A 60,948-nucleotide genomic window follows, 5' to 3' on the forward strand; every position below is an offset into this window, starting at 1 on the left:
GTCAATTTTGACCACCCGCTTGTGTCTCCAGCTCAAAGGGACAAAGCAGTTCTCTACTCAGTGAGCCCATGTGTAAGACGTTGTATTAACAATTGAGTCTGTGAGGGATGGCACGTGTCTTTAATGATTTGCAATCTGATTACCACATCTAGAACATCCACCTTCATCTTTCAACATAGGACCAACTTTCTAGCTGTCTTCTTCCCATCTTTCCGGTGTAGTGGAAGGGATGTGGGCCATGGAGTTAGATGAGCTGCCTTTGACTGTGCGCCCTTACGAAGAGGTTTTGTAAGCTGACCCTTTCTTCACTATACAGTGGGGGAGGGGGTGGCGGAGAACAAATGGATAGACAAACAGCTTTTCCAGGGCATTGTGAACACTGGATGCAAAACGCTCAACACTTCCTGTGTGCTGACTTTACAATCAGGTGCGAGGCAGGCAAAGCCATACTTCTTGGGAGCCTCTGTTGGTGGAGGGAAAACCACATGAGCACACATGAAGGCCATTGGACAGGCAAGTTCGCGTGAACACTGCCTCACCTCCCAGACATCTTTGTGTAAACACCTGTTCTGAGAGCTACTAGGAGTACACTTGGCAAGCAGCATCTGACTGATAGCCCCAGGGGTGGTCTCAGCTGTGCACTCAACCAGAGGTGGCCCTGGAAAGGTTCCATATAAAGACAGATCAATACAAGGTGACAAGGGTCTGGCTATCCAAGGCCCAAGTCAAAACAGCTCTGAAGGACCAATGTAACTGCAATCTAAGTGCATGTCATTAGGCCCAGGATAGTAGTTCTACGGCAGGTGTCTCTGGAGATGGGGGATGTGGAGTAGATAGGAGTCTTCTGCTCTGAGCCAAGACCTGAGTAACCAGCAGTCAGCCTTTGGGCAGGGCAACACTCTTGGTGAAATGATCAGAGGAAGGAGCAAGAATGGCCTTCAGAGGAGCCAGGAAGAAAGGGAAAGAGGGAAGAATAGATGGAGAAAGGATTGGAGAACAGGACCTATGCCAGAGCAAGAACTTTACATTCTAAGCTGGGGGTACTGATTTGACTGGTTTAAGGCCCTTCTCAGGCTGGAGATTGCAGATGGAATTAGAGAAGCAGGTAGGAATAGAGCAAGAATCTAGACTTTGGGCGATGGTGGACAGAAGTGGGGGGTGGGGTGGGGATGATGGTGGACAGAAGCAGGGGGGACTGGGGGTGATGGTGGATAGAAGCAGGGGGGACTGGGGGTGATGGTGGACAGAAGCGGTCAGATGTGCCTTCTGAGGCATTCTCACTGGTCCTGGTGGTTAACGGGCTAACGGAGGGTAGAGTGAAGGCATCAGGGCTGGACTGAGCGTGTGAAAGGCAGACTGGGTTAGCCTAGGAAGAAAGTTCCCAGTCGTTTCACTCACTGATGGCAAGAGTTTCCTTCACCGTGCTGTTCATGTGGTTTGTGTAACCTGGCACCACGCTTAATATTTGTAGGGGTTTCCGGTGAAAATGGCCATTACCAAATGGACCTGGTCTCCAGAGTCTTCCAAACCTGCAAGTCTTCCGGATAGCAGAGACTACTTTGCTCCCAGAGAAGCACAGGGGTGACTGCAGTGGAGCTGAGTCTTCTCTCGGAACTGCTTCTCAGCAGTAAGACTCTAGAGCCTGGGCTCAACCTGTCCTCTTGGTTCTGGGCATGGAGCTTGAGAGAGTGAGCAGAGACTTCATGAGAAAGGGCTGACTATAAGCCAGTTCTTGTCTGTGCTGCCTGACCTGGATTTGCCTTTCATTGGATTTGACTAGTATTTGCTTGCTCAATATGTGTTTTGCATGGTTTCTGAGGGACGCTCATGAGATTTAGGCCAAGTGGTCTATGGTGACAGTATTTGTGCATATTATACACCTGGATCAAGCAAGACTCCCAGCCACAGCCTGCTGTTGTCCCTCCTAGACACCTGAGCCTCACTTAGCAACCCTTGTTACCGGCTGCTCGGTGAGGCAATGTTTTGATTCTCACATGGAGTTTGATATTGCATAAGAACTTCATCTCTACCTAGCCCTTGTCTTGGAGGCTCTGCTTCTTCCTCCCCTGCATTTTATATTTTGCGTTCTGTATTTAAGTGATCAAACTTTAAGTGTATTTAAGTTTGAGTTGTGAGATTCAGTTACCTGTGTCACCCTCCACACCTTCTGTGGTCTAAGGATCAAACCCGGGGCATGCTAAGCAGTCTCTACCTAAGCCAGCCACATTCCAGGTTTAGACTTATATTTTGCCCAAGAATATCTAATAGCTGCGGTGCCATTTGAAGGGCTGTCCCCCGCCCTCCACTGAATAGCTTTTGTACCTTTGTCAGTGGGTTGAACATAGTTACTGTGGGTTTATTATTCTGCCCCTTTGATCTCTGAGCCTCCTCCTTCAAACACCACAGAGCCTTGATAACTGTAGCTGAACAGTAAGCCTTGTGGGCGGAGCAACTCTTCCCACTTTGTTCTTTCTCGAGAGTGTGTCAGCTACTCTAGCTCCTGCCATACAGACTCGGTGACAAGTTGTCTATGTCTGTTAAATGCCTTGCTGGAATCTTGATAGAAATCAGGCTAATAGAGGTGGAATTATTGATTTCATTTCCAGATTGTTCATTGCTTCTATATAGAAATACAGTTGACAGCGTATGTGTCCTAAAACATTGCTGGATTCTTTAGCGCTAGTAGCTGTTTTCTGTATTCCTTGAGAACATCTTCACACAGGATGGGGTCTTGCTTTCCAATCCAGACATCTGTTTGTTTTCTCACCTGATTGCACTGGCTAGAATCTCTAGTACAGTGCTCATTAGAAGTGATTTGTGCTCTCCTCCGTTCTTATCTTGGGACAAAAGCATTCCTTTTTTAACCCTGCGATGTAAACAAAGAAAACCATATGACTACCATGTAAGGTTAAAGAAGGAAAACCATACACACACCATGAAGATCCAAGAGAGGGGAGGTTGGATGAAGACCGTTTAGGAAGATGGATCCACTGGGGGCAAGAAGTTCATTAGTTCCAGTAGATGAACTGCCTACAGAAGAAGGCAGGCTTGGTGTTACTGACTTAGCATGGTTTTGTTGTGCCTTCTGATGGGAAAGATCTGTTCTCTCTTCATCATACCTCCAGGAGGGACAGCACAGAGCCCTCCAGAGCAGCTGCCAACACAGGCTGCATCTCTGCCCCATCACTCTGGCCTGGAGTCAGCTGGGAAAAGACAAGAGGTCTTCCCCACCATTCAAGAAGAGAAATCCAAGACCAAGCCTGTGGCACACATTCTGAGGCAGCTGTTACCCTCCAAGACCTCACAGGCCTCCTTCCTGCATTAACCTGACCTTCCCATGTTTTTTCCTTGTTAACCCATTCATGTGTTGTGTGCACTTGAATAACATAAGCAAGGTACCTGGTGAGGCACTGAAAAGTCCAGCATGGACTAACAGGACCATATTCACCAGACATTTGTCACTTACAGCAGAAGAATGAATCTCAAGTAAACTTCATGGGCAATGTGAGCTCTGTGGTAAAAGAGCCATTGCTGTGGTCACTCAAGAGCCAACAGCTCACCTAAGTGTGGGTAGCTCTGGGACGGGTAGCTAGAGACCTACTATCAAGGAGATTGCACACAGGGAACATAGTCAAGCTGTGCCCTCGAAGATACATGAGATTTTTTGCCTTTAATCCCTCTAACACTTAAGAAGCTGAGGCAGGAGGAACAAGAATTTGAAGCTACCCTGGAGTGTATAGTGAGAGCCTGCTTACACACACACACACACACACACACACAGCTCCCCAGAGTAAGGTTTCCTGAGGGGTGCAGCCCTTGAAAGATGTCTCTGTTAGGGTTTCTACTGCTGTGAGCTGTGATCAAACACCACAACCCAAAAGCAAGCTAGGGAGGAAAGGGTTTATATTCAGTTCACACTTCCACATTGCTGTTCATGACCAAAGGAAGTCAGGGCAGGAACTCAAACAGGGCAGAAACCTGGAGGCAGGAGCTGATGCAGAGAACATGGAGGGGTGCTGCTCACTGGCTTACATTCCCTGGCTTGATCATCCTGCTTTCTTGTAAAACCCAGGACCTCCAGCCCAGGGATGGCACCACCCACCATGGGCTGGGCCCTCCTCTACTGATCACTAACTGAGAAAATGCCTTACAGCTGGATCTCATGGAGACATTTCCTCTACTGAGGATCCTTCCTCTCTGATTACTCTAGCTTGTGTCAAGTTGACACACAAAACCAGCCAGTACAACTGACCCCTTGTTAACTTGACACACAAACAGATACTATTATACACACACACTATTACACCACAGCCCTTTCTTTCTTATTCATCTCCAAGATCTTACATTAAAAACATAAATAACTTTGAACGTTCCCCAATTTCGAACACATCAAAATTTCAGTCCCTTTAAAATAGCCAGTCTCTTTTAAAATCTTTTAAAAGTCAAAGCCTCTCAACTGTGGGCTCTAGTAAAATACTTTCTTAGTTCAAGAGGGAAAAAAACAGGGTACAGTCACAAATCAAAGCAAAGCAAAACCCATTTCCAACCGTCCAATGTCTGGATCCACTCACAATCTTCAGGACTCCTCCAAGGGCTGGGGTCACTTCTCCGGCTCCTCTCTCTAAGGCACACATAGCCTATGTCTTCTGCTGCTGTTCTTAGCGCTCATTCCATGGTCCTGGCATCTCCAAAATTCAGGGGTCTTCTCCTGCCACTGGGCTGCACTTCCGCCAATAGCCTCTCATAGGCTCTCTTCATGGTGCTGAGCCTCCACTTCTTTGCATGACCCCTTCAGTCCTGGGCCTTCAACTGCCACTGAGGCTGCACCTTCACCAATGACCTCTCCTGGCCTCTCACATTGCCGAGCATCAGTTGTTTGCCATGACCCCTTCATGTCTTCCAAACCAGTACCACCTGGGTGACTCTAGCATATTACCAAATCCAGCTGCCAGCGTGAGGTACAACCATGGCCATGTCTGGAGCACAGAGCCATCTCTGTGCTCTCAGGACACCTTTCCCTGAAGATTTCACCTGGGTGATGCTGGTCTCTTCTGAATCACTGCTAGTTTCTTAGCTCCAGCCAACCAGCACCAGTTGCCCCAATAACACAATGGTTTCACTTCAGTGATGCTGCTAGTTTATTGATCATGACTGACTCTTCAGCTCCAGCTGACCAGAAAACTCCAGGTCCTCCCATCTCCACCTCCGCAATGCTAAGATTACAGAAGCACACTGCTGCCCTGGGTTCCGGGGATTGAACTTGGGTCCTCACACTTATGAAGCAAACACAATAGAATTACCTCCCCAGGCCCTATATGAGGCTTGGACAGACGACTGGCAAGACTTTGAGGACACCCTCCAGCAGTGATGCCCCATGTGTAAATGACTCACTTGAGAACTCCCAAAGAGGCGGTCTACTTCAGTGGGCCCGGGTGACGGTTTGATTCAGCCTTGCTGACAAGCAAAGAGGATCCTGCAGATCCTACGGTCACAGTATGAAGAGCCACTCGGTAGAGAGCACCTGGTATGGAGCACCGGCTGGAGAATAGTGAGTGAGAAGAGCTGGAGAAGGAGGTAGAGGCCAGGTTGAGCTGAAGAGTTTGAACCGTATTTGGCAAACAACATGACTTCTGAAGGTATTTGGGTCATGAAGTGAGCCAAGCCCAACTTAGCAAGATTAGCCTGGAAATCACTCAATAGATTACAGCAAGGACAATTCAAAAATTTATTATTCACCCACTCACCTATCCATCAATACACTTGCATGCCATCCCTACCCACTATTAACATATTCTGGGGGAAAGATGAAGAGGTTCCGGGGCTTTTTCCTAGGGGATGCCAGGGTCTGGGTCAATGAGCCATGTTATGTAAGCAGGGTTGTCGGCACAGGTATAGCATGAATTCTAATTGGTATTAATAACAAAAACCCAGAGTCAGATATAGGGGTTAATGCTGAAGATCAGAGAAGCAGAGCGGCCAGCCACTAGAGAGTTCTTACCTCTACCAATACTCAGACGGAAGGGACGATCCTGTCTTCCGACTGCTTCCTTAGACTGCATGCTCAGACCGCTTCAGACGGTCTGCACTGAGCTCCTGTCTCCTCCCGCCTTACACTAGCACCCATCATGCAGCATTGTGGACTCTGAGACAAAGGAGGCATAAGCTAAGTGTTGTGATATTCCAAGAAAGAAAACTGCACATCTAAGGGGGTAGGAAGAGGCCCCTTGAAGGAGGGGACTTGGAGACCTGTCTTGGGAGGGTTCAAAGAACAGTGAGGGCCGGGCGGTGGTGGCGCACGCCTTTAATCCCAGCACTTGGGAAGCAGAGGCAAGCGGATGTTTGTGAGTTCAAGGCCAGCCTGGTCTACAAGAGCCAGTTCCAGGACAGTCTCCAAAGCTACAGAGAAACCCTGTCTTGAAAAACCAAAAACAAAATAAAAAAAACCCCAAAAAACAAAAACAAAAAAAACTCTTCCTTTTTATTTAATTTAATTATTGCATTTATTCCTCTGTACGTGTATACACACACCTTGTTTTTAGAGTCAGCGTCTGTCATGGAGCGTGGAACTCACCAAATCAGCCAGTATGCTCTAGGAATCTTTCTGATTTCTCCCCTCTCCCCCTCACCAGTGGTAGACTGACTTTTACTTGGGTGCTGGGGATTTGAACTCAGGTCCTCATGCTTGTGCAGCCACCACTTTACTGACTGATCCATCTCCCCAAGCCCTCTTCCTCTTCCTATAAAGACACCAGCTCTATTCAGTTATGGTCCCATCTTCATGACCTCTTTTAACCTTAATTACCCTTGTGGCCTTATCTTCAGTACAGTCACACTGGGAACAGGGACATCAAAGGACACATTCATCCTATAACAAGAACCATGTAGTTCAGGTCCTTATTTTACGAACGAGTACACCAAGGGTTAGGAGGAGGTTAAGGGATTTGCACAAGGCCACACGGCTGAGGGGACCCAATCAAAACTAGACGGGTAATCAATGCCTTCAGCTATTGTGGTATGAATGGAGATTCCCCCCACCCCACTTGCTGCAAAGAACCAGTCTGTTGACCTGAAACCACAGTAGAGGGGAACAGGTCTATCCTGAAATCTGAGAAAGATTCGCCTGGACTTTCTGTTTTAAAAAGATGTGTCATTGGGATGTATGGAGGGTGGCATTTGTGCGGGTTCCTTTGAAAATGAATGAGCAGTTTCATAACTGCTCAGAGATGCTTGTAGACTTGGGTTTCTATGGTGGGGACGGAAGCCTTGAACGCAGGAGCCTTGCCAGGAGGAAACAGAAGGGGAAAAAAATCTACCCCTGTGTTCTTAGCTTTGGCTCAACAGCCCAACCTTGGGGGTGTGGGCAGGGACCAGCTACAGCTGTTTGCCTTGGTTGGGTAACACAGATAAGTGGCCCTTTCTGTTTGTGTTTGCACATAGGGGGCCAAGTTTTGGTGAGGAAGGTCAAGTCCAGAGCATGCAGAAGGAGTTAGGGAGCTGGTAACCAGCTCAGGGTCTGTCCGTGATTGATGGGAGAGACATACATTTAGCTAGGGTCTGGCCTCACTGTGGGGCTACTGTATGTCTACCCACAAGGACTTCTCAGGAATGACCCCTGACCTTCCTGTACTGATTCAGTCCAAGGGTTTAGACTTATTTTTTTTGTAGGAAATTTTTATTTTTTAAAAAAGTATCAAAAATAAAGCAAGAGAAAAACATATTAAAATACAAATTTAGACAATGCCTTCCAGAGCCGCAGTGATATTGTTAGGAAAATAAGGGCTTGGGAGACCCACCCTGCCTGTGTAACACTAGCTGCTGGCCTCTTTAAGAGTCACTCCCAACAGGAATCGGAAGAATGTGGTTTCGGGAGAAGCCACATCGAGATACAGCACATAACTAGAGCATTCTTTTTACAGCCTCGTGGTGACCTTTGCTCACCATTCTCTGACTTCGTCTGATAAAGCCATGTCCCCTTTGAAAGCTGGGAAAAGGAAGTTTTTCCTAACAGTTTCTACTATTATACCTCCGACAGCGCCACCTGCCCTGCATACTTCAAAGAAACAGCACCCCCAACACACCTTAGCACTATACACACACACACACAGCACCATTCACACCCACATGTTAGCACTATTCACACACACACACACACACACACACACATTTACGAAACATAAATCTGTGCTGGGAACCTGTCTTAGCTCTCTGTGACCCCTGGACTCCTCGCTTCAGCCAGCTCGCACCTGCAGGAAAGCTTATGTCTGTCACGTTGCAGCAGGAAGGCTTATATGTCTGTCACGCTGCAGGATAGAGGTGCAGCCCTGCAGGAGCTGAAGCTGCCAGAAAGGTGCTGTCTTCAAGTGCCCCGGAAGTGATTGCAAGGGAGAAAGGAGTGTTGTTTTTTCCAGTGACCACAGGGCCACAGGTGTGATTTCTGCTCCCACTGCTCCCAAGGACAACTTTTGCTTGCAGGCTCGCATGTGGTCAGTGGGTCAAAGGCCCTCACTCCAGCTTACTCTAGAAATGAGAATCCAGTGGTTTTACAGAAGGGCCTTTCTTGCAGGCAGTGCAGAGTCTGTTCCTGCCCGTTGTGTTGCATTGTGAATGTGGGGTCTGGGCAGGTGCCGTACAACTCTGCTGGAACCTGTGAGCACGTGGTGAGGTGGATGTGGCTGCAGGGGGAGGAGTGTAACCACTTCAAGTTCACACTTTGGTTTTGTTGTTGTTATTGATTGTTTGTTTTTCTATTTGTTGTTTGTGAGAGGGTCTCAGTCTATAGCCCAAGCTGGCCTCAAACTCACAGCAATCCTCCTGCCTCAGCCTCCTGAGTCTGAGGATTACAGGGCTACCAATACTCCTTACCTTTTTCTTCTTTTTTCTTTTTCTTTTTTTCCAAGACAGGGTTTTGGAGTCTGTCCTGGAACTCACTCTGTAGACCAGGCTGGCCTCGAACTCACAAAGCCCTGCCTGCCTCTGCCTCCTGAGTGCTGGGATTAAAGGCGTGCACCACCACTGCCCGACTTTTTCTTTTTTTCTTACCTCTTATAATTAGCTCTTATATGCTTTTCATTAACATCACACCCAGGTGGGTACAAGAGATTGGATGATACCACCCACCTGGTCATTTGACCTTGGGTGTGTCCATGGAAACTAAATAACACACTGTGGAAACGGTACGTCCCAGGGCATCTTTATTCTGCCCGGCAGTTTAAAGGTCTGGACAGAGGATGAGTGCCATGGAGTCGGATGGCTGGGCTGGGCCCTGTCATTCACTGTCTCTGTCACCTTGGAAGATCTTCACTTCACCGCTTCTTCAATGGAGAAAATAAAGGGCCACCTCACTGCCTGTCAAGAGTTGGTTTGGAGGGTCCACACAGGGCCTCAGGACCATCAACAATGTCCCTGGTGTATAGACAGTGTATGCTCACCCCCTTGACTGTCAATTGCACCCCTTACTCGCCTGACCTGTCCTTGCCCAGCCAAGGTGGAATCCTGATGAAATTGGCTTTTCCTGGGTAATGAGAACAGTGAGTCTGCACTCAACAGGCCGTTGGGAGGAAGGAGTGACACTCTCAGTCATGGGGACCTGGTTTTAGTGCCATTGTATCCTCAGGGGGGCTTCATTTCCCTAAATGGTGACCGCAGCTTGAGTGAGTGGACTCCGGAAGCACACAGGGACCATTAGGCACAAGTGGACCTGGCCGGTTTCCAACAGGTCCACAGACGACTGTAGGGCAATGGTCCCTGGGGTCTCCAGGACTAACTGTAAGGTGGCTCTTATCTCAGACAGACACTTCTCTAAGATACTCAGACTCAGTACAGACAGCAGCCAGAGACAGACAGAGTCGGTCACAGTAAAGCCAGTACAAACAGAGAAGATCCCCTCTGCCTTGGAGATAGAGTCGGGCTGGGGCTCCGAATGCACAAGACAAGAGCTGAGATGTTGTTTCTGGCCTGACCTGTAAGTTCCATTGGGTGGGCCCAGTCACTCCATCTGAGGACCTCCTCCAGGGTGGCACCAGGCAGCCCTGAGGCCGAGGCCTGACAGGGAGGGAGAGATGACGGAGGTGTGGCAGAGAGGAGATGAAAGGCTTGCAGAGGGAGGCAGTGGAGGCTAATTGCTGGTTTGAACTCCTAGCCGGGACCCAGCGGGGTCTCCCTGGAGCTTCACCCTTTGCCAGAGAATGCACTGCTCCTGGCAAAGGCCTCAGAATGGAATGTTCTGGGGCCAGCAGGTGTGAAGCAACTGCTACAAATGCTTGCTCAGTGATGTCAGAGGTCAGGGCTGGAAGGAGGCCAGACTCACAGAAGTGAAGGTTGACTGTGTCAACACAGTTTCCCTGCCTCCCCTCCAGTCCCTCTGCTGCTCTTTCTGTTGTTGTTCAGTGCAGTGTTCTGTTTCTGACAAGGTCTCACTGTGTTGACCTCGAACTCTCAAACTCAGATTCTTACCTCAGGCTTCCAGGTATCTGAGGATAAGAGGCCTGTCCTGCCGCACCCAGCTCCATGCCCTCATTCATGGTTCTCATCTCCCTCCTCTCCCTGGGTTTAAACGATTTCCTTAGGAAGTGAGTGTGTTTAGACAGAATTCTTTCTTTCTTTCTTCTTCTTCTTTCTTTCTTTCTTTCTTTTCTTTCTTTCTTTCTTCTCTTCTTCTTCTTCTTCTCTTCTTCTTCTTCTTCTTCTTCTTCTTCTTCTTCTTCTTCTTCTTCTTCTTTTCTCCTCTCCCTCTCCCTCTCCCCCTCCCCCTCCCCCTCTTCCTTCTCCCCCCTCTCTTTTTCTCTTTCTCAATTGACAAGCCCTTGATTTGATTTGGATCCTCAAGAGCTATGAATCCTTGAGATTACATGGACATGAGCCAGGAAGCAAACAAAGCCACAGGATAACTTGCTGTACCCTTTGAAGTGTCAGTTTGATTAAATGATTGGAGGACAATTATCTATTACAGCAAACATAAGAATACACGCTTGCGCGCGCGCGCACGCGCACACACACACACACACACACACAAAACAAAGAAACAAAAAACAAGTGCACAGTAGAGAGAAAAGAAGGGTTTTCTTCCTAACATTTTTTTATATGTATTGCTGTTTTGCCTGATTGAGGGTGTCAGATCCCCTGGAATTACAGACAGTTGTGAGCTGCCATGTGGATGTTGGGAATTGAACCTGGGCCCTCTGTAAGAGCAGCCAGTGTTCTTAACTGCTGTGACATCTCTACAGTACCTGTTTCCTAAAATTTATTTTTAGTTTATGTATACGAATGTTCTGCCTGCATGTGTGTATGGGTACCACGTATGTGTAGTGCCTGTAGAGGCCGGAGGAAGGTGTCAGATCCCCTGGAACTGGAGTTACAGTTGGTTGTGAGCTGCCACGTGGGTGCTGGGAATCGAACCCTGGTCCTCTGGGAGAGCAGGCCTCTCTCCAGCCCCATCGCCTGACTCATTCAGCAATGACCTCACACTTTCACAGGAAAGCTTGAAAGTAGAAATTTTGATTTTTTTTTTTTCAGAACCATCTGGGAAAACCTTGTGTCAGGGCCCCATCACTTTCAAATACAGAGACAAACATTTTCAGCAAGAACGCCTTCGAGGTCACCACGATACGGGTGTCAAAACCTGGGCATTCGTGCTGACTATCACGAGCAATCGTTCGAGTTCTCCCAGGCTTCCTGTGGTGTCCTTTTAATGAGAATCAGAGAGTTTGATATGGGCTAGAGGGGTGGCTCTCTTGGTGAAGTGATGAAGCGTTGTCACACCAACATGCGACGGAACCAGGGTTTTAGAGAGCAGAAAGTGATCATGTGTGCTGGTAATCCCAGTGCTGGGGCAGCAGAGGCAGTTTCCTGGGTTTGCTGGCCAACAACCCAGTGAGACCCTATCTTAAAAAGAAAGAACACCCACACTGAGAGCGAAGGATGGCTTAGTGGGTGAGGCTTTGCTATGTAAGAGGGCTGACCTGAGTTTGACCTCTAGACTGCACAAAGAGAGAGATGACGCTATAGAGTTGTCCTCTAACCCCCACACAGACATCATACACGCAAATAATAGTAATACAATTTTAAAAAGTGGATGACTTCCGAGAAAGACAGCTCAGACTGACGTCTGCACACATATATGCACACGGAAGCACACACACAAGCACCCCCGCATATACAATATTTAAAGACGCATGCGTACACACATGTACACATATACATACATACAAAAACAACAGAAAAACAGTAGTGGTATTTACTAGGGATTATCCGAGCATTATTGTGGGACTACGTGCACCTTAGGAATTACGTCATAGGAAACTAAAGCTAGAGGACCTTTGTAAGCATAATATGAGGAGGATTACACCGGATGGTTTGGTTACCAGAGCACTGACTGTCTAAGGTTAAACAGGCATTTCCTTGGCAAGGCTTCTACCAATAAAAGTAGGTGTTATAAATAACCTTTTGTTCATAAACGCCCTGTGTGTGTGTGTGTCTGTGCGCGCGTGCACACATGTGCATACGTGTGCATATATGCCCCAGGTCTGTGTCAGTTGCCTGTCTCAATCACTCTCTGTCTTACTTTGGAGCAGGCTCTCTCACTGAGTCTGGAGCTGAACAGCAAGGATCCCTGTTTCTACCTCCCTGATACTGGGATGGCAGATGTGGACCGCTAAGCCCTGCCGAGGATCTGAACTCAGGTCTTCCTGCTTGTATTTACCCTCGGAGCCATCCTCCCAGCCCATACACTTCCAGCTTGATTTCCTTCTGTTGTTGTTAAGGTTGACACAGACAACACCATTTTGAACTTGACAGCTTTAACATTCTTTCTTTGACATAAGCAGAAAGGATCCAGAGCAGAAATGTGGTATTTGATTGTCACGTCTTTTATGTCCCTTCTGTCAGGGAGTCTCTACCCTTTTATTAATTTATGATGACAACATTTGAGTATTGCTGAGCCAGCTGAAGTTTTCTGCTTTCTGATGTGGGGACTGAATGGAGGTTTCAACTCTGGAAGGAACAGTATGAAGTGACAGTGTCCTTCCCATGCTGTGATTTCTGCCCACTTCATCCCTGGTATTACTGCGTCAATTGAATGAGGTAGCGTCTACCTCATTCAAAAATGAAGTTATTTTTGCTTTGTAATTAGTTAAATATTTTATGGAGTGATACTTTGAAACTACATAAAAATCCTTTTACTCATCAAGTAAATCATTATAGTTAATAATTAATGATAAGCATGTTTATAAATATAGCTATGACTAGTATAATTAATGTATATTTGGCCTCACATGGATTCCCTTTTTATTTAATGGGTTGTAATGGGCTATAATCTATTATCACTATTTCATGTTCAAATGACGTCAGGTTTAGTCAGTGGGAGCCCCTTCAAGCCAGCTTCTGGGTCCTGCATGTCACCATCTTTCAGACATTTCTTCTTCTCCTCCTCCTCTCCTTCTTCTATTAAGGTCTCACTGTGTAGCCTCAGTTGATCTGGAACTCTGTGTGGGCCAGGACCAGACTGGCTTTGAACTCACAGAGATCCATATGCCTGGCTTCCACGCACTGGGATTACAGGCATGCACCACAACCCCTACTTTATTTTCTGTTCTCTGTGGTCCTTGCCCCAGCTCTGGAGTCACCTCCTCTCTGTAGAGCCCTTCTCTGGTCAGCAGAGAATGAATAGCATCAGAAGGCCACGTCTGTGTGAGCCCAGGGAGCTCAGGCTGGGGCTGGCCTGAGGTCTTCGGAGCTGGCAGACTCAGGTCCGTCTGTGCACATGGACTTGCAGATACACATGTTTGTGCCTGTGCCGTCCCACTCTTAGCTGATGTGACACTGGGGCTCACATCTGTGTCTCCAATTCCAGCCCACAGGAAAGGTTCATTCTGGACATTCTATGCTCATAGCGCTCCCCTGGTAGGAGAGACTGGATCTATGGTCCTTCAGATCCTGACTTATCTGGTCACACCCTCTGTAGAGACTGGCCTTGTAACCCTTGCCTCTTCTGTGGGGATGCTGTCTATACTCTCCTGCAGTCCCAGGCCATTCGCCCCCACCCCCAGCAGCCTTCTCATCCTCCCACTTGGGCCACTGGATTTCTTTCAGCTGGGGCCTCATCCTCCTCTTGGGCCAGTGAACTTCTTTCAGCTGGGAGCTGGCACCTCCTAATTGCCCTTCATCTAATCTACCCCAGGGGCCTCCTGATGGCAGAGAATATTCTAGTCAGTTGTTTTGGTGAATTTTGAAACTTACAAACCCAGCTAGGCATGGTGGGTAGCACAAGCCTTTAATCCCAGCGCTCAGGCGGCAGGTGGATTTGAGTTTGTGGCCCGTTTGGTCTATTTAGCAAGTTCCAGGACAGCCAGAGCTACATAGTAAGACCCTGACTCAAGCCTACACATCCCCTACCGTACAAAAAAGAAACACACAAGTCCAAAATGTAGCCTGGGTGATAACTCCCTCAGATGACCTTCAGGAGAGATGCTTTCTGGTGGGGGTGGGTTACTTGTGATGCTATGCCAGTGATGGCCCAAGAGTGGAGCAGGCCCTCCCTTCCTCCTCAGGCTGCCTGCTGGAAGCTGGCCGGGTTACCTCCTCCTGTTCCACCAGCATCCTGCCCACAGGAAATTTCCCATCTCCCCTCAGGTTCTTGTTGCTTTCCAAAAGTGGGTGTGTGCTAGCCCTTCCCATTTGGATCACTCCTGCTACCAGCAACCCGCACCCCAGGCACACCTAAGGGGCCACATCCCACTCCACAGGGAATAGACAACGAGACCAGCTATTCTGGAATTTTTCTTCGGATCCCCTGAGCTGGTTTCTGGGATGTTGCTTCACTTTTCCAGAGAAAAGAGACACAGAAGAAAGACCCTAAGGAACCCTGGTTCAGTTAGGTTTTGTATTTTGTTGCTGTTTGGTTTGTTTGTTTTCTGTTTTTGTTTCTTTTCAGACAGGGTCTCACTATGTAGCCCTGGCCAGTCTGAAACTTTTTATGTAGCTCAGGCTAGCCTTGAACTCACCTGCCTGTGCCTCCCAAGTGCTGGGATTGAAGTCATGTGCCATGCCTGGCCTGTACTCTATGTAAAATAAATGTCCCCAAGTCATCTAAGCTGCTAGAGCCACAGCCTTGTTCATGTCTTCAAGGCTCCTAGGCTCAGGGCATCCCGGAATGGAGAGAAAGTGCCTAGGACAGACCCCTCTGAGGGGGACAGCAGGCTGGTCACATCAAAGAGGCTGCTGTGTTCTCAGCTCTGGCCCTGACTAGCTATAGGACTCGGTGGGATCCTAAGTGCTCCTGCCTCAGTTTCCTCCATAATGCATCTCTCTTTGGGCTGACCTGCCGGTTAAAACACATATTCGGTCTGAATCCCAAATAGCTCTCAGATACACTCCCTCTCCGTCCTACTATAACGCTGGTGATGCCGTAAGACATAGCATCCTGGAGGCTCTGTGTCTTCTAATTCCACGGTCTTCCAGAACTTCTTTGCTTCATTTAGCCAAGACCTCAAAGCCTGGAGACAGATTTCAGGATGGATGTCCTGGGCTGCTTTGCCAGGTTAGTGGTTTGGCCTCACCCACCATACGCAAACACGTTCATACCTCAGCAGTGTGAGGCAGAGCCCGAAGGCCTGGCCTTGAGCTCTCCCCCACCCCACCCCCCGGCCTGGTCCTCAAGGGAAAAACCACAGTGATTTCCTGCTGCACACCTCTTCCCAATTCAGCTCAGTGATGTCATGCCCTGGAAACTGGCCCAGCTGAGTAGGAGTGTGTAAGTCCCCGCAGTAGGCAAATACGACAAAACGGAGCTTGATGTATTGCTTTGTAGCTGGGGCTGCACTTGAGAAAGAGACGAAGGAAGAAAATGTGAGTGGGGCAGATCGACTGAGATATGGGTTATACCCGAATGCAACGCTAAGAGAGAGAGAAAGGGGAGAAGGGGAAAAAATTTTTTTTCTAGTCTTTGAAAACTATTACCCAATTCACTGAGACTATTTATTTATTTATTTGTTTATTTGTTTGTTTGTTTTTTGAGACAGGGTTTCTCTTGCAGCTTTGGAAGCCTGTCCTGGAACTAACTCTTATAGACCAGGCTGGCCTTGAACTCCCAGAGATCCGCCTGCCTCTGCCTCCCAAGTGCTGGGATTAAAGGCGTGCGCCACCACCGCCCAGCTGACAATAGATTTTTAAGGGTTTGTTTATATGTTTGTTTACGTGTACATGTGTTCCAAGTGCCTGTGGAGGCCAGGTCTGAGAGTCCTCTGGAGCTGGGCTTGCAGGCAGCTGGGAGACACTGGATGTGGGCTCTGGGAACTGAACTCAGGTCCTCTGCAAACGCTGTATAAACTCCTAACCACAGAGTCATCTCTCCAGTCCCTAAGGACAATACAGTTAATGGAAAAATTAAAGGTGTCAATTGAGACATAAGTTCACTTGTAAAATCATGGCTAAATACGAGCTTGACACAAATCGGTGAACAAGTCATATATGAATCAACTGGGTATATAGAATTTACAGTTAGAGTATTGTATATTTTAACATTATTTTAAAATAGTTATAAAAATTGTCTTTTCTGCACCCTTTATACCAGCAGAATTTATAAGAAACACGTATTTGGGGTTTTTGTTTAGTGTTTTTAAATCTAATGTGTATGAGTGTTTTGCTTGCATGTATGTGCACCCCATGCTTGCCTGGTACCCAAGGATGCTAGAAGAAGGCATTGGATCCCCTGGAAGAGGAATTATATGTGGTTGTAAGCCACCATGAGGGTTCTGGGACCTGAACCTGGGTCCTCTGCAAGAGCAACCAGTCCTCTTGGCCACTGATCCATCTCTCCAGCCCCAGAAACACATTACCATGTGTATATAAACAGATGTGTCTTGGGGACAGCCAGTTGCTAAATTACCCTTGGCCTCTCTCCAGGCTGTACCCCTTGTCACTCTCCAGGACTGTAACTGCTGAGGCTCTGTGTGTCACTCACTGGACAGTTTGAGGACAGGGAAGTCTCCGTGGCTCCAACATGTAACTTCGCCTGCCACCTACTCCAAAGCGGAGCATGAATGACAGACAGCATTCAGCATGGGGAGCGTGAAGCCCCTGCTGCGTGCCCTCCACAGCTGTGTCCTCCTGGGGAGACTGACTGACTGCTGACACCTGATCGTGCACCACAGCGAACCCAGTCCAGTGATGGCGGGCGCGGTAAGAGGAAAAACGTCAGCCAGGCTGGGCCCCCCATTTGCTCCCAGTGCCTCATCCTTCTCTGCTGCAGGGACTCTGCGGGCGCTGTTGTAGATTGCCGCACGCCGCTATTCTGGAATGCCGCTGCCTGGTCAGTTACAAACAAGAAAAGTTCAAGTTGGCTCACAGTTTTGAGGTCAGGCAGTTCAAGGTGGGGGAGTTGTGTCTGGCGAGGACCTTCTCTGGTGAGAGGTATTGTCTGGCAGGAAGATGTGCCAAAACCGGTAAGAGAGGGCTGAGCTCGCTTACGAAACAAAGTCACTGGCCATTCTTCTGATTGTCACACTGTCCAGCAGGATGACCCCACATCCTGCACTGTTGCAATCGGGGTGAAGCTTCTAATACTGGAATTTGAGGGGATAAAGTTAAACCATAGGCTGGTGCCCCCAGCCTCATGAGGAAGGGATACCAGACCTACGGGATGGCTGTAAGTAAAACAGACTTCATTTTGTTAAGCCACTGAGACCATAGGGGTTTCTTGCCATAGCAATGTCTGATAGCTCCTGGCTCATCCCACAAGGAGTGGAAGGATGGGAAGTGGGCCAGGCTGCGTAGCATGTTTGTGGCAGGGCCTGGCCCGTGCTCATCTTTATTTTCAGATAAACCAGTTTGCACCCCCAGGCATTTCCTCCTCCTTCACACTTCTTCAGACGTACAAAATGAGGGGCTGAGTTTTGGGGCTCAATGGTTAGGTGTGGGTTCTTGTGGAGGACCGAGTATGTTTCCCTGCGCAGCTCTCTGTAACTTACATGTGCACATATCCACCCACACAGACCCACACACACACACGCATAATTAAAAAGGAAATGCATCTTTTAAAAAAGTGTTCAAAAATAGAAAATGTGAACCCAAGGTAAGTTTTGTTCAAGGTCCAATCTGATGAGGGCTCCCCTGTGCTGACACCACCGAAGGCGGCCAACCCACGCAGGAGGCACACCCATCCCGCGTCCTCTATGATTAGAGGATCAGCCAGTGTGGCTGCTGTCTGGATCTGAGACTCCATCTCCCATTAAATGTGATTAGTCCGACCCACAGGCCCCTCCCTGCCCGCCATTCATCATTTGCCTGGACACAGTCTGGGAAGTGGATGGACAGAGAGCCAGCTTTAGAAACAGCTCTGTCACCTCACAGCATGGGACTGAGACCCCAAATGCCAAGTCCAGCAAGTGGGGCTCCTTATTCTTAGCTGCGGGAACCTTGGCTCAGTTCTGGAAACATTTGCCAAGCAGTGCTGCAGTGTGGTGGAGCCAGTGGGCACTGCACGGTGAACTGGCAGAGCACAGGGGCCTACAACGCAGAGAGTATTTTCTATGTTTTCTTCCTTCCCAGGAAGCCTGGACATTTTCCCTTCTTTGACCGCAAGCAGGGATGTTGAAGCCATCAGGCTGAAGCTGCCGAGGTGACTTGAGAGCGGCCTTGGCACATTCCCAACTCCTAATTACCTGTGACGCCACAGCCCTTCCAGTCCCAGGCCCCACACACCGGTCCTGTCAGGAATTCCAGCTACGTCTTGGCCCTAGCCCTCTCCCCACAACTGTTCCACCTTTGTTTTCTGTCTTCAGCACCAGAATAACAAGGTCAAGAATAGGACTTTCCTTTTGCTTTTGGCTTCTATTTGACTGTGTCCCCAGTGTACAGAATGGTGTTGTTTGTTGAATGACTATTGGGTTGTAGTGCCTGGGTGGGCAGGGACCACGGTTCTTCCCACAGGCCCTGCCTCACTCAGGGGCAGTGTTTGTCCAGTGACAGACAGTACAGGCCACTGTTCCTCACCCACCTTCCTCTTTCTAACCTGCTCTGGGTCTTTCCCAGTGCTGTTCCTTCTGTCTGAGCACCCTCGGCCAGACTTTCGGTCCCATTAGCTCTGGCTGGTCCTTTAAGTATCAGCTTGGCCATGTCCCTGCCCTCAGTTCTGTAGTTCCCATATTTGCCCTTCCGCAGTATGGTACAGATCAGCTTGTCTGTCCCCCCACCCCCAACCTGCCACACACCTCGGCTGCAGGCCTGGGGAGGATGCGGCCTGAGTGGTCTGCTCACCACTATGTGCTCATCATAATGTAGAACATTATATATAGAACAACACATAGCAGGGGAGGACGTGCTGGTAGGACGAAGCCATTCAAGGTAAACCCAGAGGCCACGTTTAGAAGATACCAGAATCAGAGCCTGACCCTTGTCAGGGTCTCCATTGATTATCTACCTGTGGTGTCATGCTCGGCTCTTCAAAATGGCCTCAGCCTACTGTTTACTCTGTCTGTCTGTCTGTCTACTATGCATCCTCCCTCCCCGTCCTCTGAGCCAGACTATTTCTGCTAAGGGAGTAACAGACTCTGTAAAGTCTGGACTGCTCTTATTCTCTCACAACTGTTTGATTTACTAGCTGTTTGTTGTTGTTGTTGTTTTATGCGCCAGATGCCACTTCGGGTACACTGGAGCTGCAATGGTAAGTATAATGTGGCCCCCACCTCACAGATACTGTAGTCCAGCACCCATTCCGCACCTTAGGGAACTTCTTTCACTGTGCACCTTAGCAGAGGAATACATTCTCTGTTTTCTGGCCATGCATTGGAGGCTCACAAAGGGACTCTAAACTCCAGCTTCTGCCAGGCATGGTGGTGCATGCCTTCAATCTCTGCGCTCAGGAGAGGTAGGTGGATCTCCGAGTTCCAGGCTAGCCTGGTCTACATAGTATGAAAATGGTGTGTGGGGGACGCATCCCAGGGCCATTGCTGGCCACACAGCCCCCCAGTGTTCTGGCAGAGCAGGCCTGGCATTCCCTCTAGGGAGGAGGCCCAGAAGGGAGGCTCTGGGGAGAGCATCGTGTCCTCCATGGGCCTAGAAAGGCGACATGAAGTGTGGGCTCAGATGCCTGGCAAGATCCAGCACTGGGCTTCTGAGCAGGAAGCCAGGCAAACCCAGCCCCAGAGAAGGAAAACAAACTCTGGACACATATTTTTAGAAAGTGGGCAAGCCCTGCAGCTCAGTTCCCTGTGGAACAGAATCTAAAGCCAGTTGGTTATGTCTCTAAGCAGGAAGCCAGGCCCCACAGACTGAGTGCTGGCTGGGGACCTCTGCGGAACACCAGAGTGCTCTATCCTGCTGCGGCCATCACTCCACATCTTGCTCAGGTCCCCAGGGCCGTGGGGGACTTCCCTGCTGTCATTGTGGTGTGGGCAATGGCTGTGGTGATGGAGGTGTGAGCCAGTCATGTGCTAAGCCTCTGATCTCACTCAAGCTCCTCGATGACCCTGAGAGCTAAGGATGTCTCATCCCGATCAACCCCCTTGGGACTCCAAGGGTCAGACCCATAGTAAGCAGTCACAGGCTGGGGACTCAGAGGCAGGTGATCCTCCGTGTGGGTGGACACCCTTCCCCCTCCGGCCAGTCTAACTGCTCCTGAGTTCACACCAACCCTTGGGGCCTTTAGACCCTCTCCATGCCCAGGTTCAAGGTGTTTAGTCCTTTGGGGACCTCTCTCCTCCTCACTAACACGTAGGGCACTGTGTGGAATCTGAAATCCAGAGGCCAAAATTCTTGATGTGTTTGTTTTCATAGAGCCTCATGTAGCCCCGGGTGGCCTCAGATCCACTGTTTAGCCCAGGATCACCTTGGACTCCTGATCCTTCTGCCTCCACCTCCCCAGTGCTGGGATTGCAGAGGTGTGCCCACACCCCTGCCTGGATCTCATGTTCAGAAATAGTAAATCATTCCTAGAATTAAGACTGTAGGAGGTGGATGACTGAACTGAGGGGAAAAAAAACTAAAAGGAAATGGTGAGGTGTTCTTTTTACTGTCTGGCCTAAAGGCACAGAAGATAGCTTTTGCCAGAAATTTTATTTTTACAAAAATAGCAACAAGCTTAAGGGAAGGGTAGCGCCTCCCAAGTCAGGAAACACTGTGTTCTTTGATGCAGGCACTTCTCGGCAGAATGGGGTATAAATGTCAGCAGTACCATTTACAGACATTGGCAGAACTGTCGTCATTTCTGCCAAGATGGTTAGAGGGCCAGAGTTTGCACAGTGGTAGTACCATGAAGGGAATGGGGCCGATACACGGGGACCATGCACCTTCTCACCCGTGTCTTCTTGGAACCTGCAGCCCTGGCCAGAGTGCCTCACTGAAGCCTATCAGTCTTTCCAGGACCTGCCGTGACTTCTAAGAACTGCAGTGGGCAGCTGGGCAACCCCTGACCCCAAGATCCCATCTAGCTGGTTAGGATCCCTGCGCAGAGGGTGGTTCTGAGTTTCAAATCAAGTCCTGGGGCGAATGGATGGAAACAGGGAACCAAAGACTTCCCTTGAAGTGGTTCTTCCAAGGTCAGAGGCTCTGCCCTTGCTTCAGGGCCTGGCACACTCCCTCCCTTCTCCCCAAAGACTCAGTTGTGCAGGCTCCAAGCCCAGATTCAAGATGACCCAGGCTCATCGCATTCAAAGTGAAAATCACACACACACACACACACACACACACACACACACACCTGGTCTGATTGTAGGAGGACCATAACTCCAAGTCTGGGAGCAAGCAGGAAGTGACTCAGGGAGAGGAGACAAGCTCTGTAGAGAGGCACTAGGGGGATGCACACACCCTCCTTGTGATGACCTGGTGGGGTGCAGCCAGCTCTACACCGAGGAAAACGGAAGGCTAGGAGGAACAGTCCTGGCCTGGCTTGAGCATCAACAGAGGGGTGGGAGGTAAGGCAACTGTAGGCCACCAGGGCAGTGGAAGCAGGGTCCCCAGGAGGACCTAGCAGAGAGGAACCTTCCTGAGTGGCCACTGCTCATGCCACACCCCTGATAGGTATTTAGGACCAAAAGGGTATTTATAACCACTCAATACCCACTCTGGGTAAGGGACACGAGGCTTTTGCTGAACAAAAGAAACTGATATCATCCACACCTACTGGTTTACCTCCCAAACTTTAGAGAATAAGAAAACTAGTTTTAAGTAGAGCCAGGTGATTTATTCCTGTAACCCAAACTGCTCCAGAGGCTGAGGCAGGAGGACAAGGAGCGTAAGGTCAGCCTGGGCTACGCAGTGAGACCCTGTCTCAATAAGCAAAGTCTGTACTCATGGACACACTCCCATTGACTGACATCAGACACGCCTTAACCCTACTCTTTTGGAGTGAACTGAGAATCCAGGCAGGGCGGCACACACCTGTACTCCCAGGATTCTGGAGGGCCAGGTAGGAAGACTGGAAGCTTGAGGGTAGTCTGTGGGTGATGGTGGCTTGCTGGGGGAAGGGGGCTTGCTGCTCAAGCATTAGGATCTGAGTTCAGATCCCCAGAACCCATAAAAAGTCAAACGTGGTTTTACCTGTAACACCAGCACTGGGAGTCAGGGCTGGGGGCTGGGGTGGGGGTGGTGAGGGTGTGGGGATATGGGGGTGTGGGGTGTGGGGGTGTGGCAGACTAGCTGAAAGCAGTTAAGCTCCAAGTTCTCTCACTAGAGATCCAGAGACCCTGTCTCAAGGGAATAAGGTGGATAACCGTGATACATCCGTGATACATGAGGACAATTGATAATCTTCCTCTGCCACCCCCAGGCGCATATAAGCACATACAGTATACACACACACACACACACACACACACACACACACACACACACAAGTACACTGAAAAATAACCTTACAGAAAGCTTCAGAAACATAGAGATACAAACGCAAAAAAATATGGTTGAGTTTATAAGCATAACAGCTTGGATGGAAAGGTATCCTGGCAGTCAGGAGCCAAGGAATACCACAAGATCACACCGCACAACAAACCTCACATCAGAGGTTTATTGGGAGGGAAGAAAATGGGAAGGTGGCTGCCTCTGCTCAGGAAAGAAATGGAACAGGATACAGGTTTGTATACAATTTCTTGCCAGGAGGGTGAACTGTTCAAGGTGGAGACAGGTGGAATTTCACATCCAGAGATTGGGTTTTTTATTCTGTAGGATGGGGGACAGGGTCCAGCAGTTAGGGCAGCTAGAGTATTCTTCAGTGGAACCTGGCAGTTGGAGGTCTTGGGGAAGGGGCCTGGCTGGAGGGCTTATGTATAAAGATAGGCAGGAGGTACTCCAGTTAATACAGTGTCCTGGGCTCCACAAGCCCTTCTTCATTCTGCCTCACAAGGCAGAGTGCATCTTCCCCAAACTCAAATGCTCACACACCACACAAGTAGACAGCAAACAAAAAGATGGACAAAGTCTACCTAGTTTCATGGGCCAGGAAACTGTTGGGCAATAGAATGAGATGGAACCCAAAGGGAGCTTTGAAACTTGCCACCACAGCAACTTACAAGCAACCTGATTTCAGGCATACCAAGGGCTTACGTCATTTCCCAAGGCCACAGAGACCTAGAGGCGTCATTAGTAACAAGGTCAAGCAACACTCAAGGCCAATATACTCAATATAATGAGTGCAAATCAGATGCCAAGGGCTGGCGTCAGCTTGGTCGCTCTAGAAGAGTGTACACATCACACACATGCTTGCACACACAGAGGCACCAAGCCAACTCCCTGGCCTAGGGTTCCTTTTCATTCAGCTTCACCCTTTGAATGCATTTCCAGATTTTTGGCTAGTACCTTCAGCAGCTTGGCTGCACACACACGTATCTGTAGTTAGAGTTGATGAAGTGTGACCTATTTGTCGGGGACGAGGTTCCATTAGCTTCAGCTTCCAACTGTGACTTTGTGACTACAGCCGGAAGGTGCAGCCTGCCTCCACAGTTGGCAGTGGGGATTGGAGCCCTGAACCTAAGAGTGACTAGTCTTTAGCTTGGAGATTCCCCTTCCAAATGATCCAGAAGCTCAGAAGTATGGCCCCAGAGAGGAAATAGATGGCCCCCTGAGGATTTTTGGTCTTGCTTTTGTTTTGTTTTTCGAGACAGGTTTTCTCTGTGTAACCTTTGGAACCTCTCCTGGAACTCACTCTGTAGACCAGGCTAGCCTCCAACGCACAGAGCTCTGCCTGCATCTGCCTCCCAAGTGCTGGGATTAAAGGCGTGTGCTACCACCGCCTGGTAGGCTCTGAGAATTTTGAGGTAAGCTTGGGATTTGAGAACCTCTGTTAAACATACCATGAAGACCCCTCCTAATCTGCCCAGTCTAGATCTCAGGATACCTTAAAGCAATGGTGCCTGGGGGACTGGTAAGAAATTTCTGAGACACATGAGCCTCTGTCCTCCTCTAGTCTAGAGACTCTCTGGTGGGCCACACAGATGTTTCTGGAAGTCCTCCTTATGCCTCCTTCCTCCTTTAACAGTTGCACAACAGAACGTTTGTGTAGTTCAGAGGAAGGACAAGGAGGAAGACTGAAGGAAATGGTTCCTGTTCCTGGGGATTCTTTGTGCTGCCTCCCCACCCCCATCGCCACTGTCACCGGCACCAGGAGGGAGTGACATTTCTGGAATTTTGCTGCGCTTTGAAGACTGGGTCTTAAGAAGACCCCCAAGAGCCGGGCGGTGGTGGCGCATGCCTTTAATCCCAGCACTCGGGAGGCAGAGGCAGGCGGATCTCTGAGTTCGAGGCCAGCCTGGTCTACAAGAGCTAGTTCCAGGACAGGCTCTAGAAACTACAGGGAAACCCTGTCTCGAAAAACCAAAAAAAAAAAAAAAGAAGACCCCCAAATTGCTTTGTGGCTGGGGATGACCTTAGCTCATCTGCCTGCCTCCCCCTTCCAAGCAGGGCTAATTCAGCAGCGCACCACACGTCCAGCCAGAAGTCTCAGGAAATGGGACCGCGGAGGGCGGTTTTGCTGTATCTTTCTGAATCAAGGCACCTTTAAAACCATTTCAACTGCCACCCATAAAGGCTAAAAAGTATGTGATGTCTCTCCAGCATCCCCAGAGGCAGATTCCCAGCGCCGCTTCTATCCCCCATCCTCCCCACCCCCGGCTTTGATGCCCAGAGAAAGCAGATGATTCTGGTGAGAGAGCCCTGAATGGGAGGCCAGTGGCTGAACTTCCAACTGGGCTTCCATTTCAAACTCAGCCACAAAGAGCAGCGACATTCCCAGGACACGGCCGCTTACAGTCCAGGCTTCTTTTTTCTCAGGTATCTGAAAGCACAGCTTGTCTGACTAGTAGATTAGAAAAGGATATGGGAGCCAGGGGGAGAAAGCCTCGTGAAGAGAAGACACAAAACCTGTTTGGTGACTTGTCACTTTAGAGAGAACAGAAACCTCTCCAGGTGAACATTCATGACCCTCCCCTTCCTCCTTCCATCCAGCAGTCTTGGCTGGGGACCAGGACAAGGACAAGGGACCCAGAAAAGCAAGGCTACTGCTCATCCAGACGACACTGCTATTGAATGACAGAAGCTTGAGAACACAGTTTAGGGCAAAACTAAGTTTATTAACCTTGCCCAGGTCACATCAATAAAGTAGCCAGAGAGAAACAATGCCTTCATTGTACTTGTACCAGCTAGAAAAACAGCTGTGTAGCAGACACACATTTCTTTGATAAGAGTAAATTGTTGTCATATTTATCATCTTTCTTCCTCTTGAATACACATTAAAGAACCGATATCACCTGCAATGAAGTCGCCACTAAACCCTGGGAAAGGTCTGATCCTCATGGTCAAAGCCCTGGGGGTTTGGGAAGAATGCACTTCCCTTTGTTTTGTTTTGATACTAGGGCTCCATTGGCCTCTGGTCAGCTCCACCAAGCTCCTCATGAAAGCTAGTTCTCAATGGAGTCCTACCCTACTCCCCACTAGCACTGCATGCAAAGACTTCTACAGTCAAAAGTCTATTTCTGTAGCCCCGTCTGTCTGTACGCTACGTGATTACTGAGGGCTCCGTGGACAGTCACTGTGTGTGTGTCAGGGGCCTCAGCACGTCTGGGAGGTAACATCCTATAGCCTGACTCCTCCCTTTCTCCTCGAGCAGGCATTACAAGAGGATGTAACCTTAGTGAGGAAGAGCATTTGTGAAGATGAGCACGCACACTAAGGTAGAATGCAGATTAGCAGCGAGGAGGCAGGATCCGGAGCAGCCGCTTCCCCCAGGGACAGCTAGGTAGGGCTGTGCTGTGGGACTCTAGTTTAGACAGCTGTGTAAAGACCGGTAGTAAAGGGAAGGAGAAATTGTTTTCTGACTTTTACATAGCACGACAGAGTTTCCTAGAGATGAAGGGGTGTTTATAATGTCACCTGAGGAGAAACTGGGACTTTAGATTTACCTTTGCCTTTCGTTACAATCTTGTTTTGAAATATGGTCCTTCCACACTGGGAACTAAATGTCATTTAAGAATGTGACATCACAGCTGGGTGATGGCAGTACATGTCTTTAATCCCAGCACTCAGGAGGCAGAGACAGACAGATCTCTGTGAATTTGAGGCCAGCCTGGTCTACAGAGTGAGTTTCAGGAAGGCTCCAAAGCTACAGAGACACCCTGTCTTGAAAACAAACAAAAACATCACACCCCATAACCACTGCAAGGGAACTAATGGTTTTCAGCGGACGAGACACATGGCAGGACCCTCACCATTCACAAAAATAGGGCTTTAATCATTAGGGCATTGGACACAAGAAACAAAGTAACAGTCAATATAATCACGGATTAAATAGAAAGAAAACATGAATAGAAGAAAAAGATATAACCCTTTAAAAGGAAGTAATATCGTGCATAATATAACACAGTTGTTTATAGGTAAGATAAAATTTGTTTTTCAAAAATGTCATTACAAGAATATATTAATCTACAGTCAAACTCAGTCTATTCGCAATAAAGTGACAGGAAAATCCTCTACGAAGGATATCTGTAACAGCTGTATTGAGATTGTCAATTATTAAACACTGTGTGTGGCATCTGACTTTGTCAAAGGGAAACCTCTGGGCTCCTGTCAAAAAAAAAAAATCCATCATAAGCAGGAGCAAAATTAAAGGTACTTTTAAAAGTTTAAAGCCCTTATTTAAATAGGATTTAAAAAATGTTTGCAAAGACTTCAGAAGAAGAAAGAGCCGGGTGAGTTGCTAGACCATGGTTCTGAAGAGATAAAACCTAATCATCATTTTATGGAACTTACAAGGGGAGCAGGGTACCGTGAAAATGGCCTTCAACAGCTCGGAGTCTCAGTCACGCTCAGCTGGAGAGGAAACAGGGCTCTGTCACAGTGCTGCTGAGGACCTGCGGGTGTGGCTCCCAGGCCAGTCTTTCCTCATCTATTTTTAGAGGTTTGAGACTCCAGCCTTAAATAGTTTTGATAATAACACTTGTGGCCACAACTCTGTAAAACAAAAAGTCTGGGAGAAAAGAAAACTCTTCATGCTGCATAACTGAGTTCAGTTTTTTCCTTCGGGTGAGTCCCGAGATGGTGTTCGTGGAGCATAACCAATCAGATCGTTTCCTTCCGTCTACTACCTTGCAACACAACACTAGTGAGGTGACAAAGAAGATTTTAATTTTTCTTTAAATGAAAAAAAAATGTTCTTAAGTAAAAATAGGAACTATCTTGCTTATTTGAAAGCAGGAAATACTACTTTAATTGGGAACAGAACATACTGTTGAGGAAAAGGGACTTGGGTTCATGTGTCCCTAGCCAACTTCCATAATAGGAAGACTTCGAGTGCTCACCACAATGCCGAGGTGTCTGCGAGAGAAAAGGAAGTGCTCATATCCTGTAGTTAAATAACGGTGTCTTCGGAAGGAGATCCTTATGTCCTAAGAAATGTGCATACACAGACACACAATACTCATGTGTGTTAGCATAGGCACACACATTTATACACAACAGACTCACACACATCCCAGGGTCGCATGAGACTTGCTTTTTCATAATTACCACCTTTTCCAAACTTGACATCCTGTTTGTTCTTACAATTCAAAATTACAGTAAATCTTACTCTAAAGGGTTCATTAAGAGTTTCAGTTAAGAAAATGGGGCAAACCAAATTATGCCAAGAAATAAATCCAGATTGGTAAAGTACCTTCTTCTACTCTTCAAAAACATACAACACACAAACAGCTAGACTTCAAAGTGTATATTGACACTATACAATTTAACAAGCATTTCTTTTTAATTTTCGAGGAGGGGGAATCCTGAGCATCAGAGAACTACACTGGCTTTCAAGTCCTGCGCGGGATTAAAGATTCAGATCAGAGATCCTGGACCAAGTCAAGCCAAGGCCGTCCTGACATATGTAAGTCATAGGTCATCTGTAGCTATGGGAGCCCACGGGTCCTAAAGGTTATCCCATGACCCCAGGAAAGGACGAGGACAGCTCCGGGGGTCTGGTCCTTGCCCTACTGGCCTCTGGCTCCACGCTGCACTGGATACAGGGTTGGGGCAAAGGCATTTTCTCCGAACATGCAGCACTTTGTGCCACCCGGTTCCTGAATAGAACACCCAGTGCGGGGGATACAGGGTCTACCCAGCCACTGCGGCAGTCCCACTGTGGCCGTCACAAGTTCTCCTTCAGCAGCCCGAGCTTGCGCAGGGCCTCACGTCGTGCTTCTTCTGTGGAGCCACGGCCTGAGAACTGCACTGTGATGCCCTGTGGCCGGAAGCCCACAGCCCGGGGGAGCGAGCCTGTGCGCTTGCGGGCGTCCTGGGAGCCGTCCAGGCGAGGCTCGTACAGGCTGCGGCTGGCGTTCTGGCGCGCCAGCTTGCCCGCTACAGCAGGGTCTGGACGGAAGGTGATGGTCTTGCTGGTGGGGACGAAGGTGCTGGGCTCGCTGCGCAGAGCCTCATGCACGCTCTGGAAGCCATTGACTAGCGCCGGCTGCTGCTCCGTCTGCACGGCCCGGGACTGCTGCGCCCTAGTTGGGCCTCCAGGACGCGACCCCCCGGGTCCCCCGGCCATGCCCACCCTGCTCTGGGCGCGCCCCCCGTCCGCAGAGCCGCCCCTCTGCTCCTCAGCCTTCTGCCACCGCTCTTCGGATGACGTGTCGCCCACCGCGATGAAGGACATGCCGTTGATGTTGGCCAGGACCTGGGCCTTCCGCTCCTGCACGTTTACAGCCGCCTTGGAGATAGTCTTGTTGAAGTCCTTGCCTGCGCTGTTGGTCACGCTTATGTTGCTGGGGAAGCGGTGGACCTTGGGCGCCGGCTGGGCCATGTGTCGGTGCCACACTCCCACCTGGTCCCCATTTCGAGAGGCTATTGAAGTCGGCGGCATTCTCCATTCCCCAGGCCTGCCCTCCTTTGACGGGGACGTGGGAGACAGAGCTTCGTTTCCTGCCAACTTCTCAGAAATTTTCTGAGCAATCACCAGAGGAGTGGGCACGGAGCGGGACAGTTTGGGATGCTCTACCGGAGGAGAGGGGGATATCAGCTCCTTTCGGGGGGCAGAGGGCGCAGAGACAGGCGGAGAGGGTGGCAGAGGAAACACCTCAGGATCCCTGGAGTCTGGTGGTGGCAGGGAATTCTCAGCGGCTAGTTTCCCACCTTCAGGAACAGGAGTGTCCTGTTTTGTAACAGATGTGGCCCCTGAAAGAAAAGAGACCTGGTAAGTTTTAAAAGTAGACACGTGGCATTCCTGCCCACTGAACTTTAGAAAGTCACAGTGGGACACTACCAACCTCTACAAAGCCTAATCAAAATGCTGGTTCTGCTGCCTGTACTGCTGAGAAAGAAGGCAGTCCATTTACCCCAGGGCCTTACACTGAGACCCAACAGATTCCTGAAAGGGTGGTGAAGATCTAGAGCCAGAAACAGCCAGCTAGGAAGCAATCTGGAAAGGCAGGCTTCTGAAGCTCCCTCACCCTGGGGGCATGTGACAGGGGGCAAGCAATGACCACCTCATAGGGGGCTTCAGAAAGCACTGAGTGGAGGATGGGGGTGCCCATCTTAAATCCCAGTACACAGGAGATAGAGGAAGGTCGATCTCTATAGTTCAAGGCCAGTCTGGTTTACACAGCGAGTTCCAGGACAACCAAGACTATATAAAAAAAACAAAAAAAAAAAAAAACAACGGTGTCTCAAAAAGCAATCAAACAAAAGAAGATATGAAAGTAGGTTAGAGAATTGCTGGGCACACGTGCTGAATTTTCCAAACCCATTTTCTTTGGTGTGATTACATGCTCCAACCTTTTTAAAGGATCAGTTGGTTCAAGTTACTTTAGAAACCATACTTTAAGGCAGAAGTGTTAAAAAATGCAAAATTTAATGTCTCTTCTCTCAAGGGTTGGCTGCAAACCATGCTCTTTTGTGTGGGATGTCAATTCTGAGTAAGGCAGTTTGCTTTACAAGAAAACACACATAGGCCAAGAATGGTGACATATAGTGTAATCGCAGTGCTTGAGAGGCAGAAACAGGAGGACAGCATTCAGTCAGGCTGGGCTACACAGCAAGCTCCAGGCCAGCTGGAGGTGCACAGAGAGACCCTGTCTCACAAAGAAAGACACCCTGAAGCTTATGACAAACACCGGTGTTTACAGGCTGCAAAGCGCAAGTGTTTTCTCTGTTTCGTCTCTCATCTAGCCCTGGGTGCCTCCTTCATTTGTTGTTAATATCACTTCCCATTGGCAAATAAAGGCTGTAAGAAACTTTTCACACCATTTCCTCCCAGTTCTATCCCAGGATTCAAAGGGCATCTTCATGGGTGCCGCTCAGTGATGCAGGGCATACAAAGACGGCGCTGGCTTGCACCTTGTCTGCTCTTTCTAGGACTACCTCACAGAGTTGTTTCTAGGACTACCTCACAGTGTTAGAAACGGGACATAATCATGCAGCACAAATCAGGTGCCCCGCCACACATAAAAATACACACACACACACACACATACACACAACATCACACAACACCGCACAATCTATATGCCTATCTGCTCATTTGGTCTCTCCCCCCCACCTCTCTCTCTCTTCAGTTGGCTTTCTTCATTCAGTTTTTCTGGAGTTCCCCTTGCTGGAGAGACTACCAAGAGGATAATTCGGCCTTCCAGAAGCTAAAAAGAGCTTCACGAGCGTCTATTCTGACAAACAGAGGCAGACAGAACAGAAGGTGCCGGTCCCTCGGGTGCACCACCACACCAAGTCAAAGGCGTGGGAACCTGTGTGTACCTGCTACATGAGCCCCATCTGGAAGGCTCTCGGGGCCTGGTTGGACTAAATCGATGACATCTTCAGGTTCTGAGTGACTGGAAGGGCTCTCTTCCAGAGACTGTGGAGACTGGCAATGAATGCCACTGTCACACAGGGCTGGCTCATCAAAGTCATATTCCAGGGAATCGAGAGTCTCTTCAAAGAACAGGATGACATCCTTCTCCTCGTGTGTGAGGTGCTTCAGGCTCTCATCATCCTGTAAGTAGATTTGGAATGGGTGAGAGACACACAATGATGTGAAGAAAGAGAGTCACAGAAAGTAGGAGTCAATACCTAGCCTAGGGCAGGCTTCTGTGTTTTGGAAGGTCCCTGCCTTTTGGGTCACCCCAATTGACCTGAAATCACTCACTATTTTACCTGCACAGAAAAAAGATACTGTCAAGAGGTGCAGAAAACCCAAGGCCTTTAGCCCTATCATGAGCTCTAGCTGTGGTTACCATGGAGCTGGCATAGTAGAGGAAGTATTCTCCAGGAGCTCCGCGACCAGGCATCCTTCTGTCTCTGTGCCAACAAGGGAGACTTCTCATGTTCAAACACTGGATTGAACTCACCATTTATCTCCCCTTCCTCCAGAAATGGTTTATTTATTTATTTATTTATTTTGGTTTTTTTGAGACAGGGTTTCTCTGTGGCTTTGGAGCCTGTCCTGGAACTAGCTCTTGTAGACCAGGCTGGCCTCGAACTCACAGAGATCCACCTGCCTCTGCCTCCCGAGTGCTGGGATTAAAGGCGTGCGCCACCACCGCCCGGCTCCAGAAATGGTTTATGGTGTGAGTGTTTGCCTGTAGATATGTCTATGCCCTGTGAGTGTACCTGGTGCCTGCAGAGGCCAGAGAGGGTGCTGGATTTCCTGAAACTACAGGTACAGAGAGCTCTAGGCTGTCATGTGGGTGGTGCTGGGAATCTAACCCAGGGCCTCTGCAAGAACAACGCATGCTCTCAATTGTTAAGCCACCTCTTCAGCCTGGGACCTTATTAACTTCCTTAACTAATCACAAAGACATAAATAACAGGAAAGGAGATGATGCCAATGAATGGAAGTCAGAAAACAGAACGGAGGAGGCGATGAGAGACGAGCTAAGGCTGCAATTACATCAGCGCCAGGAAAGCCAACAGCCAACCTGCTGGGTACGTGTGACCCGGATTGAGCCCAGCCAGGAATGTGGTACAGAGACGGTGACGCCTGAGGGGCAGAGCCAACTGCAAATCTCGATGGGTCACCCCAGCAGAAAATGAAGGATTTATTCTGTTTCTTTGTTTTCAAGACAGGGTTTCTCTGTGTAACAGTCCTAACTGTCCTGGAATTAGCTCTGTAGACCAGGCTAGCCTCAAACTCACAGAGATCTGCCTGCCCCTGCCTCCTGAGTGCTGGATTTAAGGCATGCGCCACCACCGCCTGGCTGAAGGGTTTATTTTTAAAGGAGTTAGTAGTAGAGGCAGTGAAGCTGAGTTGACGGGGAGGAACTGCACAGAAAATGGAGGAGTGGGTATTGATTTCCAGGCAGAGGCCAGTCAACATACCCACATCAGAATTTCAGCCCGGGCTGAAGACACACTCAGTGGTAAAGGGATCTCACTGCTCTTCCAGAGGACCTGCGTTTAGTTCCCAGCAGCTCACAGCTGCCTGTAACTCCATCTCAGGAGATCTGATGCCCTCTTCTGGCTTCAGTGGGTACTGTACTTACGTGCAGCCCCTCATAGTCACATAATTAAGAATTAAAAATAATAAAAAAGAAATTTCAATCCATATTTTTGAGACAGCCTTGAGAGCTAAAGGTGCAGCATAGTGACAATGGGAAGAGAGGGGACGGATTTGTGAGTTATTTGAAAAGCAGAATTGGGCCGAGCGGTGGTGGCGCATGCTTTTAATCCCAGCACTCAGGAGGCAGAGGCAGGCGGATCTCTGTGAGTTCAAGGCCAGCCTGGTTTACAAAGCAAGTTCTAAGACAGTTAGGGCTTTTACACAGAGAAACCCTGTCTCAAAAAACCAAAAAGAAAAAAGAAAGAAAGAAAGAAAGAAAGAAAGAAAGAAAGAAAGAAAGAAAGGAAGAAAGGAAGAAAGAAAAGCAGAATCGGTTTCTCGTGCAACATTCTTTTGCACTGTAGTTGCTGAACACCCATGCTTTTCACCTCCATTAGATTTTACACTTAAGAACAATACTGTAGGGGCTGGAGGGATGACTCAGCAGTTAAGAGCACCGGCTGATCTTCCAGAGGACCCAGGTTCAATTCTCAGCACCCACATGGCAATTCACAACTGTCTGTAACTCCAGTTCCAGAGGATCTGACAGCCTCACACAGACACACATAAGCAAAGCACCAAGGAACATAAAAATAAGTTACACACACACGTATATATGCATATATATATATATATTTTAAAAAAGACTCACTGGAGATATCAAGGCTTGCAGGTTTTTTTCTTGAAGCCCACAAGGAGTTATTGTAACCAAAATATCAGGTGTCTCCTCACCATGTGTGCCTGTTCTGACTTCCGATGCCTAAAACATAAAGCCTCTAAGAAATCCAGCAATACTCTTTTCTTCGAGAAAACGTGTTTCTGTGAAGCTGAACTTGCTATGTAGACCAGGCTGGCCTCGAACTCACAAAGATCCTCCTGCATCTGCCTCCCAAGTGCTAGGATTAAAGGTGTGCACCGCCGAGCCTGGCTCATTCATTGTTTCAACACAAGCACTGCAAGTCTAAAACCATTAGGGCTCTTGGTGTAACAAAGAGTCCTCTAGTTAAACTTCAGCCATTATGGACTTTGTCAGGGTGACGTGACAGAGATCACAACCGTTACACAAGTGTTGACCTCCAGTGCTGAAACATGAAGTCTGGAGAAATGCATTCTCTCCCCTGTGGTGACTTTTATGCAGGGCACTCCAGAGGATGCATGGCTTTTAAAAGACTTTTGGTTTTGATTATGTGGACTGGAGGTATGTATGAACATGAGCGCAAGGCCCACTGAAGCTAGAAGAGGACACTGGATCCCCTGGAGCTGAAGTTACAGGTGGTTGTGAGTTCCCTGATGCGGGTGCTGAGAACGCGATCCATCCAGTCCTCCCCGCAAGGATATGCACTTTGAACCCTGAGTTATTTCTCCAGCCCCATGCTTAACTTTTGGAGCCTATTTTGGTCAGGTATCATCATTCTCCTCGGCTATGTCGCAGAACTGAAATTGCACTGGCCTGCCAGAGGGTCTGGCTCATGACAGGAAGCTTGCCCACAATTCTCAAGGCCCTGCATTCTAGCCTCAGTACCAGAAAATAAACACAACATAAAAATCGTGTGAACGTTTTCAAAAAACAAGGCTGTAAAATGCACCTTCAGCTTAAGAGACATTCCAGTTCCCCACAAGAAGACAATCAATGTAAGAATGTACTAGAAGGGGGCTAGAGAAACAGCTTAGCGGTTGCGAGAACAGAGGTCCTGGGTGTTTGTTCCCAGCACCTACATGGTGGCTCACAGCCACATGTGGCTCCAGTTCCACAGGATCTGATTCCTCCTTCTGACCTCCACAAGCACCAGGCACATCTGTGGTGTGCATACGCACACAAGCAATCACTCCTATACGTTTAAGAACAATGTTTAATCCAGCCCGGAAGCAAGCAGTCCTACCATGAGAAATCTGGAAACCAGGCTCAGGAAGGTGCGTCCCACATGCCTGGTCGTGCCTGTACACTATGAAAGGCTTGGCATGACTTTATAAGGGTCTCGCCACTACTTCACCCAGGGGCCTAGCCTACTAGAACTCAGCTCTCTGCTTGCCTTCCGTTTCGCCCTTTCTAATCCTATCCTAGCAAGTATCGACAGATCTTGCAGAGATGCCTGCGTGAGCCTTGTGCAATTTACCAGAGGGTTCTTCAGTTCTCTCAATGTTCTCTTTCCATCACTATACAACGTGAGATACAAATCAGCATCGGCCATTCTGCTCAGAAACAAGACCCCCAGCTCACTCTGAACCTTGCATCCTCAGCCCAAGGGCTTTCTCCCTAGTGTGGGGCTGGGTGAATGGCATGCTTGCCATCAGCCTGGCCTGGAGTCTTGAATTGTGATAAGGTCAGATATGCTATGGGGTTGGTGTGCTGCCCAATGTTTAAGACTTGAAGCTTTCTCTCAGTGAACTTGGAAGAGGAAAGAAGGCAAGGCTAGGCAGTGGAGCAAGGTACACCAGGGCCAGGAGAAGGGCACTTGTTACCGGGCCAAGATGGTTCTGGGGAGATGCTGAACACTGCCCCAGTAGGGTTGTAAAACGAAGACATTCTTGGTCCTGAGGGAGAGGCTGGCAGTAAGAGGCGTGGCAGCAAGATATATCCAGAGTCAGAAAGGAAGTTCTGGCCAGGGGCGTAGAGCAGGCAATGGGAAACTGAATGGGCACAGGATTCCTTTAGGGGAGATAAAATGTTCTAGAACTGACTATGGTGACCTCTGTACACACAGAGAACCCATTTACTTTAAACCAACATGCAAAACATAAAAATTGTGTATATTTATGGGATCCCATGTAATAGCAAACTAGGCCAGACAGACCTCTTTCTGTAAACACTTTTCACTATGCTGAAAACCTTCAAACCTTTTCTTCTAGGTTTTACAAATGAGTGCACAGGGCTGCTGTCAGGGGTCAGCTGTGCAATAGAACACCAGACCTTGTTTCTAGCTGACTATAAATTAGTAGCCATGATCGGTCTCTCCCCGTTGCTATCTCCCCAGCCTCTGGTGACTGCCATCCTGCCTGCAACTTCTATGAGATCAACCTTTTTTCAAAGACTTTCTTTCCTTTTACTTTATATATACGGGTGCCTTGCCTGCAAGTGTATCTGTCTGTGCACCACATGCATGACTGGTGCTCACGGAGCCAGAAGGTGTCCGATCCCTTGGGATTGGAGTTACAGATGCTTGTAAGCTGCCACATGGGGTCTGGGAACCGAACTTGGATCCTGCAGAGGATCCAAGTACTCTTAACTGCTAAGCCAGCTCTCTGGCCCCGAGATCAAGTCTTTTTTTTTTTTTTTTTTTTTTTTTTTTTTTTTTTTTTTTTTTTTTTTTGAGACAGGGTTTCCCTGTAGTTTCTAGAGCCTGTCCTGGAACTAGCTCTTGTAGACCAGGCTGGCCTCGAACTCAGAGATCCGCCTGCCTCTGCCTCCCGAGTGCTGGGATTAAAGGCGTGCGCCACCACCGCCCGGCTTCGAGATCAAGTCTTTAAGATTCCAATATGTGAGCAAGACCATGTTTTGGAAAACACTGGGTTTTCCGAGCCTGGCTTATTCCAGTTCCACCCGCGTTGTTGCAGATGACAGCACCATATCTATTTTATGGTGGAATAGCATCCCATTGGGCATATGTAACACATTTTCTTTATCCGCGGATTGGATGACGGGCACTTGGGTGTGGAAATTTTTCATACTGAAAAAGAATGAGCAGTCTCCGCCTACACGTGGGTTGTTTCCATGTCTTTGTGTGTGTGTGTGTGTGTGTGTGTGTGTTTGTGTTTGGAGACAGGCTCTCATTATAGACTCCAGGTTTGAATTCACTATGTTACCCAGCTTGGCCTCAAACTCATGATCTCGCCTCTGCCTCAAGGCCTGGGATCAGAGGCATGTAACACCATGCCTGGCTCCTGCATTTCATAGTAACTGTCAATACTGTCACCACTGCTGTGGAAACACAGACTGTTCTTTGACATACTGGACTGCTGGGTCATAGAGCACATCTAGTCTTCATTTTCTGAGTAAACTCCATCTGGCTTTTTATCACAGCAATGTAACCCCACACGCGCTAAGAGTGTGCCTGGCCCCTTTTCTCTACACCAACACAAGCATCTGATGTTTTCAGGTTTTCTGATAACAACCATTCTTACTGGGGCGAGGTGCTATCTCACTGTGGTTTTCATTTGCATTTCCCTGATGATTAGTTACGTTGAACCTGTTGCATGTCTTAAGAAACATCAATTTATGGTTATTGCTCATTTTTTCAATTGGATTTTTTTTTGTTGAGCTTTTGATTTCTTATGTATTGTTACTACCAACCCCTTCGCAGATGAATAATTTGTAAATATTTCCCTGATACTGTAGGTTTTTCCTTCACTCTGTTGTTTATGTTGAGTTGGTTTTTATAACTAATGAGAGATTGGGTTCACGCCAATCTTCAGCAGGCGGATATCTGACTTCCCAGTACCACTGACTAGAATGCCTGTTCTTTTCTTCAGTGTGTGTGTTGGTAGCATGCTTGCTGAAAGTCAGCTGACGTGTGTGTGGGTGTTTACTTCCAGGCTCTCTATTGTGTTCCACTGGTCTGTGTGTCTGGATTTACATTAATACTATGCTGATTTGCGCATGTGTTTCTATGGAGCTAACAACTAAACCCAACTCCTTGTGCATTTGAGGGAAGTCATGTGCCACTGAGCTATACCCCTAACTCCTAGTAGGCTGCTTGATCATAACTATGTAGTGTACTTTAAAAATGATGTATATGGGTATTTTTGCCTGTGTGTATATCTGTGTACCACAGTGCCCATGGATGGCAGAAGAGGGCCTTTGATCTGGAACAAGAGTTATAGGTGGTTGTGAGCTACCATGTAGGTGTGGGAACCAAGCCTGGATCCTCTACAAGAGTAGCCAGTGCTCCTAAGTACTGAGTTGCCTGTTCAGTCACTCAGCGCTGTGGTACACTATAGAAAAGCATCTCTCATTCTTAGCCCAGCACGCCAACTTAAGGTAAGATTTACAAGTCTCTGGGGGAAACTCTGCTTTAAGACGCGTGAAGCAATCTCTCCCCTAATGTGTATGTTATAGTTTTTGAAAAAATAATTTATGAACTAATTTTCAAATCAGAAAACTCCAAGGGCTAAGTATACTTGATACTTAGAATGTGCACTGAGTAAGCGTCCCACAAAGACCAGAGCCTTCAGCCAGGTGGTGGTGACAAGTGCCTTTTACTCCGAGCACTCAGGAGGCAGAGGCAGGTGGATCTCTTGAGTTCGAGGCCAGCCTGGCCTACAAAGTGAGTTTTAGAACAGTTAGAGCTGTCATACAGAGAAACCCTGTCTCAAAAAACCAACCAAACAACAAAGCCTTCCCAACGATCACATTCACTCCGGTAATATAGCAGAAAAGAGCTCTCTAGTCTAATTCAAACAGAGGGAGCATCCTGACAAACGGCAGATGGCAGTGGGAAGTGTCACAGTAAAACCCATTATTCAGTACAATTAATATAGACTTTTTTGTCACCCTGGCTGTCCTGGAACTCACTATGTAGATCAGGTGGGATTCACCTGACTCTTCCTGAGTGCTGGGACTAAAGGTATGTACTATGCTTGTCCCAATTTACACAAATTTTTTAAAAGGCGAATGACAAACTTTCCTTTGGCGTGTGTGTGTATGTGCACTCGCGTTTGCACGCGTGCATGTGTGCATGTGCTTAAGCAAGTGTGAGTGCAGGCCTGCAAGCGCCGTGGTAGGATATGGACGTCAGTCCTCTCCTCTCGTTTACTGCTGCAGCACGCACCAGGTTCACTGGCCGTTGACCTTATATCTACCTGTCTCTCTCTGCCTTGCATCACACAGCAGGGACAGGGAGAATGCAGATGCGCACGACTGCACTTGGCCTTACGTGGGTTCTCGGGATTCGACCTCAGCTCCTGACACTTGCACAGCAAGCCCTTTACCCGCTTAGTCAGCTCCCAGCCTAGGACAGACTTTAAAGGAACGACAGTAAGATAAAGTCAATAGGACAGATATATCTGTGTTAGGACAGATTAGAAATAGGAGTGCTTGGGGTGGGAGGGCAGGGCAAGGATACCAGAGAAAGAAAGAAAAAACCCAAACCTTTGGTTGAACTAAAGACCTGAGAAGAGTTAATTAGACTCTAAAATAGCCTTTAAAACTGCTCGCTTTTACTCCTATAATTAAGCCAGGCTTTTCTTTTTCCTTTTGTTTTTCAAGAAAAACAGTTCGTTGAATTACAACCTGAAGAATGCACCCAGGAACCAGAAAGACCAAAGAAAAGAAAGTACTTATTGTAAAAACGAGGATGTCCAGAGCCTGGTGTGATGGTGCAGCCTGGGATCCCAGCACTCAGGCTGAAGCGGGAGGATCATCACAAGTTGGAGGCCAGCTTGGGCTCCATGTAGTGATTTCCATGCCAGCCTGGGCTGCGTAGCAAGACTCAGTCACAAGCAAGCAAGCAGGCAGGCGGGTGGGCGGGCGGGCGGTCGGGCGGGCAGGTGGGCAGGCAGAGGTGACTAAACAAATATTGTGAAAGGAGAGCTAAACCAGGATTCTTCACTACTCGTCCCCCAGGCAGGCAAGCAATGATATTTTGTCTTGGTGGCATCTGATTTAATGATCACGTATTCTTTTTTTTTCTCCAAGGTTTATTTTTATTTTACATATATGGGCGTTTACCAACATGTATACACACACACCATATGCCTAGTACCTAGGAGGTGAGAAGAAGCTATCAGATCCCCTAGGACTGGAGTTACAGATAGCTCTAAGCAGCCATGTGGGTGCTGGGACCTGAACCCAGGTCCTCTGGAAGAGCAGCCAGTGCTGGTGATTGCTGAGCCATCTCTCCAGCCAGATCACATGTTCTCAAAGACACCAAAGGCCTGCCTGCCATTTGAGCAATGCTTTACTGATTTAATAATATAAGCTGATGCCAAAATGGAATAAAGGCAGGGAGAAGACTCGCAGCCTAAGTGCTGTGCTGTCTCTGGCAACCTGGGCAGAGTCCCCGTAAGTACACACGGGACTTCCCTGCAGCAGAACAAGGGCTTAATTATGCGTATCTCTAACTAGACACTGCTGTAATTTTTTTTTTTTTTTTTTTTTTTTTTTTTTTTTTTTTTTTTTTTTTTTTTTTTTTGCTGTGGCTAACTTCAACCTGTTCTCCTGAAGTTAAGAAAGAGACACAAACAGATCAGCAGAGAATGAGGTCTGTGTACAGCTTGGATTAAGAACCAGAGGAGAATGGCTTCAAAGGCTCACAGCTGGGCTTGGTGTCTTTAAACTTCTTTAAACTGGCAACAGAGCCCTTGATCTCTCATCTGTCTGATGTTTGGAGTGCCTTATAGGCTGTGCCACACCGCCCTAGCTCTATCCACGCCTGGATGCAATCCTGAATAAAACCACGCTTTATTCAGTTCTTGTACAAAGCAGATTATTTACTAACGTCTAATGGATTAGACAGAAGCTCTTTGGCTACGTCCTCGAATAGTTTCTGGCCTGGTAAGGGGAAGAAGCCAGCTGTGGGTCACTTGCCCACCAGTCTGCATAGCTTTTTTCCCCTCTTGAAATCACAGAGCAAACGGTTTATCCAAATGCTAGGACACTGTGTGTACTTGTGCCTAACTCCACCACGAGAAGAGCGGTGCCCACGGCTCAACAGTCCCGTATCCTCACTCTGTGACTAAGGGGCGTACATGTGGGCGGCTCAAGTGTAATCACAGATGTTCTATGACTCCAGAGAGTTTGGGTGGGGGCGGGATTCACGAGAGTTCACCGTGTACTAATCTTAAAACCTTGCCAAAGAATCTGGATCACTGTTTTTGCCCAAATCATAGATAAAAATGATTAGGGAGCATTGTGGGGTGCCCCCAATCCTCAAAGAGTGGGCACAGATTAGGGTTTAATTCCTTAGGAATTACTCCTGTGAAGACCTCTCTCTTCTTTCCAACAATTTAAAATCCCATTATTTTCTAGAGGATGTTCCAATGTGCCCTTGAGTTGATTTAGGAATAGAATAAGAATGCCAAGGCTACACAGAGAAACCCTGTCTCTGTGTGGGTGGGGGTGGGGCATGGAGAGAGGATAAGAACTCAAGACCAGGCCAGGCGGTCGTGGTGCACGCCTTTAATCCCAGCACTCGGGAGGCAGAGGCAGGTGGATCTTTGTGAGTTTGAGACCAGCTTGGTCTACAAGAGCTAGTTCCAGGACAGGCTTTAAAGCTACAGAGAAACCCTGTCTCAAAAAAGAACTCAAGACTGTGAACGCGGTTCTGCTGGGTGTCTTGTGAATGGCATAACAACTGTGCCACCTGAGTCAGGAGGTTAGGAACAGGCAGTCTACCATCCCAAGAGCGGGAGCACTAGAAAGGGAGGATTTGTGGGAAAACAAAACAAAACACTATATCCTTCAAAAGACCTAAAGTTCTCAGGCTGGTTAGTGCTGTGTAAGGATCTGGACCGCAAAGACTGGGCTTTGTAAAGGCCTTGGAGTCTGCCTGAAAGTGAGCTATCTTTTTCTGTGGGGTGGCTTCCCTGCCCATGGCCCGGGTGGTCAGTTACTTTAGGTGTGGTCATTTCCGGAGCTAAACTGCCCTGAGTGACCACAGATTCACTCCACAGCCACATGCAAAATTTAATATGATTTTTAAAAATGCCAGTTCACAGGGAAGTATTCTGAGATATCCATTGGTGCTTTGTAAGCTATTCCTCAAAGGGGTGGAGCGCTGGGGCCAAATCGACCAACCAAAGCATTCGAAAGTTTTAAAGAATGCTACCACTCACCAAAGTGAAGCTTCTGGACCGAGAGCTGCTGCTCCGGCTCTCCAGACTGCCCCCTCTGCTCAAGTCACTGAGCCTGCAGCTTGGTGACAAGTCAGGGTCCATCTCCAAAGACTCCGGTTTCTGCTGGTTTCCAGGCATCCCCACAGAAAGCTGTCACTGGCTGGCTCACAGGAGACCGGGTAGGAGCCAGGGTCCCATTCTGAGGCAGGGGAGGTCTTCTAGGAAGTCAAACACACAGCAGTAGTTAGTGATGTGAAAAGTGCCCGGCTGCTCCAAGTGGAAGGGCAGCCCCTTGCTCACAGACGGAAAGAATTAACACTGTGAAAACAGCTATCTTACCAAAAGAAACCTACAGATTCAACACAATCTCATCAAAGTTCCATCTCTTTTCTTTTTACAGAAATAGAAAAAAATATATTGCATCTGAAAACACAAAATACCTCAGATAAGCAAATGAAGCAAATGAAGGCCCAGGGAGATGGGCCCAGTGAGATGGTTCAGTTGGGTAAGAGGGCCTGCAGGACAAGCAGTAGGACCTGGGTTTGAATCCCGGCCATGGTGTGTGTGTGTGTGTGTGTGTGTGTGTGTGTGTGTAGGGGGCAGGGTGACCACTGGGGCTTGGTTGCCCAGGTTGAGTAAGAATCTGTCTCAAGGATGGTGAGTGACAGAGTAGGGTACCCAGAGTCTTCTGACCTCCAATCCCCACAATTAATAATGCCAGAGGTATCACCATACCTGATTCCAAATTATGTCTAGAGTGAACAAAACTGACATGATATGGACACAAAAACAGAGATGTAGATCAATGGAACAGAATGTAAGATCCAAGCATAAACCCACTGGTTTTTGACAAAGATGCCAAAAATATATATTGGAGGAAAGACATCCTCTTTAACAAATGGTGTTGGGGAAACTAGATATCCACACACAGAAGAATGAAACGAGATCATTTTCTCTCACCCTGCATAAAAAATAACCCCAAGTGGATCAGAGACCTTAATGTGAGACCTAACACTTTGGAACCGAAAGGAAAACACTTTAAGATTCAGGAATAGGTAAAAACGTCCGAACAGGACTCTAGTTGATAGTTGACTTATGGGATCTCACGAAACCATAAACCTTCTACTCAGGAAAGGAAACAGATAGTCGGGTGCAGGAAGCCTGCAGAATTCAAGAAGATCAAAGCTGCACATCCAACAGAAGATTAATATCTAGAAAATTAACTCCAAAACTTAACAAGCTGGACAGAGAGCCGCATGCTTTTAACCCCAGCACTCCAGAGGCAGAGGCAGACAGATCTCTATGAGTCTGAGGTCAGCCTCGTCTACATAGTAAGTTCCAGGCCAATCAAGTCTACAGAGTGAGACCTTGTCTAAAAAGACCAAACCATCAGACCAAAACCAACCAACCAACCAAAAAACCTATCCAAAACTCTAAATGAAACTATTCACCCAATCAAAGAATGAGCTATGTAACTTTACAGAGATCTCCCAAGAAGAAATTGAAATGGCCAATAAATATTTTTCTGACATGTTCAACACCCTGAGCCATCAAGGAAATGGAGATTAAAACCATATTGAGATTCTATCTCAGCCAAGTCCGAATAGCAGTCATCCAAGAAACAGACGACAGCAAACGCTGGCAGGGACGTAGAGAAAGAGGGCCCTTTATCCACTGTAGGTGGGAGTGTAAACTCACTAAGGGAACCAGTCCAGAGGGTTCTCAAGAGACTGAAAACAGAACCTCCGTATGACCCAGCTGGACCGCTTCCAGACAAACACCAAAGGATTTACATCCTACTGCAGAGAAATTTGCACACTGCTGGTAGTTGCTGCTGATCCAGTCACATGGCTAGGAAAGAGAACCAGCCTATATATCCACCTACACGTGATTGATAAAGAAAATACGGTACACATACACGGGACATAAGAACATACAGATATTTTTGAGATGGGTTTTACGATGCAGCTCTGGTTGGCCTGGAGCTTGCTATGTAGACTAGGATGGTCTCGAACTCACAGAGATCCATCTACACGTAGATGCAGACATCTACACCTGCCTCCTGAGTGCTGGGATTAAGGCACGGGCCACCATGCCTGACTAGTTTTTATGAAGGAATGGAAGCATCACAAATAACACCGTTGCTGAGAACTTGGTAAAATAACTCTGGCGTCATCCTGTTCACCGAGGGGCTGTACTCTTAGGCTCCTATACATTCTGCCTCAGACTTTCCTGGCATTTCTGCCTCAGCTGCCACAACAGGTTTCTTCTCCAGGTCATTGCACTTTAGAGTTTGGAGGCGGTGGCAATGGCTACAATGTTGGGAAGCATGGTTGACAGCTCCAAGACCAAAGGGTGTCTGAGGCCTGATGATACTGCAATTTCCATAGAAGGTGAAAGTCATTTAAGTTGACCCTATCAAGGAGGTCATGGCTAGTACTTCCAGGAAAAAGTCATCCATGCTTAAGATCATTTATTGCTCTTCCATAGAAACTAGGTTTGGTTCCTGGGACCTCTATCGGGTGTCTCACAACTGGCTTAACTCCAGTTCCAATGGATACAGTGACCTCTGGTCTCTGTGGGCATTTGCACACACACACACACAGTACACATAAACACAGGCACAGATAAATATACAGATAAATAAAATAAATCTTTTAAAAATGTCTCTTGTATACACATGAGCACACACACACACACACACACACACACACACTTCTTTTTTAAGTGCCAAACCTGGCATGGTGGCATACATCTTTAATTGTAGCACTTGGGAGGCAGAATCAGGTGGATCTCTGAGTTCAAGGTCAGCTTGGCCTACAGATTGAGTTCTAGGATAGCCAGGGCTACACAGAGAAACCCTGTCTTGAAATGTCCCCGACCCAAACCAAATAAATAAATAAAAAGAAAAAAATGTACCCTGTAAGCTAAGTTAGTTCATCTTCTGACCTTCTTAGTAGAAGCACCCTAAACACCAAATAATTTCAATAAAATATTCTAGAAGGCCAAAGAGACCAATAAAAAATATGCCTCCACATCACAATCTCTGACTTCAAACTCTACTACAGAGCTATAGTACTGAAAACAGCCTGGTGTTGGCATAGAAACAGACAGGAGGACCAATGGAACCGAACAGAAGACCCAAATATTAATCCACATACCATTGAACACCTGATTTTGACAAAGAAGCAAAAAAATATTAAATGGAAAAAAGAAAGCATATTTAACAAATGGTGTTGGCATAACTGGATATCAACATGTAGAAGAATGAAAATAGATCCATATTTATCACCATGCACAAAACTCAAGTCCAGATGGATCAAAGACTTCAACATAAAGCCAGCCACACTGAACCTTATAGAAGAGAAAGTGAAAAGTACAATTGAACTCATTGGCACAGGAAACCACTTCCTAAATAAAACCCCAGCAGCACAGACACTGAGAGAAACAATTAATAAATGGGACCTCCTGAAACTGAAAAGCTTCTGTAAAGCAAAGGACACAGTCAACAAGACAAGATGACAGTCTACAGAATGGAAAACGATCTTCAGTAACCCCACATCAGACAGAGGTCTGATCTCCAAAATATACAAAGAACTCAAGAAATTGGTCATCAAAAGAACAAATAATCCAATAAAAAATGGGGTACAGACCTAAACAGAGAACTCTCAACAGAGGAATCTAAAATGGCTGAAAGACACTTAAAGAAATGTTCAACATCCTTAGTCATCAGAGAAATTCAAATCAAAAGATTTCATCTTACACCTGTAAGAATGGCCAAGATCAAAAACACTGATGTCAACTTATGCTGGATAGGTTGTGGGGTATAGGGAACACTCCTGCATTGCTGGTGGGAATGCAAGCTGTTACAGCCCCTTTGGATGTCAGTGTGGCAATTTCTCAGAAAATCAGGAAACAAACTTCCTCAGGACCCAGCAATACCACTTTTGGGTATATATCCAAAGGATGTTCAATTGTGCCACAAGGACATGTGCTCAACTATGTTTATAACAGCATTGTTTGTCAAAGCCAGAACCTGGAAACAACCTAAATGCCCCTTGACCAAAGAATGGATAAGGAAAATGTACATTTACACAATGGAGTACTACACAGCTGAAAAAAGTAATGACATCTTGAATTTGCAGGCAAAAGGATGGAGCTAGAAAACATCATTTTAAGTGAGGTAACCCTAACCCAGAAAGACAATTATCACATGCACTCACTCATAAGTGATTTTTAAACATAAAGCAAAGAAAACCAAACCACAAATCACAATCCCAGAGAACCTAGACAACAATGAGGCCCCTAAGAGAGACATACATAAATCTAATCTACATGGGAAGTAGAAAAAGACAAGATCTCCTGAGTAAATTGGTAGCATGGGGACCTTGGGAGAAGGTTGAATGGGAGGGGAGAGGCAGGGATAGGAGCAGAGAAAAATGTAGAGCTCAATAAAATCAATAAAAAAAAAGAAAGAAAGAAATACACCTCCAGTTGACAGACACAGCCATTTGTGGAGAAAGTCCAATCAGTATTGGCACCTGCCAGGGGATTCTCTCAGTCTGGGGAGTGCAGCAAATCTCTCTAGAAGAACAGATTTAAAGAGAGATTCCCTACTCCAATTCTCTTCATGTCTCAGTGATTAGCCCATTCCAATTCAAGAGCAAGGTGTGGAAACCAAAAGACTCTGAACACACATGCCTTTTAGAATATACCGTTTCTCCAAATAATGTGAAAGCAATTCAAAGGGTTAAAGTCTAAAGCTGAATATGCTGGCCTATCCAATGTGTGTGTGTGTGTGTGTGTGTGTGTGTGTGTGTGTGTGTGTGTGTGTGCTGGATGGATGCTTCCACAAGATGGGAGCCAGCCTAAACTATAGAACATGACCCTGCCTCAAAACAAAAACAACCAAAACTAGATGTGGTGGCCCATGCCTGTCGTCCTGCCAGTTGGAAGGCAGGGAGAATCAGAAGTTTAAGACCACGGGTACATAGTGAATTCAAGGTCAGCCCAGACTGTATGAGAACCTATGCCAAAAAAACCTCACCAAGTGCTAGGCATAGTGGCGCATGCCTTTAATCCCAACACTCAGGAGGTAGAGACAACGGATCTCTGTGAGGTCGAGGACAGCCTGGTCTATAGAGTTCTAGGACTACCAAAACAAAACAGAAACAGGAAAAAACTAACCAAACCAGCACCATAACAAAAGTAAAATGTTTTGGAATTCATTTAATAATATGTGACCTTAAATAGTAACACGATTATATAAATATCTAAATGACTAATAAGATATAAGTCAGGCTTTCCAATATACAAGGTGAAACTCTATTTAGTCTCAAAAATCAAACATCTACCATGCATCTAATAAAAACACATACTGCAGACCTACCAAGAAGGCTACCAATGGGGCCAGGGCAAGCAGCAGCGCCCGGCAAAGGTAGATGTGTGTGGTTCAGCTCTGCTCCTGGACCCAGGATGGGCTGGAGCCAGGCGAAGTGAGCCATCCCAGGCAGTGAAGGCAGGCTAATTCTTGCATCCTTCCTGTGGGTCCCACCCACTGACTCAGCTCAAACTGGGTCCTGACCTGAGTGAATCACAGCTCCAAGGGGAGGGAAGGGATGGAGCACACCAGCCTTCCCCAGGAGTCAGCAAGGTGAGGGCGGGATAGGAAGTGTTGATTCACCCATACAACCCTGTGAAGGTTCTGGAGCTGTGTCTGGGCAGTGAGGGTAGCACATGAGCTTCACAGTGTGACTGGAGGGTAGTGACTTACAGCAGACACCTTTTGCATATGCTGCTATAATTTTTAAAGCTAAGGAATGTAACTAAGATTTCTGTATGCTGTTCTCTCAAAAGTGTATGAGGAAGCTAAGCAGGGTCTTCCACAAGGCCAAGGTGGCAGAAGAGAGGGCAAAGCCTTGGCTCTATATTCGTCTCAGCTACAAGACATTAACAGTTGATTTCTAAAAGAATTGAGGGTTCGAGGCTCCCTAGGAACTGAACATATAGAATTTCGTGGAAAGTCCACTGTGAAGAGAAAATTTTCTGAAGGGCTGAGCAAAGAGGTAACTCCACATACCCTGAAATGGGACACACTGAGACAGGGACTCCAGCTGGAGCAGACAGGATGGACAGTACTGACCATGGGTCTGTGAGGGTCATCACTTTGAAATATCTACTGTCCTTGTCCAATCTAGGGTCTCTCTCTGGGCTTATGAGGTATGCACTGCAGTAAGTGAGGCCAGGGTCAACAGGAGGCGTGAAGAAACCGACTGTTCTCAAGCAGAGAAGGCTTCAGTAAAAACTCGAACCCTCCGTCAAGATCAGAAACACAATCGTGTTTCGTATTTTTATATTTCCTGTGGTTATTTCCCATTATTTAATAGAAGCACCCCACCCCCCAGTTCACCCTTGGAGCCAAGAGATCAAGGCCAAGGTCATTCATCATCTTATTGAGTCTGAATCTGCCCAGCACGGTTTATTTCACGAGAGGAAGGGGATAGTCCAACAATAGCTATTGAGCTAAGACTCTAAGGAGGCAAGTGAGCCCCCTGCAGTGAGTTTGCTGGAGCCAGAAGAAAAAGGCATCCCATTTTCTTCCTAAGGGGACATTTTAGAAAGACCTAGCATAGCCTAGAGGGTATGCCTACAACCTTCCTTCTAGGTCTCCCCCCCCCACCCCCCACCCCGTCCTTACAGCCAGTAGGCATACAGAACAACCCAAGTCAATGTGTCACCCTGTTCACCTGAAAGCTGCAGAGTCTGTGGAATCCCAAAGCTGACCTATGCCACTCTAAGGCCCACCGACAGGCACGAAGCTTTGAAGATATTCTTGGTTTCTCTCTCTCTCTGGTGGTTTGAAAGAAAATGGTTCTATAGGCAGTGACACTATTAGGAGGTGTGGCTTTGTTGGAGTAGGTGGTCTTGTTGGGGGAAGTGTGTCACTGTGGAGGTGGGCTTTGAGGTCTCCTATGCTCAAGCTACGCCCAGTGTGGCATAGCTTCTGCTGCCTTTGGATCAAGGTGTAGAAGTTTCAGCTCCTTCTCTAGCACCATGTCTGCCTGCACACTGACATAAGATAATGGACTATACCTCTGAACCTGGAAGTTAGCCCCAGTTAAATGCTTTCCTTCAGAAGAGTTGCCCCGGTCATGGTGTCTCTTCACAGCAACAGAAACCCTAAGACACCCTCTCCTCCCGCCACTCACGGCCGGCCAGCCCTGCAGATTCTCCCTACTTACAACAGTAACATGCTCACTTTTCTCCTAGCCCCCGCCCTGGTACAGAGCCACTGCAGCCCGTGCTGACCTGCTGCCAACCTGCTGCCAACCTGCCGTGCCCATCTTGAAGTTTGCCTGTCCTGTTCTTCTTTGTCCTTTCCTACTATGATTACACTGGCGGTCACTTCTTGGCTGTCACCACTCTCCACAGCAATCCACAGCACCCCCTTCCCTACAGACTCCAAAGTCAAACAGACAACAGAGGACTCCAACAGGGAAAGGTCTGATCTAGTCAATGTTCACAGCATACCAGGATACAGCAACTTCATAACACTCATTCCATCAACCAGGTATGGTGGTGCCCCTACAGCCTCAGTAATCAGGAGGCTGAGACAGGAGGTAGGAGAATGTGAAGTTATCCTGAGCTACTGTCTCCAAACAACAAACATTCCTTTAATTTCATTAAGATGTACAAAAACTACTGACAGAATGGTATGCACTCCTCAACACTGATGTTAAGAAACACTCTCTTTGGACAGCATAACTGTAGTATGTATCAGTAAAGGTTAGTTAGAAGAATTCATGTGTGTAGCCACTAAGAACTGAGTTCTGGGGTTGGAGTGATGGCTGCTCTTCCAGAACACCTGAGTTCAGTTCCCAGGCCCTATGTTTGAACAGCTCACAAGCACTTATAACTGTAGCTCCTGAGAATCTGAGATCCTTTTCTGACAGAGAGCGCACACGCGCGTGCACACACACACACACACAGACACACACACACAGACACACACACGCACATACATGGCATATACAGAAGCAGATAGATACATATACGTAAGTCTAAAATATCTTTAAAACTTAGTTCTAAATAACTCTTGGAAGCGGTGTTGGAAATTAGAAAGCATTCTAACGAAACGGTAAGAGGAACGTGAGCAGTGGAACCCAGGGTGCGGGTGATGTTTATGGCATCAGAAAAGCAGGCAGAAACAGAGTCAAGTTCATTCCAGCTGAAGCTGAAAGCAACAAACAAACAAAGAGACGAGTGGATGGACAGAAAAGCGTGAAAGCAGAGAAGCTGGATTAAAACAAACACCTTCCGAATAGGGCAGGACCCTCGCAGCACCTAGGTCCTGCTCTTTGATCCTCTCCTTCCTTCCCCCATTCACGGGGATTTTGAGAGCCCGTTTCCCAAAAGCCAAGATGAAAAACAGCCTAGCAAAAAAAAAAGATCTTTAATTCGGCCCTGAAAAATCTCAGTAGGCTGACATAATAACCAAGTGACTTCTAAGATGATAGGTTTCCCCCCTGACCTTCAAGAACATTAAAAGTGCAAGTGTCCCACAGTAGGACCCGTTTAGAATGGCCACAGCTGATTACCATGAGTGGGCTTTTCATATGGTTAAAGTGGGTGAAATAAAGACCAGCAAACACAAAGCAGCCCTTGTGGGCCTTTGGACCAGTGGCTCTTGACAACATTTGTTCCTATGAACAGGCACCCGAGTGGCTTCTGTGTGACAGGCATTTTGCTGTTTTCCTGCTTTCAGAGTCCCTGTCTGGCGCTGTGTGTGTGTGTGTGTGTGTGTGTACAGATAATGCTAACCAGAGTGAGTCTGAAGGATGCTTATCATTTTCGCAAATGAGTTCTTCATAGAAAACTGAGTTCCAACACCCTCTGTCATTATTGAAAAGAAACTGAAGAATTAAAAAAAAATTCTCAGACTATTTTCTTTTTCACTGAAAATCATTTATAAATCACTTCCATAAGATCAGTTTTACTTCAGTCATCACGGCACACTTCTCAGTTCACTTAAGTGTGTCTGACTTTGCACACTGAGCCAGGGTTGGTGTCTTCCGGTCCCTCCACATACCCAAACTGCCCAACAGAAACCCAGAACAGACCTAACCGAGAGGTACAAATGGCTGCTGGTCCCGGGACTCATTCTCTTCTAAGAATTCCTACTTTCAGAAACTTTCTAGAATGCAAACCAAAAACTCAGTGCCACAGTCCCCAGCAACCTGCCAAGCAGACAGCCCTTGGAAGGCTCCAGACTGCTCTCGGGAGCAGAGACCCCACCAAGCCGGCAGCCTTTTATTTTTCTGATGTACACGGCCAAGGAACCCACCTGTAGGCACACAGGCTCAGAGCAGTCCTCTAGATCTGGCCTGTCCCTACCTCTTCTACCTAAAGTTCCACAACATGAACCCTTTTTTTTTTTTTTTTTTTTTCCCAGATTCCTATACATGCCAACTCCCGCAGTTTCCTGTAGCTCTTTTCCCAGCCTTCTAAACCTAGCTCAAAACTGCAAACCTATACCACCATGCCCAGCTACAAAACATATTTTAAAACTCGAAAACCATCTTATTTTCTTTGGGGTAGGGGTGGGCTGAAATCCTAAATTAGATTTGTTTTCTGGCAGAGTTTTATATACAGCTCGGGAAGGGCCAAAACTCTCCACCTTACTCCTCAGGTTGTTTTGTTTTTAGCAATTCGAGGGTTCAAACCCAGGGCCCCAGAGCCCTGTTCACGGAAGGCAAGGGCTCTACCACCACTGACCTTCATCTCCAGGTCAGAAAACAGACTTTTGGGGTTTGGCATTTGTAATCTCAAAATTCAGAGACTGAGCAAGAAAAATACGAGTTCAAGGCCAGGATGTACCACTAAAGACGCGTTGTTTGTTTACAATGCTGTCAACTGGACCCTAGGGTAGGGCAGACACACAGACAAAAACAGACACTTCCCGCAACGCTGGGGCCTGAACTCCAACCCTCACATCCACGTTAGGCAAGCACTCCGCTGAAGAGCTACAGCCGCAGCGTTTTAAAAATTGTTTTATGTTGAGACAGGGTCTAAGTTGCCAGGCTGGCTTGCATCCCAGGCAGGCCTTGAACTTGTGATCCTCCTGCCTTAGCCTCCTAAATAGCTGGGATTAGAGCCCTGTGCCACCAGGCCTAGCAATATTCTCTGAACTTCTGACACAGTTTATGTGAAAATCAATTTTTCTAATAGGCACTCATGGGATACAATGAAAAGGCTGAGAGTTAATTTGCTCTTTGAAAGGACAGGGTCACTTTCATCTAGTTTTTGGTTTTTTTTTTTTTTTCTTTTTAGAAAAACTCTTTCTTAGCAATGTAGAAAAACAGTAACGATTTCAAACTGTCTCTATTATTAGCACTTTCTACTACTACTAGGAGGTAGTAACCGAGTGATGATGACGACATCACGTGACAGTAACCGACGGGCCCAGACTGAGGAAAACAGGCTGGCAGGCAGCCTGAGTCTGCAGGGTGAGTGACAGACAGTCCATGGGCTGTCTCTTGTCACTGTTTACCATCTCTGAGCAGGAGAAGAAAATCAGATGTCCCTATAATGAAAGTCTCACCTGAAGACAGCAGGAGCAAGCTCACTCTAGGAAATGAAATGCAACGGAGTCTGCCCAGGCAGATGTTGCAAAGTTTTACTCAACTCATATTCTAAAAACTGACATTTTTAGCATTTTAGAGCCAGGCAGTGGTGGCGCACGCCTTTAATCCCAGCACGCGGGAGGCAGAGGCAGGTAGATCTCTGGGAGTTCAAGGCCAGCCTGGTCTAAAGAGTGAGTTCCAGGACAGGCTCCAAAGCTACACAGAGAAACCTTGTCTTGAAAAACCAACCAAACAAACAAACAAAAAAACCCGGATGCCTACTTTATAGCTGTTTTAATCCCAGCACTCAGAGACAGCGGGAAGCAGATTTCCATGGCCAGCCTTGCCTACATATTGAGTTCGAGGACAGCCAGAGCTATATCAAAGGAACCTGTCTCAAAACCTCCCAAGACAACCGAAAACCACAAAATGCCTACTTTCTTTCTAGATACTGGAGGCAAGGCTTTTAAAAACAGAAGGAAATCCTAGGTTAAGCTGTTTTTTGAGAAACCACGGTGTGTGCTTCCTTCACCAGATACTATACTACTGAGCACCCACTACGTGCTCCCGGGGGAGATAAATGCAGTCCCTCTAACTCAGAGGCAGTAATTGTACCTCCGGGTTCTACAAAGCCTTTTGTTCCTGAGAAGCTTAAACTTCTCACCAGAAGCTTTCTCAGGTGGAGTTTGTTTACTGGGTATTCATAACACCTGGTCAGACTGGAAGTGGTGATCTGCTTTACATGTCTTATCTCAAACGAGCAGATCTGAATCAAAACCAGAGTAAAGCTCAGACAAGACCTCTTGCTGGGCCCAGCTCTTTTTTTTTTTAATTGCTGGGAGTGGAACCCAGGGCTCTGCACGCTTGACCACTATACCCTCAGCCCTAGCATAGAATTTTTAATTGGATCTTCTCAAAACTTCTTCGCTAGCTTTTGTGTGTGTAGGGGGGGTGGAGTGGGGAGCACTCTACCTACACAGGCTCCTCCTCCCTAGACTATGCTTGTGTCAGGGAACTCAGCAACAAATTCTTCCAGCAGCACCCACTTTATACGCTGGCCTGTGAGGAGAGTTCACAGCCCTGCTTTGAGCAAGACGCGCTTAGCTCTTTGTTGAGAAAGACCATCAGTGTTTGTGGAATACTCTGTCTGACTCCAATCAACAGTCACACTGTTGCTATTTCCACCCTTCAAGCGCTGCCTATCAGTCTCTCTAGGAAAACCAGATCACCTTCAAGTAGTTCAAGAGCCGAGTTTGATAATTACTCAAATAACGAAAAGGGTCAGTAGGCTGGTGCTCAGTCAGGCTTGTAACCCGATCAACCCTCTTGGAAAATGAACACACAACTCATATCCCATAGAGGAGACTAGCTAGGCAATGCAGATTTAAATATACACTGCAGGCTTTTTGCTGTTTTATTTTTCTGCAGAACAAGGGATTGAGCATGCCAGGTAAGTTCTCTGCCACGGAGCTACAGTCTGAGACCTTGTCCAGTGTCTACCACCACACCTCATGCTGTATGTGGTTTATTTGTTGATGTCAACAGTTTTCCCACAGAAAGTATCTCTAAAACCAGAATAGAAGTCAACGGTGAGGAAAGATGGGCATACTGACCTCATGAACAGTTTAAAGACTTCTGATTTGCACCCCAAATACTGAGGGCCTCAAGGGAGTTTCTCATCCATTTCCTCGTGTATTTGGGGGACAACTTACCCTGTCAAGGAGTTAGCAAGTTCAGGGCTGCTGTGGCTTACTTAGCAGGTTCCTGGAGCTGCTTTCTAGCTGTCTACCTTCTGCACAGTGCTTTTAAAAATGTTTGCACCAAGAATTCCATGGGACATTCTTCAGGTGCCTTCTCCCGCAGGTGGCATTCCATCTTTACGTCTTCATAGTCTAACCGCCCTTCCTCATTCCTGAGCATTCTATGTGAAGGTCCCCTCCGCAGCAAGTCCACACCTACTATGACAACCACACTCCCGAACCTCGAGGCTGGTGCCCAAGGCAAAGGCTGGACTCTGTGCTAGGCAACCAAAGCACAGCCCTTCCGTGTTAGCCTCATTTCCGCTCTTCCCTCCACCCCCAAAGGCTAGTTGGGTATCTTTGTTATTAGTCCATACTGATAGCAGTATGTACCTTATTTTCCTTAATCTCAAGTTTCTGGAACAATTTCCAATGTGTTGAATATGAGAGAGTGGATTTTCTTTTTCTTTTTCTTTTGAGACAGAGTCTCTCATGGGCCAGGTTGGTCTTGACCTCACTAGGTAGCCGAGGATGACCTTGAACTTCACGGGTGCTTTCTGCCAAGCACTCTGACAACTGCTATCCATCCAGCCCCATAGGAAAGGAAACTAAGTATCCACTAAAACCCTTTCAGTTCTCTGAAGCTTTTCTGAAAATGCCAACGCACCATTTTAGGAGGCAGCAATGGGCCACGCTTAGAGCCTAAAAGTAACTCCCACTCCAACTTGTAACCAATATGTACAAAGTCAACTATTTTAAATATCTGCAGAGAACTGAGTTTGTAAAGGGCAGAATCTTGCGTCTCAAGGTCCACAGAAGCCCTGAGAAGTCAGCGTTCTATCCCAAACTATAGAACAGAAAATCAAGAAACAGGAAAGCTCCGAGTGTGAACCCTAGGGGCGCGGCTATCTGGTGACGAAGCCTGAGTCAAGTCCATGAATCCCAGAGGAATGTGGCTCTCCTTAACCTTCTTTAACCTGAAGGTTTTAGAAATAAATTTGTAATGTGTACGTATCTGTTTGTCTGGCTGTGGACTACTTCAGGGCCCAGCACATGATCGGTGGTGCCAGAGCAGGCTACAAAATCTGCTGAAGAAACAAACGAACACCCTTGAGTTCTGGATAACAAAAGCAGGCAGAGAAGCTTCAATATTTCACAGACAACTGGCCCCTGAGAGAGAGAAACAGTCTCAAAGAGAAAGGAGAAAAACCAAACAACCCACAACAGTACAGAGTTGAATTGAAAGAGAACCCAATCCAGAGAATGCACTTGCCCATACGATTTTGGAGATGAAAAAAAAAAGCTAAAACAAAACGGAACGACAGTTTGCATAGGCAATGAGTGTCTCCCACAAGGGCTCCCAGCTGCTGGGGCTGTTTGGGGAGTATCTGTGAACATTCGGAGGTGTGGCCTCGCTGAAGGAAGTAGGTCACCAGGGGTAGGTTCCTACGGAGTGTGTGTCCTGGGCCCCCTCCGGTTCCTTCTTTCTCTCTCTGCTTCCTGGCTACTCCACCTGGCTCTCCCGCCATGATGTGCTGCTCAACCGCACTGGCACCAAATTAACCTTTCCACCTCTGAGCTGTCCTTGTATCTTGGTCACAGCAACGCAAGAGTTACGAATGAGAGAATGAAGTCCTCAGCAGACATTTCTCTAAGGATGCAGGGAAAGATGGCTGAACAGGTAAGAGCGCTCGCAATGCAAGTCCCATGACCCGAGTTCGCTCCCTGGAACTCACGCTAAAAGGAAAGAACTGGTTCCCAAAGTTGCCCTCTGACCTCCATGTGTACACAGTGGCATGAATGCACCTCCCACAGACAAATAAATAGATAAAATAAATAATAAAAAAGATAAAAGAAATTTAAAAAGCAGCCTTCTCCTTTATCCGGAGAGGACACCGTCCAAGAACCCCAACAAATGCACGGTACAGAGCAGCACACTGAACCCTCCAGAAAATGTTTTTCCTGTGTATACATATATTCAGCGATGGAGCTCATAAATAAATTAGGAACAGGAAGAGATCACTAACGATAGAGCAATTAAGACAATATGCTGAAACGAAAGTCACATCAACATGCCCCTCTCACTTCCAAACTGTCTGTCCTCCGCACTGCATGTGGGAATATCAGGCTCTGGACGGCCCGGGGCGCGTATGTGGTGCAGGAGGAAGCCAGAAGACAGTCCAGTTAGAAAAGGACGGGCCAAGCATGAAGACCTGAGTTCAGACACCCAGCACCCATGGAAAAGCTGGGCGCGTGGGCCACATCTATAACCACAGCTAGGGGTTTGGGGAGGCAGACACGGGTGGCCACCTGGAGCGCACTGGCAAACCACCCTAGCTCCAGGCTAGTGGGAGACCCTGTCTCAAGCAGTAAGGAGGGGGGAGAGTAATGTGGAGAATGATTGAGGAAGAAGATGGCACTGACCCCTGCCCTTCCCCCCACACCGCACCTCTCACATGTATATACCCTATCACACGTGCACACGCGCACACGCACACGCACGCACACACACACACACACACACCCTGCAGATCAATGTGGGAATGGCCAACAAGCACAGGAAACAGTTCTCAACACTGTTAGTCATTAGGAAACTGCAGATCAAAACCACAATGAGCTACTACATCATACCATTGGGATGACCTTAACAAGCAACATGTGGCCTACACATACAATGGAACACTGTGCATTCATAGAAAAGGGATAAAAGACCAATACAATGCCGATGAATCCTGAACCACAAAGGCCAAATATTTTAAGATTCCATTTGTATGAGAATAGGCAAATTCAGAAGTAGAAAGCAGATTAGTAGCTGCCAGGGGCTAGGGCCATGGAGGAAGGGAGGCTGACTGTTCAATGGGGAAGGGTGATGGAAAAATTCTAGAACCAGACAGGCGTAATGGTTACACGCCACTATTAATACACTTAGTGTCATGCCTTAATAGACTTTAAGATGCTAAATTGCACATAATTATGTATTTTATATTTTACTACAATAAAAAATGATAATTGGACAGGTGAAATGGCTCAGTGGGCCAAGGTGCTTGCTACCAAGGTTGACAACCTGAGTCCTATACCAGAGACTCACATGGTGGAAAAAGAGAATCTATCCCTGTAAGTTGCCCTTTGACCTCTACATGCACACTGTGGTACATGCACATGCATGTGCACACGTGTACACACACACACACACAAATAAATGTAATGAACACTTTAAAATGAGAACCGTTTCAGAATTTGGGAGGCAGAGGGAGCTCAAGGGCATTCCTTGTCAGGTAGCAAGTTCAAGACCAGCCCAAGCTAAATGAGATCCTGATGGGGGCAGGGGGGAGGAGAGGGGAGTCAAGTTTTCCCAGTGCTAAGGTCTCTAGTAGGACGGAATGCATTCATAAAAAGCTAGCAGACTCTGGTCCAGGAAGGCAAGCTGCTATGTTGCACGGACCATCAGCACAATTCCAGCTTTCATTAAAGCCTCTCGAAGGTCAAGACTGGAAACTCTGAGGAGGCAATGGCGTTACTGGCGGATGAAACTTCACTGTGGTTCTTCACAGACAGACTGTTATCAGGCATGTCACCATATGAAGAGAAGGAAGTCCCAGCAGGATCAGAGTCATTCAGAAAGGAGACAGAGACAGCCCATCCCCGTGGGGAACCCATGAGGAAGCCTCGGCCTCACTTCCAGAAAGTACAATGGAAACTAAAACAAAATGCCGTCCTTGACCATCAAAAGTGTTCAAGTGTCCCCAGATGCTCCTGGGATTCCCCTGGCACCTACTAAACGGCCTCAATGCCATCGGCGTTCATCCCACAACAAGGCAGACCCGATGCCTTTGAACTTTCTGTTCCAGAGGATTCCCTGTGCTTGCCTCTGCTCCGCCCAGGCCTTCCACTGCCCTCCCTTCAGGTTTCAAGGCCCTGTTCTGCCTCTAAGAGTTACCTGAGCTGATCTTCAGATCAACACAAGGTGCCAACTGTAGGCTCCTGAGGTGTCTGAGAACTTTGGAACCAAGGCCAGGTGTCTTGTCAGCCACCGACGAAGGCAGGATTACCAGATCTCGGTTTAATCAGTTTGGACCATATGGCTCTTATCTAGAAATTCTTGCATGTGCAATGGCGAGGCAGGGCTCAGCACACTGGAGCTGGCCAAACAGACTACAAACACAATAATGATCTAACAAAGAGTCTAATCAGGTCTGCATTAAAGCAGACCAGTCCCTCTGCAGTAAAAAAACTACCAGGTCAAACAGACACAGTATTTTCAGAAGCACAAATCCTCTTTATAACTGCCACCCATTCTAGTTTCAAATGTCAGTTTTCTATGAGTGGAGAAAATGTTCTTAAAATTATCAGCATCCAAAATTTTCCAAGAGTTCATTGGAGGCACTGTTAGAAGAAACGTATCCAGTCACTGAAAAAAGGCTGTTACTCGTCTGGGCAAGAAAATACACAAGATTCCATACATACACTGTCAAGCCTGGCAAGAGAGATCTTAGCTGACTTCTACCCTTCCCACCCAACCCCAAGTAAATAGGGCATTTGTTTGTATTTCCACATTGGCTACACCAACGAAAATACCTCCTCCACCTAGAAAAACACTCTGGAACATTCAGGCATGGAATATGAGGGCAAAGTTTCAGCACACATTGGAGCACCTCACAGAAAATGATTTTTCATAAAAGTCTGTCCTGTGAGCACTTTCCCCAAGTTCACACTTAATACCTGGTTTGGTGTTTGCAGATGGCACAGGGACAAAGCTTTTTGCTGTTCTTTATTACAACTGGAACCTGAAAGAATCTCCCCATAGCAAGACTTGAAAGTTTTACTCTATTTAAGGGGAAACACACACACACACACCTTCATTTTCTGCTTTGCACCGAACACACAACACACAACACACACACACACACACACACACCTTCATTTTCTGTTTAGCACCTAATAGGTTCAGGCAAAGAGTTAAAAGTTGCGTTTAAGTGGCAAGGGGAGGGGGTCAGCTGCTTAAATTTACAATCTGTGAAACAATGCAGGGAAACTTTCCGTCTTGGAAAAACGCTGCAGTTGGACGGGCTTTTGTTAAGCCTTGTCCCATTAGCCACATACTCTTCTAATCCAGAAGCCCAGTTCACCGTGCAGATCTACACATACATCCCCGCGCGATTTAGTTATCCGCTGGAAACTGGCGGGGGCACGGAAACCTAAGGAAAGATTCGCAGAGGACCCCTGTTTAACAGGTGATTCTAGCTGCCTCCCGGGTTTCAGCCTCTCAGGAGACACGGTCCTCACGCGCAGTCGGGCGCCGATCCCCTCGCCAAGCTCCGGAGAAAGGGAGAAAGGCAGTGGGGACCAAAGCCTGGGAGTCGGGGACCCAACGCAGACAACACGCCACGAACCACTGAGCGCTCGCCTTCGGGTAAACCCAGATGTGGGAAGCCACGCGCCGCGACCCCTTAAGTCCCGGGATGAAGGCCACTGAGTGGCACTGACCTAGGAGACGACGGACGCCCCAGCTAAGAGCAAAGGATTTCCCCAACTTCAGAGACCTGGACTCGGCGCCCACGGTGATCCGGACAGCTGCTGCCGCGCCCGCGCCCGGCGCCGGGTCTGTCCCAATTCAGTAGGGCCGAACTCACGGAGCCAGGTCCCCTCCCAGGACCGCAGGTGTCGACGCCAGCTCCGATCCGCAGTGCTCACGCCGTCCACCCGTCAGCAAGCTGCGCGCGCTCGCAGACAGTCCGGGACAGCTTGCTGCGCGCTCCCCAGGGCTCCTGGCACCTCCCCGCCGCGCGCTCCCGGTCGTGCGCGCTCCGCCACCGGGCTGCGCGCTCCGCACCTCTGCCGCGCGTTTCCGACTTCGGGACTCTGGTCCACCGGAGGTACGCTGCGCGCCCCCGCGATTTTTAAAGGGCCAGAGACTGAAGTCCCAAGCTTGAGCCTTTGGCCACCTTTCGAAGTCTTGTTCTACTTGTGAAAATGAATTGAGGGTTCGCAATGGGACATCGTTATGCGGATGCGCTTTTGAAGTCCTGAACGAGAGGGAACTTCTCCAGCAACACTAATGAAATGAGAGTTTCATTAGTGTTTGTTTTTGAAGTAGTGTTTCACCTTGCAGGATGACTTTAAATTTGTGATTCTCCTGCCTCAGCTTCTTGACTTCTGGAATTACGGGCATTTAACAGCAACATGATCTTGAAAAGATTATTTTCATTTATTAATAACAATGACTGCCATTTATGGAATATTTATACTCTCAGACACGTAACGTACATTATTTCATTCAATTCATTTGGGCAATGCTTGCTTTATTTTTCCCTATTTATTGGGGGGGGTGTAAATTTTTGTTTTTTTATTTTTTGACAAAGGATCTCACTATGTAGCCTTGGCTGGCCTGGAGCACACAGTAGACTAGGCTGGCCTCCAATTCAGAGAACTTTATCTGCCTGGCTGGGATTAAAGGTATGTACCACCACGCCCAGCATTATTTCATTTGTAATGAACTTGTAAGGAATTGCATAGGTTTGTGAGGTGCTAATGTTCCCATACACATGCGCACTGAACAGAGTAGTTAGCAGAACAAGCTTAGCTAGAGCGCCTTAAATATTTATCTTTTTTTTTATTCACGAAAAATGTCAAAGCCGGTAGTTGTGGTGCATGCCTTTAATCCCAGCACTCGGGAGGCAGAGACAGGAAGATCTCTGTGAGTTTGAGGCCAGCCTGGTCTACAGAGTGAGTTCCAGGACAGGTTCCACAGCTACTGAGAAACCCAGTCTCGAAAAAGAAAGAAAGAAGAAAAAGAGAAAAAAGAAAGAAAATGTCAAAATCCTGTTGTAATTTTAAA

General features: G+C 47.5%; 1 protein-coding gene and 1 long non-coding RNA gene across 9 annotated transcripts; both read right to left on the minus strand.

Moving 5' to 3' along the window:
- Nucleotides 1-101: 101 nt before the first annotated feature.
- On the minus strand, nucleotides 102-10,200 carry LOC119817008. 4 transcript variants are annotated; one of them, XR_005285869.1, is made up of 4 exons: nucleotides 9,960-10,200; nucleotides 5,999-6,142; nucleotides 5,392-5,562; nucleotides 102-2,866 (listed from the first exon to the last, which is right to left on the minus strand). It is a non-coding gene; the product is annotated as an uncharacterized LOC119817008 (long non-coding RNA). The 4 variants fall into 4 exon arrangements; XR_005285870.1 differs by having other exon boundaries at nucleotides 4,572-5,562; XR_005285872.1 differs by lacking the exon at nucleotides 9,960-10,200 and adding an exon at nucleotides 8,193-8,533.
- A 16,486-nt stretch (nucleotides 10,201-26,686) lies between these two features.
- Proser2 (proline and serine rich 2) lies at nucleotides 26,687-59,864 on the minus strand. 5 transcript variants are annotated; one of them, XM_038332349.2, is made up of 4 exons: nucleotides 59,654-59,864; nucleotides 41,753-41,967; nucleotides 31,201-31,438; nucleotides 26,687-29,628 (listed from the first exon to the last, which is right to left on the minus strand). In XM_038332349.2, exons 2-4 carry the CDS (start codon nucleotides 41,888-41,890, stop codon nucleotides 28,601-28,603), a joined length of 1,404 nt encoding a protein of 467 aa, XP_038188277.1. In that variant the 5' UTR covers nucleotides 41,891-41,967; nucleotides 59,654-59,864; the 3' UTR covers nucleotides 26,687-28,600. The 5 variants fall into 5 exon arrangements, with proteins under 5 accessions (XP_038188277.1, XP_038188273.1, XP_038188274.1 ...); XM_038332345.2 differs by having other exon boundaries at nucleotides 41,753-41,970; XM_038332346.2 differs by having other exon boundaries at nucleotides 59,598-59,864.
- Between the last annotated feature and the right edge of the window lie 1,084 nt (nucleotides 59,865-60,948).

This window comes from Arvicola amphibius, chromosome 6 (assembly GCF_903992535.2).
Source record: "Arvicola amphibius chromosome 6, mArvAmp1.2, whole genome shotgun sequence".
NCBI classification, from domain to species: Eukaryota; Metazoa; Chordata; class Mammalia; order Rodentia; family Cricetidae; genus Arvicola; species Arvicola amphibius.

Excerpts from the sequence above, each read along its gene's own strand:
- Proser2 (XM_038332349.2), bottom strand. The coding sequence starts at position 41,890 with ATGCCTGGAAACCAGCAGAAACCGGAGTCTTTGGAGATGGACCCTGAC. Across the intron at positions 31,439-41,752 it reads GGTCCAGAAGCTTCACTTTG|GATGATGAGAGCCTGAAGCA; the intron begins GTGAGTGGTAGC and ends ATCTACTTACAG. Across the intron at positions 29,629-31,200 it reads AGATGGGGCTCATGTAGCAG|GGGCCACATCTGTTACAAAA; the intron begins GTACACACAGGT and ends CTTTTCTTTCAG.